Here is a 69,324-nt window from a genome sequence, read left to right on the forward strand (position 1 = left end):
GTGTGTCTTTTTGTTTTTCTGGGTTTTTGTTTTTGTTTTTTTCCCTGAGACAGAGTCTTGCTCTGTCTCCCAGGCTGGAGTGCAGTGGCACGATCTCAGCTCACTGCAACCTCTGCCTCCTGGGTTCAAGTGATTCTCCTACCTCAGCCTCCTGAGTAGCTGAAACTACAGACGTGTGGCACCACGCTCAGATAATTTTTTGTATTATTAGGTATTTGAGGTATTTGAGGCTGTAGTAAGACATGGTCATGCTACTGCACTCCATTGAGACGGGGTTTCACTGTGTTAGCCAGGATGGTCTTGATCTCCTGACCTCTTGATCCACCCACCTTGGTCTCTCAAAGTGTTGGGATTACAGGCGTGACCCACTGCACCTGGCCCGTATCTTTCTGAAGTAGAGAAAGGAGGGTTGGAAGTATGAAGGTGTTGTTTCCTTACTTATGGCAAAAAAAAAAAAAAAAAAAAAACCAAGGCAGAAGTTGAAAGTGGGATAAAGAATTGTTAGCCAGGCCCAGTGGCTCACGCCTGTAACCCTTGCACTTTGAGTGGCTGAGGTGGGAGGATTAGTTGAGCCCAGGAGTTCAAGACCAGCGTGGGTAACATAGAGAGACCCTCTCTCTACAGAAAATCAAAAAATTAGCTGGGTGTGGTGGTGTGTGCCTGTGGTCCCAGCTACTTGGGAGCTGAGGCAGGAGGATCACTGGAGGCTGAGGTGGGAGGATTGCTTGCACCCTGGAGGTTGAGGTTTCAGTGAGCCAAGATCATGCCACTGCACTCCAGTCTAAGTGACAGAGCAAGACCTGGTCTCAAAAAATGAAAATAATTGTCTCAGAGTCCTTTCCCAACTTAGGGATGGGTGTGAGACCAGAGGCCAGGTCTTCAGGTTGTTGGGTGAGAATACTCTGTTCTTTTTCTTGCACATCTCAATAGCTCTTCATTGTGTTTAGTACCATAGTAACCCTTTTTCTCCTTCCTTCTTTTCTTTTTTTTCAGTACCTCAACATGCTAAGGACTTGTGAGGGCTACAATGAAATCATCTTTCCCCACTGTGCCTGTGACTCCAGGAGGAAGGGGCACGTTATCACAGCCATCAGCATCACGCACTTTAAACTGCATGCCTGCACTGAAGAAGGACAGCTGGAGGTGAGTTTTCGGCATAGGGCTCTGGCTACGAGGACTGGAGATACTTTGATGCTCACTTGCTTGTGACATTTTAATTCCTTTTTAGAGGGAAATGAAATCAAAATTGTGTTTTGACTGGGCAGATAAACAGGCACGGAATCCACACTGATCCTCAACTTCATTGACTGCTTCCACTGATTTGTATTCTTCTGTCACAATCCTTTCTCTGAAGGGATGCAGACATCTCCATTCATTTCTCTTCTGTCTCCTGGTTCAGAACCCCCTACCTCAGTTCCCTAGCACTCTGAAACACAGACTGTACCTTACTCCCTTGTCTTGGTTGTCCAGAACCAGGTAATTGCATTTGAATGGGATGAGATGCAGCGATGGGACACAGATGAAGAAGGGATGGCCTTCTGTTTCGAATATGCACGAGGAGAGAAGAAGCCCCGATGGGTTAAAATCTTCACGCCATATGTGAGTGCAATTTGAGGAAAGTAACTGGGACTTAGTTTTTTTTTTTTCCCAGCTAAATGCATAAATGGAGAGAGAGATAGAGCTAGTAGTTGTCTTGAGATCTGAACCTGTTTGAATCCTGGAGCCCCCAGATTCATCCTGTCTGCTTTAGGCCTGACTGGAATTGGCAATTTCCTGTTCCACTTGGCTCATAGTTACCACTAGAAGGAGCTAGAGAATAGTGGATGAACCAGGCCTGAGTTTTGTGGTACTTGTCAGGGTTTTTCTGTAGACTGAATTTGGAAGATGGGATGACTGGGGACAGGAGTTCAAAGGCACAGTCCTGAGGTGCCTTCTCTTGAGAAGTTAGTGATTGTCACCACCTTTTTTTTCAGTTCAATTACATGCATGAGTGCTTCGAGAGGGTGTTCTGCGAGCTCAAGTGGAGAAAAGAGGTAATTCTGAACAGTTCTTGAATTGACCTTTCATCTTTTTGTGTCTTTAAAATTTATAGGCCTGTGGCCAAATACCTGGGACCCTCACCTCCATCTCTGTCTTTCTAGGAATATTAGTTAGAGACTGATTATCTCATGTGAGCCAGGACATTCTTCCAGCAAGGTTGGCCTCTGGATGGTGAACGGGTTGTGCATAAAAGCCCTGCTTCTTCCCTTGTCTAGAGGGTGGACATTGGCTACAGGCTCTTCCATCTCTCATGACTTCATGGACCCTCCTCTGCCAGTTTTTTAAATCAGATCACCCTCCATGTTGTTCCTGACCCGCAGGGGAAGCTGTCCTCAGTTGTAGCCGTCTGACTGGATGAGTCCTGGCAGTCTTTCTAGGCGAACCAAGAATGTGTGTGTGTGAGGGAAGGTGTTTGCTGTTGCTTTACTGCTGTCTGTATGTGCCAGTGCTGGAACAGAATTTGGAAGATTCTGAATAATTAGCTACTTATTCTCAAAGAAAATCTTTGAAAGAATCAGGAGGTCAAGTCAATAACATGAAAATGTATATTCTTAGTGCGTGCAGTAGAAAGAACATTGGGCTCTGGGAATTTTATCTGGGTTTTCTCCTGGCTTTTTTTTCCTCTGTGTAATTTTGGGTAAATCAGCCTCCCTAGCTCTCAGTTTTCTCTTCTGTGAAACAGGAAGACTAAACCACGTAATTAATATCCAAGGTCCCTTCCGGCTCTAAAAGGCTATGATTCTAGATGAGAAGTTACATCAGGAGAGATGCGGCCAATCAGATTGAGTCATCCAGGCGTACCTTTTTAGCTTCTGTTTGAGGAGTTGTCTCCAGATAAGAGGAGATGTGGCTTCCCAGTAACTCTTTTTTTTTTTTTCCTTTCAGAACATTTTCCAGATGGCGAGGTCACAGCAGAGAGATGTGGCCACCTAGCCTTTCCTTATCCCCTTCCCTTCCTTTCACCCCCATCCTCTTACTCCTTTCATGTCCCATTTCAGACAGAGTAACCATTAACACAAAAGAAGAGAAAGAGTTAAAGTCATTATATTCAAAAGCCCTAAACTAAATATTATTAATAACCCCCTCTGAATTTCATGTCTCTGGAATTGAGGTGGTAGTAAACAGCAGATTGGTCAGCACCAGAAGTCAACTGAGTTAAGACAGGAAAAGAAAATAAGCCCAACCAACTTGCCAAAGGTATCTTTGTCCTTTCACCTGGGCCTCATACCAACAGCCTCTCCTTGTACTATATTTTTAAAACTGGAACTATGAACTTCATCCATTTGCACTGTTCAGACATATATATGTATGTATGTAAAAATTATATATACACAAATTAGCTGAACGTATATACATATATATATTTCTTTTTAAATTTCATATTGATGGCAGTACCTTTTTTAGCTTGTGTTTTTACACACCTATCACTAGAATCCATGACCTCTCTCGTACTCTCTTTATTTTGAAACAAACTTTAAAAAGGAAAAAAAAAAAAGCATTTTACAGGGAAAAATACCTCTCCTCATGAAGGACTTGAAAAGTTTACAACCTGCTTGGATTTTTGCCCCTTTTTTGTATCGAGTATAGATTCCGGCTCATGGGTTGCCATAGAGTCTGAGGAACAGGGAGTATAGTTTCTTTATCTTCCAAGAGGGTGTTGGGGAGGAGAAAGAGGTGTGTTTTTCAAGGTTAACAGGCTGTAGTTCTGCAGGGAGAGCCTAAAGTCCTGGTATGGTCTCTTGATTCCATGACAGTTTTTCTGATCCATCTGTTTCTCTCACTCCTGGCTTTCTAGCCACATACTGCACCTCCTTCCTGCTTTCCTAGAACCTCAGTATGCTTTCCCTCAACCAGCCCTGAGTGGAGTTGCGCGTGGGCTCAGGAGGTTGGTGCCATGGGAACCTGAACCTGAAACGCTTCATGGTAGTAATTTCCTGTTTTCCTTGCCCTTTTTTTTTCCCTGAGACAGGGTCTTTTTTTTTTTGTTTTGAGACGGAGTCTCACTCTGTCGCCCAGGCTGGAGTGCAGTGGCCGGATCTCAGCTCACTGCAAGCTCTGCCTCCCAGGTTCACGCCATTCTCCTGCCTCAGCCTCCCGTGTAGCTGGGACTACAGGCGCCCGCCACCTCGCCCGGCTAGTTTTTCTTCGTATTTTTAGTAGAGACGGGGTTTCACCGCGTTAGCCAGGATGGTCTCGATCTCCTGACCTCGTGATCCGCCCATCTCGGCCTCCCAAAGTGCTGGGATTACAGGCTTGAGCCACCGCGCCCGGCCGACACAGGGTCTTAAACTCTGTCACCCAGACTGGAGTGTGGTGGCATGATCATAGCTCACTGTTACCTTGAATTCCTAGGCTCAGGTGATCCTTCCGCCTCACCCTCCTGAGTAGCTGGGACTACAGGTGTGCACTACCACACCTGGCTAATTCTTCTTAAAATTTTTTTGTAGAGACAGGGTCTCACTATGTTGCCCAGGCTGGTCTCAAACTCTTGGCCTCAGGTGATCCTCCTGTCTCAGCTTCCCAGAGTGCTGGGATTACAGGCATGAGCTGCTGTGTCCTTCCCTGCCTTTTTTGCAGCAGGGATAGTACTTGGGACCAGAGTTAAACTGATACCTTAGGCACACAGGTTGGACTTACATAGAGGAAAGAAAGCAAGCAATGCCCTGTGTACATGAGGTTTTACCTCCTCCATTCCTGACCAATAACCACCCATAACTATGGCATTCTCTGTGACTTCCTTAAACAGCAGTGATGGGAAGAGATCCAGTAATATCTTCAAGGCCTTGGGGAAACTTGCAGTGGGTCAGTGGTCTGTGCCAACCAAATGATTGCCCCATCCAAGCCAGCTGAGGACCCAGGAAGGAGTAGTAGGAATATGGTTGATTTAGATTGGATCTCCCAAGTTTTAGTTAAAAGGAGACTGAAGGAAAACCTTTCTGCTTTCTGTCCCTTAAAGAGCTCCTCATCTGATCTTGCAGCTGGACCTTTTGAGACTTAAGAGCTGCATCCCAGGATCAGAAGCCAGGGCTAGTTGGGGTAGGACAATATTCCCAGCCCCTAAGCTCTGTAGATAGTACATAAGAAACACCAAGTCAGGCTCAGATGCAACTAAAACACATCTTTGAGCCTTTTCTTTTTCCCTTCTCCCCCTTCTAAACGAAAACCTTCCTAGGATGGCATCTTTTGCTGTAACTGGGAGACGGTCATAATTGGTTTTAGTCAACTCTACTGAGCAGTGTTGGGGTGGTTGGAAAGTCTCTTTTTGTTTTTGCAAATCATTATGAGGCCACTTTTCTTTCTTTCTTTTTCTTTTGCTTTCTTTCATTCTTTTTCTTTCCTTCTTTTATCTCTTTTTTTTGTAATTTGTTGTTGCAAATCATTGTGAAGCCACTTTTCTTTTGCCTGCCTTCCTTCCTTCCTTCCTTCCTTCCTTCCTCCTTCCCTCTCTCTCTCCTTCCCTCTCTCCCTCCTTCCCTTTCTTTTTATTTGTTTTTTTTTCTTTTTTTCCTCAGAGTCTTGCTCTGTCGTCCAGGCTGGAGTGCAGTGGCACGATCTTGGCTCACTGCACCCTCTGCCTCCTGGGTTCAACCAATTCTCCTGCCTCAGCCTCCCAAGTAGCTGGGATTACAGGCGTGCACCACCACGCCCCACTAATTTTTTGTATTTTTATTAGAGGCAGGGTTTCACCACGATGGTCAGGTTGGTTTTGAACTCCTGACCTCAAGTAATCTGCCCACCTCAGCCTCCCAAAGTGCTAGGATTATAGGCATGAGCCACTGTACCTGGTCCACTTTTTTTTCTTTCTTATTTTGTTATCCTGGCAGCCATTTGCTGGTATGGGATCAAAGAGGACAGCCTTTCCTCCCTCACCTTCTCCAAATCTAGGTGGAATCACAGAGTACAAAACATAAGAATGCTGAATGTGTAAAGTTGCAGAGGGATCCCTAATTTGAAGACTGACACAGAACTAACTTCTTTTGACTTAAATGAATTTAAAATGAGCCAAAGGACCCTGAAAAGAAGACATGTTGATTTCCCACTCCTAGATGCTAAAGAGATTTTTGGCACCAGCTTTGTTCAAACTGTAAAAATAGCAATTTGCCCCTACTCGCTCAGAGTGGGACAGTAATGAACAGATCTGGGATTCCATTTGACAGCTCAAATGCTGACCTTCAGACATGAGACATAGGGATTGGGAGGCCACTTAGAATGGGTAGATGGTGCTATGTTCCCTTTCTGGCATAGCATTCACTTGGTGCTTTGGAGATTAGGTGAGGGCCCTATAGGTAGTTAGCCTGTTGGCAGAATTTATTTAGGAACAGCCCTTCTTGAAAGTGTCTCACTAACAAAGTACCCAGCTGCAGCAAGGAGGTGGGGAAGGAGGGCACCCCTAAAGGACAGTGCCTGCTTCTCTGCCACCCATGCACGGCCTTGGGTGATGGAGGCGGGGTCCCTGTGGCTGCGCGGGTCCCATAGGATCAAACCCTTCTTTGCATGAAGCAGTGTTAGTTGTGACTCTTCTCTCTCCCCTTCCTCTGCACTTCCTTTCTGTAATCGCTACTGTTCTTCTTAGTCCCAGCTTCTGCCCAGGGAGGCTTCTACCCAGACTTCTTTTGCAGTTTGTCCCTTGGAAAAGGGGGGCTCCCAGTCCCCCCAGCTTCATCCCAGCAGAACCAGCAGGATCCTCCTGGTCTCTCACTGGCCTTCCTCCACACTTGGTTTCTCTGGGATAGAAGCTCGGAGCTTTTTATGGCCCAGGAGAAAATGTAGACCCTGAGAAACCTGTCCCTGCAGAAAGGTTCCCTTGGGCCATGCTTTGGGCCCTCTGCTCTTTATATGTTTATTCTATTCTCAATTTTTCCACCCACTCCTTACCCTAGGCCTAAGCGCAGGTACAGATATGTGCGTGCTCAGGGCAGCTCCTAGGCCTGGACCGAGCTCTCAGGGAGGAATTAGATAAATATTCCAACATCCTCATGCCTGGCCCATTTAGTTTCATCCTTTAGTTACCCAGGCCAGTAGCTTTGGGTTATGCCTTCCTGTAGCTCCAAACCCAACACTTGGAGCAGCAAAATAGGGCACCGCCAGGAGATGACTCTCTCCTATCTCAGAATTTGCCAACTTCTGGGCTGGGCTCCTAGGAGGTAGTTTTCTTGAAGGGGACTGCATCCTAGTTAACCTGAATTTTCCAGACCAGGAGGGACTGCTGTGCCCTTCCTTCTTGCCATCATACTGTTTGGCTAGATTCATTCAGCAGTAGAAGCTCTTTGATCTGTTGACCCCAGCATACTGCTGTTTCTTCACCAGCTTCATTGTGTCACAGTAGCTTCCTTTTGGAGGATGATGTGATGGAACACTCAGAGAGAGGGAGGGAGAAGAGAGGTAGTGGGTATGCTTCTCTAGCTCCCCATCTTCCAGGTCCACCTCTTGACTTCCTGTTCCCCTAAACCTGAGCACATCACACCAGGCCTCATTGCTGCCAGGACGGCATCAGCTCACTCCTCAGCAATAATCTAGGGTATGTGGGAAGGTCAGGGCTGTGGGAAGGAATAGAATCAAAGAGGGGAGTGATACAGGGTGGAGGCACTTGGCCACCTGCTAAACTTGGACATTAATTTTATATCATGACCCCCTTTTAAGCCAGTGAGCTGGGCTTCAGTTTTTCCCAGGCCATGCACATTTAATTTATTTCAGAGAAACTCTAATTGTATTTTCACTGCAGTATCTTGTATTTTTTATTTGTGATTTAAGAAATGTGAAGAGAAAATACACAGACACAATAATGGCTAACAGTGTTTCTTTCATTCCTTGTTCTAGAGCTAACCACTCTAAAATTGTTTGGTAATGTCACTTAGTGTAATTAATTGTAACATATTCTTTTAAATAAATTGATTTATTGATCAAACACTTCTTTGGTTTCCTAGACTACAAATCCTTTGGGTTGTGTGGGAAGAAGTGAACAGGGACCTTTGAGATTTGAGTTAGAGTGGTCAGTCTGAAAAGAAGAAGAAACATCTAACCAGTTTTCCCAGGTAACTAGTGGGACAGTTTTTTGAGGGCAGGGAATGGAGAAGGGTGAGGAAAGAAGCCACGGAAGCCCCTTTGTTTGCAGTTCTCTTCCCAGTGGCTCCTTTGAAAATTCCTTCTTCTCCTTTAGATCTCAGAGGTGACTGAGCTTACCCCTCCCATCTGCAAGCTTGCACAAAAATCCTTTGAAGATTCACAGGATTCCTTTCTCAGCCATGCAGATAGAACCTGGCAGAGCCTTTGGTACAGATCTTAGCAATGGCCCCTCCTCCCTACTCCCAGCAACAGTATATACTTTTTCAGGTAAATCGGGAAAGTTTTTCTCTTTGGGATCTGGACTGAAAGGAACACATTATGACTGTTGAATGGCCAGCGCAAAACTAGGCACTGTGGGTGGCCTTACTCTCCCCTGCTCCCACACTCCTGAGAAGAAGGGTGGTCCTACTGCCTTTTGCTTTTACAGAGGCATCTGAGGTGCTGGGGCCTAATTACCTGCTCTCAAGAGTACCTGTTCCTCTCTGCACTTTTGTTTATGAGCTGACTCTGGTCTGAAAAGCTCAGCATTTGTGGTGGGTGAGACGTTTTAATTTTTTTATAAAGCTTCATTTATTATTATTTTTACAACTTCTGACCACATGCTTTCGTTCCCTAACTGATGACCATAAGACCAAGGACCATTGTGCCATTTTGTTTGGCAGTTTGGGAAGAGACATTGTTCAGGGGCTCATACACTCATCCACCCATTAGCTTTGGATATTTAAAACCTAAGAAACACTACTATGCTAATGGAGGGGGAATGTTATCTTTCCTAAGCAAAGAATCCGTAAAGAAGAACAAAGTGGAATTCTAGAATTAGATTTACAGTGGTTAAAGTCAAACTTTTATTAGGTATCTGCTGTTGGGAGTGGGGTGGGGAGATTGTTCGAGATACTGCAACAGACACAAAAGCAAAGAAACATTTCTGCCAGCCTACAGGCTCACAGAAGAATGAGACACTTGCGCATGGCCATGATACATAGCAGTGAAAGGTTTAAGTGCCATAAGGACTAGAAAAGGAAGGAGAAAGACCTGTGGATGAGGGCCGTTAGGATTTTCATGAAGAAAGTAGTGTTTAAGATGAATTGTTGCAGTGTGAGAAGCATTTCAACAAGAAGGCATTCAACAAACATTTATTGAGCCATCATGTGCCAGACACTGTAGTAACTGGGAATGAAAAGACATGGGCGAAAAGGGACCGAACTTGCCCAGAGAACAATGAATAGTTCCATTTGGGTATGTGTAGGAATGAAGTGGAAAGTAAGGCTTCGAAGAGCCTTGAATGCCAGACTGAGGTGTTCTATGAAAAAAAAAAAAAAAATCAGAGAAGTTTTGTTTTTTATTAGCTGCAGTTTAGAAAGATTGATGCTTCAGAACATAGAAGGACCAATTAGAAAATTGCTGTGATTACTCAGTTAATAAGTATAGGCAGTGATAATTGAAAAAGAGGGAAATGGTATGAGAAAGTCTGTGGAAGTGAAATCTTTAATGATTTAATACCATTGAGCTTATGTGAAAGTACTAAAAACTCTTGAGGTTTTATGTCTATGTGACCAGAAAATAGAAATATATGAGTTGGGACTTTATGGGAGAAAGTTTTAGCATTGGCCCCATGATGATTTAGATACGGATGGAAAATCCAGTATAGATGTCCAACAGTCATTTGTTATTTACTAAGCAATGTCTAATGTTTGGGGCACTGTTTAGGGTGATGAGGATACAGTGCTGGACAAAGCAGAGTAGGTAGTAAATGCTGGTGAATTAACTTTTAAAAGATGACTCTTGGTTTCTTGGGAGAACAAAGTATAGGAGAGCAGGAGAAGCAGCATGGAGACATATGAGAGCAATATGACGTGGACAGTGCTAGTGGCTGTGGAGATGCAGAGACATGAGTAAGTAAATCAGCTGAATACTTTAGAGGTAGACTTAGTAGGGCTTTGCAGTTGGACTGGGGAGGAGACATGAGAGAGAGGGTGTAATTCAAGTTTTGGCTTGAGTGGGTAGCTAGTGGTACTGCTTACTAATGATGAAGACTGAGGGAGAAAAGGTAATACCAAAATGGAGTTCAGGACAAAAATTAGGCTAGAAACATATCACTGGGACTTGGTTTTCATCAGGCAGATGAGAGGATGCAATATGTAGGAAGGAAACCAAGTTTATGAGGAGCAAGAAGAAGCTGACTGCTCTGTGAAATAGACTGAAAGAGGGGCCAGAGAACAAGGGTCTTATTAGAACCAGGGGCTTGGATCAGGGCTGTTCAAGTTACCAGATTTGGAGAAGAGAATGAGGCTTGGCCATGAATGGGAATTGCTTCAATCACAAATACCTGAAGCCAAGGCTGTGAAAGGCTTTGAAATTTTAGCGGGAGAATTAAAAGACAAAGGAAACACTGAAAGTCAGAGGGGCTGGCTCTCAGGCCAGCAGAGTCCAACCCGAGGAAATAGAGACACTTTGCATTATGTTTATGTTTTCCAAAGCTTTAAAAATATGGAAAGCGAATGGGAAGGAATTATTTAGGGCTATTTTTTTCCCTAGCCATTGTCCCATCACCTTAATCTCCCTAACTGAGGATATGTTTCTAAAGGTCTGCTTTCATTTCTACAACTGAAAGGCCCCCCTCTATCCCTGATATTAACATGTCAGCTCCACTCTTCTGGCTCAAGAAGTTATTTTCCTTCTCTTCCCTTTACGCTGCCATTAACATTTGAACATAACTTGATTATTTTAGAAGAAGAAACAGACAAAAAGGTAGCCACTGGTGTTGCAGCAGGGGCTGCCACACCGACGTCTGGGAAGAGGCCAAGGAGGAGGCAGCTTCTCAGTCCCGTTGCCACCCTCACTCCCCAGGAGAGAAACCCGAGTCCGTGAATCACTCTGGGAGATGCCCTTTGGTCTAAAACCCACCTTCCGTCTTTCTATCCTGACTTAGAAACTGCCCTGAAGTTGAGGCAGCTCATGGGGAAATTTGTAGATATTAAATGCTGACTCCTGTCCCCCTTGCTACACAGGCTTTTTCTCGTCTCTGAGCACACTCACACACACAGCTCTGCGTCGTTGAGATTTCAGGCGCTGTCTACTTGGCTAAGAATACTGGCTGGATTCTTCTCCTTTGTTAGGTCCCATGTCTGATCTTTACCAATCCAAGAGATACTTTTTCTCCCAAAACAACCTCCACATATATCTACGTAGCACCTCACATTTTGCTTCTCTTTTTAACTATTCTTAGTTTGAGGTCAATGAAGAGAAGCAGAGGTACAGGGCAGTGATCTGGGGATGAGTTGGGATTTACTGTTGTGCCTTCACAGAGCTCTGACCTGAGGCCAGATCAGAGCTGGAAGTTGAGCAAGTTTATAAGAAGGGACATATTGAGGGTGGGGTAGCAGCCTAGAAGCACATGTGCTATGAAGTCAAAGAAGACACCTGTGTGATCCCGAGCCTGCCCTAAAGCAGCTCACAGAGAAGAATCTAGGAAGTGGAGGGACTTAGGGCTTATGTAGTCCACCCCTCTACCTGAAGGACTCACTCCTAAGCCTGCTTGCTACTTCTTGGGATCTTTGCCTCAGGTCAAAGAACAGGTAAGAGAACATCATGGACTTTGGAGTCTGACAAACTGGGTTCAACTCCTACAGCCATGCCTTACTGGCTTTGTGACTCCGGGGAAGTTAGTTAACCTTCCAAGCCTCCTTTTCCCGTCTGTAAAATTATATCCTACCTAGGCTGGGTGTGGTGGCTCATGCCTGTAATCTGAGCACTTTGGGAGGCTAAGGCAGGAGGCTTGCTTGAGCCCAGGGGTTCAAGACCAGTCTGGCAACATAGCAAGACCCTGTCTCCAAAAAAGAAAACAAACGGTTTTTAAAATGAGCTGGGCGTGGTGATGCATGCTTATAGTCCTAACTACTTGGGAGGCTGAGGCAGGAGGATGCTCTGAACCAGGAGTTCGAGGCTGCAGTGAGCTATGATCTCACCATCACACTCCAGCCTGAGTGACAGAGCAAGACCCTGTCTCAAAATAAATAAGTAAAATAAATAAACTATATCCTGCCTCACAAGGTTGTTAGGAGATAAAATGAGGAAATGCACAATAAGGGCTAGGAACAGAATCACATACGGAGCAGTGGTTAGTAAATGGTGGTGTCACAACTGGCTCCTAGTATCCACACTGGCCTCTGTGCAGAAATGGAGGTCCAGATGTGAGACTGCAAGTCCTCAGCCTTCAGAGGGACAGGGCTGGATACAGAGGAGAGCCCCGGACAGGGGAGATCTCCTTGTGCCCAACTCTGCAGGACATTCCAGAATTAAGCCCCAAAGAAGGGCTAAGGGATAGGATCATGAAGCCGTGAATAAGGCCTGGATGCTGCTCAGAAGCAAGGGCCCCGCCTTCCCTGATGGGATTTTCTCTCTCAAACCTCATTCTCTACCTCCCCCCCCGCCACTTCCCAGTGTGGGTGGGGAACAATCCCCTACCCTCAACCTCCCAAGACTCTTATTTGATGCTTTTAAACTTTTTTCTTTATTTAGACAGAAAAGACCAACTCTTTAAAAGTAAAATGCAATAAATAAATAAGTTAAGCATAGAGAACTGTCTGAAACTGACTCCCCGGTCTCACCTTACCACTCCCACCCCCACCCCATTTTCTTTCCCTAAAACCTTCCTAAAGAAAATGATCAGGTAATAAATCCCTTTACCCCTCCCCACACCCCTCCTCCCAATATCCAATTACCCCCCAAAGCAAAGGGAGAAATTAAGAGAGAGAAAAAAATCCAAGGGCAACATTGTCTAAACTCCCAGAAAGAGAGATGGCAGCGTCCGGGCCAGGCCGGGCGGGCTGGATAACGCACGGGTGGCAGTGGTATTTACACGGAGGGAACCAGCAGAGACTGTAAACATTTTTAGGGATTCAGGGGAAGGTCTTTTCCTCGTGAAAGGAGGAGGGTCTCTGTGGCTGACTGGCAGAGAGGCAGCCCTCAGGGCTCCCCCACACTCTCCTTAGAGGGGGCCCTTGGGGGAGGCAGTGAGTTTTAGGGCTGGGAGCCCAAGAGTCAGGGATATCCTACCTCTAGCTAGAGGGTGGAGGGGAGTGAGAGCCAGCTTCCAAGAAACCCCTAATGTGGGGAAGAGGCTGGGGTGAGGGTGGGCTGGGAGTGAGTGTATGGCAGGCCCCTGCAGCTCTCCTGGGGCCTGCACGGGTACAACAGGCCCACTGGTGGGGGAGGCAAGTACAAACGCTGGGCACAGAAGGCCCGTCACAGGAGCCCAGCAGAAGGCAGATACCCCGGAACCTTCGAGCCTGTTCCTCGCTCCCTCACAAAGGCCAAAAGGGCATCTAGGAGGAAATGGGCCCTTGGAGGCAGGGGAGCATAGCCACGGCCCTTCAGAGAGGCAGGGGGTGGGAGGGGCCGGTGTCTTGTGCCCCCCAGGGGCCACGAAGCAGCGTTTGCCCCAGAACCCAGTCAAGGCCCAGGGCAGGTGTGCGGAGAGGGCCAGGGCCAGTCGTGGGAAGAGGGTGTGAGGCGCCCCTTCCTCTGGGATCTCCAGACCTGTAAAGGAAGAAACATGGGTGAAGCATGGGGAAGAGACCGCTGATGCGGGTCATGGGCTCTGGGGGAGGGGAGGGGGCTGGGGTGAGTGACAGCATCTAGGATGGGGCTGCCCGAGGAAGGCAGATCATCAGGCCTCAGTCCAAACGGACCCATCTGCCCCCACCCGCCCGCCATGAGAGCAGGGATAGAGGAGACAGGAGGGAGGGGGCGAACCATACAGGAAACCAGAGGATATTAGGAAGGAAATAGTCAAACAGCCCATGAGAAAAATAAAGACTGGAGAGGGAGAGAGGCAAAGAGATGACAACAGACAGGCAGGCAGAGAAATGGAGAGAGAGACAGAGAAGGGAGTGCATGTAAGAGACAGACACCTGGAAAAAAGAAAGGGAACATCCGCAGAGAAGGCCAGGGCAGAGCCCAGGTCACAGCTCAGGGATAGAGTCTCATGGGGTGAGACCACCCCCGGCCCCCGGGTAGTGCTCTCATTCCTTTTTGGAAAGGAACGCAGAAAGCAAGAGAGAAATGCACAAACACAGACCACAGTCACCAACCACTGTAGACCAAGCACGTCCCGCGAGCTGCCCCCGGCCCTGACCTTGGGCTTGGGGGTGCTTCCCTCCGCGGCCCCTCCCCAAATAACAAACAATCGGCTCCAAAGACAACACGCTCGTTCCATGCAACTTACAGGGGCCCGGAGCAGGGGTCCGGGGATGGGGGCTTCGGCCGACAATGGACACGGGCCCTGGGCTGGGGGGGGCCCCCAGGGTAGAGGGAGTTAAGCAGCCAGGATTGGGGGGAAAGGGGAGAAACAGAAAATGTGGGTATTTTTCTTGGGTTGTGTTTTCTCAAGGGTTTGGTCCAAAGGAGATTAAACAATGTGAAAGTAACCAAGGCTTACAGCTCTGTGGCCATGAGGTTGAGGTGGTGGCCAGCAATGGGGGTGGAGGGGACCTGATAAGTAAACTTCACAGGCAGCGCATTTCAACCTCTTCCACCTAAACCAGAGCAACTCCCAAGAGGCCTGGAAATGGGCTCCCCCAGTCTGTCCTGTGCACTCTGCTGCCCCGTGGGTCTGCTGCTACATGGGAAAAATCACCTGAAGTCCAGGGCAACCAGGGCTGATGTCCTTACTTCTCAGGACGACAGATATTCTAGGAGCCAAGGATTCTAGGGCCCTCTGGCACCCTCAGCCAACCCCTTAATCCTCCAGTCCTATTCCCCTAATTCCACTCCAACCCGAAGGAAAACCAGAAAGAGACACACACAGACATGGACACTGACCAGACACACGAGACCGGATATTGTGGAAGGTCCAGGGAGCGGACACAGATATATACAAAGACTTGGCTCTTTCTGGGGTCACAGAGTGTGTGTGTGCGAGAGAGAGAGAGAGAGAGTGACTCAGATTATTGAAAAACAGCTGAGGGAGCTGCCCCAGTCCCCTGCTTCAAGTGCTCAGGATCAAGGGTGGGGTGGGCATCCCTGAGGGTGGTGGAGGACAGGGGTGGGGGGCAGTCCAATCGAGGGCCCTGGCTGCAGTGTGTAGAACTGGGGAGGGAGGCCACAACACAGGAGCGGGACCCACCTGGGGGCCCTCAGTAGGGCCGGTTGGCATCCTTAGGCCGCTTTAGCTGGACTTTGAGGCGCTTCATGCCGATCTGGAAGCCATTCATGGCCTGGATGGCAGCCTGGGCACTGGCCGGATTGTCGAAACTCACAAAGCCTGGGGTGAGAGGGGCATAAGGCCCGGCCCAGCCCCACCTCGCTCTCCTGTGCTTAGGAGACCTCCAGCACTACCCTGTGTCTCCCAAGTGTCCCAAATGCCTAGAAAGCTGCCTGACACCTAACAGCATTCCGTAGGAATTTGTTGATGGATGGGTTGAATGGAGGAATCCAGTCCAGCCACTAAAATTACCACGTTCTTCCCAGCATTCTGTGCAAGGACCCCTTCCTCTGCCTGGATAACTCTGAGCCTGCCCTTTGAAAACGGCCACTTCCAGGCCCTAAATGGCTTCTGAAGCAGAGAAGAACATTCCCTTTCTTCCCTGAGGCAGCCTTTCAAAGATGTGAAGGCAGCTAAAACCGACTCCCTAAGCCTGTCTTTTGCAAACCAAACATCCCCAGACCATGAGCCTATTTCAGACCTCATGAGGCATGAATTTGGCCAGTTTTTAAGAGAAAAGCTGAAGGAAGAAGAGATGGGCCTGGGCAGCAGCTGGGTGTGGCATGTTGGGTGTGTCAAATGGTTCTTTTTTTTTTTTTTTTGAGACGGAGTCTTGCTCTGTTGCCCAGGCTGGAGTGCAGTGGCCGGATCTCTGCTCACTGCAAGCTCCGCCTCCTGGGTTTATGCCATTCTCCTGCCTCAGCCTCCCGAGTAGCTGGGACTACAGGCGCCCGCCACCTCACCTGGCTAGTTTTTTGTATTTTTTAGTAGAGACGGGGTTTCACCGTATTAGCCAGGATGGTCTCGATCTCCTGACCTTGTGATCCGCCCGTCTCAGCCTCCCAAAGTGCTGGGATTACAGGCTTGAGCCACCGCGCCCGGCCCCTCAAAATGGTTCTTTTGTACTCTCGGATAATCAGCATTTCAAATACTGGGTCCACTGTGACCATAAATGCCTTCAAATATATTAGACCTTGTCCTGATTTGAAGTATGGCAAAAAATGTGCCATATCATATTCTTACCAAAACATTTGCTCTGATTGGTGGCCCGGTCAACAAAGACTTTGGCTGAGATGACATGGCCAAAGGGGACAAACATCTGGAGGATCTCTGAGTCAGTGAACTCCTGGGGCAGGTGGTAGATGAAGATATTGCAGCCATCAGGGCCTGGGTGGCGGCAGAGACAGAAGAAAGAGCTCAATGACTGGGAGGCGCACACTCCAGGAGCAAAGGTCCCAGGGAAAGCAGATCCTGGAAGGGCCCTCCCGTCCCAGTCCTCGACAGTGTGGGCCAAGCCACCCCCTCCCCACTTGCTTTCATCGTGACACGTGGGCAAGAGCTGGGCTCAGCACAGGGCAATAGGGAGTCCCCAAGCCCATAACGAGGGCATTCCTATCTCCCAAGGCCCCAGGCAGTACCTTCTCTTTGCTGCTGCTGTTGCTGCTGCTGCTGCTGCTGCTGCTGCTGCTGCTGCTGCTGCTGCTGCTGAGGGGGTGGTGGGGGCTGCTGGGCGACCAGGGCTGGAGGCTGCGGGAACGCAGGCGCCACCAGGCTGTAGGCTGCTGGGTAGGCTGCTGGGGTGGGGAGGACAGAGAGGCTGATGGGGCTTCCCTGGCTCCTTAAGCCCTCCCAGCCAACCCTGTCTCCCTTCCCCTAGCCCAGGCCAGTGGCAGCTGCAGGGCTGAGAAGTTGTCAGGGAAGGAGCTGCCTCAGACCCCTGGGTGTGCTGCCCTTAAAGACCCCTCCCCACAGTTGGGCTTGTCAGTAAAGCCTGAAGAGGGTGATTGGCAGGGAGCCAAGAAGCCCAGACCCAGTTACTGGGCCTCTTTTCCTCCTGCTGCCCCTCCCACCTGAGCAGGGGCCCGGCCTAGGGCGCCTCACCTGTGTAGTGCTGCATCCCCGCATAGGCCTGCTGCAGGGGGTCCACGGGAGCTGCGGGGCTCTGGGCTGGGGAGAGCAGCACAGACCATGAGCGTGGACGTTGCATGCAGTGGGAGCCCCCGTGCCTCTCTGGGCCTCTGGTCTGAGGCCAGGCAGGTGGGGAGCAGAACTTCTCTGGGCATGGGGTGTGAAGTGAGAAGATGGAAATGCACAAAGCAGTGGGAAGAGGGGAAAGAGCCCAGCATTAGGAAGACTTGGGTCTGACTGTCTTGCAACCCTGGGCAGGTCGCTTCACTGCTCTACACCTCAGCTTCTTGGCCGAGCCCAACAGGAAGGATCATCCCCGCCCAGGATGGCAGGGCAGGAGGAAGCACCTGTAACCCCCACAGCTGGAAGGGAAGGTGTGTCCTGCCTCCCTAATGGGAGTGGTGGCTTAGATGGTTGCTGGGATGGGGTGGGCAGGCAGAGAGTCCCACCTGGGTAGGGGTGAACCCCGTTGGGATACAGAGCATCAGGGGCAGGCTGCCCAGTGGGCTGGGTGGGCACCGGGCTGTAGCCGTTGACCCCCAGGGCAGCCGGAATGGCAGAGACAGGCGTGGCAGCGATGGCAGGAGGGGTGCTGGTTCCTGGGGAGGAGAAAGCGACAGGGACAGAGCAGAGGAGCAGACACACACACACAGGCAGAGAACCAGTCAGCAAGCCTGCGGGCAGAGGGGAGGAAGTAGGCCACTCTGACCCCTGAGTCCCTCCTAGACCCCGAGGCTTCCCTGAGCAATGCCCTGTGCCTCTCCCTACCCCTACCACGCTTAGCTCCCTTGCCCAGCCTTGCCCAGGCCATACCTGAGGATGGGGTGATGGGGGTGGCGATGAGGCCATTGGCATTGATGGCAGCCATGTGCTGCATCTGCACAGCAGCCATGGTGGCCATGGGGCTGAGGTAGGCACTGTGAGCCGCTACCAGGGCCGCCTGCTGCTGCATCAGCTGGGGGGAGGGGAGAGGAGAGTGGGGCAGGCCTCCTGTGCCCCAACCTGGCTCCCTCCCAGCCCTCGGTCTTGGCATCAGAAGGGTTGGGGCAAGATACTAGGGGTCAGGAGGGCTGGCCCGGCATTGGGGGCAGTGCTCACGGCCTGGGTGTAGGCGCTGTAGGCTCCGAACTGGAGGGCGATGGGGCTGAACATGCCCAGCTGGGTGGCCACCTGCTGCATGCGGCGGAGACCTCGCTCCTTCTCAGTGTCAGCAAACTTCACCACCAGGCTGGACGAGGCACCCTGGGCACGGGCCCGCACACAGGTCAGAGGTGCAGGGTCAGGGTCTCTCCTCCCCAGAGCCCTCAGGACCTGGTCTCCATTCCACCCCCATGGCATGGCCTGGCCTCTCTGAGAGGGCAGCCACCATTTTGCATTTGACAGATGGGGAGATTTTAATCCCACCCTCTCCCTGTGCTAGGCTGTGCTAGAAGCTAGAAGAAAAATTGAGGAATGTGAAGGCATATGCTTGGAAAGTGAAAGACCTACTAGAATGGAAAGGGCATCATTGGCTTCTCTGTGAGGACTCTGAACTGGAAATGATCCCCACCCCGGCTCGCCACAGCAAATGTTTAATCTCAGGCTAGTCTTCCCTTGTAGCTGCCCTGCATGCCTTACCACGACTCCTGCCCCCACACCCCAGTCCTCATGGTGTGCCTCACATCTTAATACCGGTCTGAGCTGAATAAAAGCCAAATTAGAGCATCTGCAAGGACGATGGTAGAATCCTAGAATCTCAAAGATGGAAGGGGCATAGGGTCATTGGACACAGTTCTCTACCCAATGCTGTGTCCCCTCCGCCAAGTCCCCGTGAGTTATGCTGGAGAGCTGTGAGTTGTGGGAAGTGCACAGCCTTCTGAGTCAGCCAGTTCCAATTTAGAGGTGGGTTCTAGAGTGGTCACTGACCTAACGCTGCCGTGCAGGGGCAGGGAAAAGGGGTGTACGTGGGGCCTCTAAGAAAGTGTCCTGGTGCCCCAACAAATGAGGGTAGGGGGATATGGGAAGGCTGGAGAAGAGATGGGGGTGAAGGGAGGACTGGGGAATGGAGGGGGAAGGAGAGGAACATGAGGGAAATTTGGCTGAAGGTGGATGGGGAATAGGGGAGGAGCGGGGAGGTGGGGAAATGCCATTTGAAATGTGAAGGTGTCCCTAAGCGGTTTGGTTCTTCTGCCAGAACATTCTTTTCCAATAAATTCAAATAGCCCATCCTGAGTGGACTGCTTATCTGGGCCAGGGCCTGGCGGGTGGGCAGGGTGGGAAGGAGAGGCCCAGGGCCAGGGGAGTGGGGCTCACTGGCAGGGTCCGGCTGCTGTGAAGGGTGTTGATGGCTGCCTGGGCCTCGGCATGGGTCTGGAACTTCACAAAGGCGCAACCTGGAGAGGTTGAGATGGAGGAGGAGAGGGGTGAGCACCCATCCCCATGGGACTCCGCGGTGGAACCGGATGCCTAGGGAGCCATGGGGGTGGAACGGGAAGGGGAAGGGCCCGGTGGGGAAGGGGCGGTGGGTGGGCTACCTTTGCTAGTGCCATCTGGCCCCCGGAGCACAGTGCACTCGTCGATGGTCCCGAAGGGCTCAAACATCTTTCGGACATCCTCATCTGTCTGCTGCTTCCCTAGCATCCCCACAAACAGCTTCCGGTCTTCTGGGTGGTAGGGCACAGGGGGAGGGCGTGTTCAGGGCCTCCTGGCTGCCTTCCCAGCCCTTCTCCTTCCACCCTTCCCTAGAGCTCCTAACACTACTTCCGCTACCCTAGGGGCCAATGGCTGTGGGGGCTGATGGTTAGGGAATGGGGTACATTGCAGAGGTTGCTCATCCCAGCTCTGAGGGACTCACACTCCACCCTGGGCCTCGGTTTTGCCATCTGTACCCCCCCAGATCTCGCCCCCTCTGGCCACACTGACTCCGGTCTCACCACAGCTGGGAACTCTTCAGAATCGTCAGACTTTCTCCCTCAAGAAAGGCTACCCCTCGACAACTCCAGGCCCTGGGCCTGAGGGTAGGAGGAGAGGGACAGAGTCCAAAGGCACAGAACCTACCTCCTCGGCTCTCGCTGTCGGCTGGCTTGACCTGGATCGGCCTGTTCATCTGAAGGAGAGAAGAGAAGGCAGCTGCTGGGGACCTCCTCTGAACACCCAAGAGCCCTCCCAGGCCGGGCCCTGCAGAGAGACTAGAGGGACAAGCCCCAGGCCCTCTAAGTTTCTGATAGGAAGGAAGGGATAGGGCCTAATATTGTTCAGGATGAAGGCCTGAGGGGATCAGAGGCATGGAGAGAGAGGATGTAGAGGGAGATGCTCATGGGCACAGCTCCAGGCTCAGGTTGGGCTCCCGATGACTCGGCCAGGGATGGGTGCTGCTGTCCTGAGTGGGAGAAGGGGGCCTGCGCATAGGACCCGGGGCCTGAGAGAGAGCCCAACCGAGGGGTTATTTAATAAGAATTGCCTCAATTCTACAAAGTGGGCGCAACAGAGGCCACTCTGTGAAGAAGCCCCAGGGAGGACTCTAGACCGAGGGAGACCTCACAGAGGCCCAGACTTCCTTCTGACCCCTAGAGTTGTGTCTGCCTCTCTTTCTGCCCCCCTATACCCCTTGACCCCAGGGGGAAGGCATTCGGGCAGCACAAAAGGAGCAGATGCCCAGTCTCCGTGGCAACGGGAGAATGCGCACCATGGCAACCGCCCACTCAGCCTGATTTATCCGTCCCCGTCGCCCTGGCGACCGTGGTGACGTCATCACTTCTGCTGCTCCACACACCCAGAGAAGGAGTGGGGTGGGGGGTGGTAACAGGGTATGCTGGGGGTGGAGGATTTGGTGGGGGCTGGGAGGTGGGGGAGGGGCCCAGAAAACCTTCCTGATTCTGGAGGGAGGCTTGCAGAGCGGGACCTGCAGGGGCCATCCCATCCCTTCTCCTGCCTCCCTCCTCCAGAGCAAATCCTTGGTGCCTGGAGGGCTCTAAAGGAGGAGTTGCTGTCCCGTGCTCCTTCGCAATTTACCCTGTGCACGGAAGTCCTCCAGAGCTCTAACCTCTCCCAGACCCCTGCAGTATCTCCCTTTGTTCAGTCTTCAGTGGAAATGGAGAAATTCCTAGTTCCACTCGCCATGTTCTTGTCTGGTGAGAGGACTTGGAAATTACTCCTGCAGGTTGATTTTCTTAACCGGGGAGGGGAGTATTAATAGGAACTGGAGAAAGAGGAGAAGGACTTAGTATTTCGTGTCTGAAAATATTTTGCTCTTGAGGACTCTGACAGCTGGAACCACATGTGGTTGCCCCACTCATCTGATGGTGGGGCAGTAGTTCCAGTGACCAAAAAAATGAAACCATCTATTTACATTCTGAGGGTGAGGCTAGAGGTACCCTCAGGAAAGGCACTGGACTGGGAGTCAGGAGACCTGGATTTAAGGACTAGCCCTGCCCTGTCACTTACTAGCTGGGCGACCTTGGACAAGCCACTTGTCCCCTCTGGGCCTCAACTTCCTTATCTGTAAAACAAGGGGGTGGGCCAGGCGATGTCTAGTCAGGTTCCGGTCAGCTCCAGGGCTCCAGCATGTGGAGATCCTGTATGTGGCATCACTTAGCGCCGAGAAGTGCAGAAGTCACAGTTGCCCCTGCCCCTTCTCACGCTGGATCCTCACCCAGGTGTCCATCATGCCAGTCAGTTTAGCCGACTCCACCAGTTAGGTATTCCCGGCCTCGGACCAAATGTAAGCCCCACTTCAACTGATACTCCTATCCCAGAGCCCCACGCCCACCCCCCAAATCTCTGGATCTGAGAGCAGCTGGTGGGGAGGGAGGGTAACAGTCACATAAATCCTCCAGCCAATCTGCCCCCAGCTTTATCGCCCGCCAATCTGGGATTATCCCATCCGAAGCTCAATCGCCTTAGGCGTGTGTGTGCGCAAGTGCGCATGCGCAGGCAAAGCGCAGTGGGGCAGATGCTCGGGGTGCACGGGCTTTCACCTCCTTCTCTCCTGTGTTCTAGCCAAGGCACTCAGGAAGTTCCCTCACAGGCACCTCTGCAGCCAGGCACCCAGCCCTATGCCCACCTCACAAGAAATATAATCAGAACCAGTGTTGGGGGATTCTTACGCTTGAAGCTAGCTCCTTCCCAGCACGCCTGTGGATTTGCTGTTCTAGATGGAGATGGGAACCTGGGACCCAGAGAGAAAGGATGCAGTTCCCTCCTGGCATAGGCTCCGAGGCACAAAAATAACATCTCGAGAAATACCCACGGCTGATGCGGATTCGCACAAAGAGACACACAAGTGTACCAACCACAGCAAGGACCGTGCTTACGGTGGGCTCCCCCTACACCCTCACAGACAGGGCCCTTGGCGCCCCAGTGTCCCCTTCCCAGCCTCCTTCTTCGTGGCCTGGCACTTCCTGTGGGGAGCTTAGGCTTTGTTAGCTCAGCTCGGGCACACCTGCCCCCTCCCCTGAGTCCAGCTGTGCCCTGTTTACCTGGCAACCAGGCACAGTGCCTCTCCTCCCTAGTTACTACCCACCAGGTGACAGGCCCTCCCTCGGGCCTCCCAAAGAAGAAGGGGCTATTTATACCCCAACCCAGTATCACCGAGCCCCTCCACCACGGTCACTTTTAAGGCCCTCATCCTCGCCAATAGCAAAAACTCCACTTCCAAGAAGACCTCACAGTTCTCACAAAATCTAATTCTTTTGAGGGTACAGCCTGGGGTCCTGCCACTCCTGGCTCCACACTTGTTCTGAGAGTCCCAGACCACTCACGGGTTCTCTCTGTGGGGCCAGAATCCACCTTCCTGACTGCAGGCCGACAGGGAAGGCCCACGTCCCCCAAGTGGGATTTTGGTTCAGGGTGAAGGGGGAAGAGCTGGACAGAGGGCAACCCCCACTCCACCGCCTCCAGGAGGCCACACCCTGCTCACAGGACAAATGCAGGGACCTGTGGCAGAGCCACTCCTGGGAACTCTTAGGGGAGAGAAGAGGAAATGGGGCTCAGTAGCTATAGGCCCAGCCCCCATTCTTTCTCTTTCTCTCTGCAGCCCCAAATATCACCCTAGTATGGTAGCACCTTCTAGATTTTGGGGGTGACAGAGATGGGGAGCAAGGAGAGGGGGCTAAATGTCTCCCATTTCAAAAAAAAAAACCTGCAGTAGGAAGGCGTGGAGATTAAACAGTAGGAAGAACACAGTTATGCAGGAGCTGACACAATGCACACACACGCGTGCGCATGCATACACACATGCAAACACACGCTGAGGGGAGAATGCAGGTGGAAGGAGAAGACTTGAGGAAGACAAAGGGTCACAGATGTCTGCTCCCCACAGCTGCCCTGGATCTGCTCCTTCAAACCCCTTGGATGGGGGTCTGCCTTGGGGGATGGAACCCTCATTTCCTACTGGAAGCTCTGTCAGATCCCTCTGGATTCTGTCCCCTGGGGCAAGGGCTAGAGTGGAGAATTCAGCGTCACCTGGGAACTCTGGAGCAAGGCTAGACAATCATTAACCAGGCGCCCTTCTTCCTCACCCCGACCCTGACCTGGACTTCCTCAAGAAGGGCAGGTGGCACCTCTCCACACCCAGGATGGAGCTCTGCCTGAGCTTCCAGGCAGCTGGAGGGGCACGGACCCAGGGTAGACACCCACAGCTGGTACACATCACCCTTGGGGCTCATGCCCATCCCCAGGCTGTCTCTCATCCATGTTTTCACTCCAATCCTCTTTATCTACCTTTTGCTCTGACCCCCCTCTCATTTCTGCAGGGGCTCCGAGATAGGGAGACAACAGAAAAAGACAAATGGCGATGGAAATGAAAACTGTTGATTTGTGAGGGGCCTCCACAGAGAAAAGCGGGGAAGGCAAGTTGGGGCTGGATGGGGACCAGGTTTGCCAGGGATACATGTGCCCAAACCCCACACATCTGGCCTGGCAGGAGCTCACATGCCTGTATGCACAAACACACACTCGCCTTGGGTCCTGTAGCTCACACACGTGCATGACCCTTAACTCTGGCTGCGACGGGCAATGGCTATTCTTGCCACCAATTGGGATAAGATCGTTGGTGGGGGTGGGGTTTTTGGTGGACTTGCCGCAGTTGGCTTTGGTTTCCTAGCAGTGCTCAAAGGTTGAGGCCACGGAAGGGCTGGGTCATGGACCTATGCAGGGTTTGAAGTTGGGGGTGGTTGCAGCAGTTCTAATTTTCCCAGGTCTCCATCTGCCCTTTCCCCATCTGTTTTTTCTATTTCCCTCTTAGGAAGAGATGAGTGAGCAGCAGCAGTCTCCACTTCCCATGTTGGAGAAGCAGTAGAGGCCAGGACAGATGTGTCTCTGGCACCCAGACCCTGCTAAGCAAATGTTTGCTGAAGGTGGGGACGGAGTTAGGTCTCAGGAAGGCACTTGCTGGGATTCACAGTCTGGGAGAAGGCAGAGCAGAGACATAGCAAAGGGAGTGGGGGCATCCTTTCCCCCCAGCTTCCATGACCGGGGAAGGGGGACAGTCCAAGATTCTTTCTTCCTGCCCTCAGTTGCCAGCCCAGGCTTGGAACAATAAGCAAGGCTGGCTGGGAAGAAGAAGACACAACGAGATAGGACCTTGCAGGAGAGGGGCCACCTCCGTGGCCACCCCTGCCTCCCTGGGCATACTTGGTGGCACCAGGCCTGATCGTCTACAATGTCTGTCCCTGCCCTTGCCTGCTACTCTCAGGCCTACCTCCAGCCCAGACCTGCCTGGGCCTGCCCAGGCCCTGCTTTACCCTAATGCTCTGTGGCTCTGTTCCTGGGACTCTTCCTGGTAGACAGAAAGGAGAAGGGAGCTCAAGAACCAGCACGGAGATGCCAGTCCAGCCAGTACCAGCTGCCTGTTCTCAGGTCACAGGCACTCCTCCCTCATCTCACAGCCAGCCAGCCTGCCTTTCCAGAGTGACAAAAGAGTGCCTGGGTGCCTCCTGCTCACCCTGATCCACGCTTGGTGTCCACAGACTTTTCCCCACACCTTCCAACCAGCGGGTCCTCCCTCTAGTGTTACCCCGTGGGCAGCTTGGGAAGTGGGGAAGGGGCTGCATCTGCTCCTGGTAAAAGTCATGTTTACTCCACTAATCGCTGCTTTCCTTCTCTCTGGGTAACAAGAAATGCATGCATTTGCAGCAAGAAAGATGGATGCTAGAGAGAGAGAGAGGGACTTCCTGGTGATGAGAGCAGGTGGAAAATACGCTCAGTGTCAGGAGGGTGGTGAGCCTCCTGCCACTTCTATGGCCCTTCTCAGCCCCCTGGCCCTGCAAAGGGCAGGACTCACCCCTGGAAGTGTCTTCTGTTCGTGTAGGGCGCTCTGGGCCTTCAGGGCTGAATCCCGGGCACAGTATGTCAGGAAGGCACATCCTGAGGAGGGGCAGGGACAGAGAAACACGGCGGGGGGCGGTGAGTCCTCCATCTCCCCTCTCTGAAAGGCTCCCTTCCAAAGACTGACGATTGGGAAGCTTTCCCTTCTTGTCATCTTCTGCCTGCTGGGGTGGGGAGGTGTCTCCAAGGGGTAGACACTCTGCCCCAGAAGTGGGGCAGACACCCAGAGGCCTAAATACTGGTGGTGATGGAAGAGGGAGGACACTTGGGCTGTCAGGAGATGTGCTTTGTGTAAGGAGAGGAGAAGGACCATGTGACTGCCAGACAAGTTAGAGTAGTGTGGCTTTCTTTCCTGCTGAGCTGTTCTCCTTTCCCCTCTTCCTCACCTCCACCTCCCTCCATCTTGGTCACCATCATCTCTCTCTTCTCCCATTTTCCCTATTTCCTCATCTCTCCCCAACTCCACCATAGGCAGGTGGAGGGTGGAGAGTGAAATAGAGAAGGGAAGGGAAGAGCAGTTAGCCGGAAGTGCCTCTTCCCTGTGCCAGGTGGAGGGGGAGCTAGTGTGGCCCCTGGGATCTCCAGTGTGTGGAGCTTTCCAAGTGCTGACCCCGACCGCCCCACTTAGCCGCACAGCCCTTGGATAGGCCTGAGGAGCACCCTCCCTTCTCCCTCACTCTCTTAACTTTCTAAGCCTCCTACACTTTCCAGATCTTTACCAATCTCCAGCCTTCATGCCCTGCTTCCTAGTCCCTCTCTTTAGTCCTGGAGCTGCCTTGCCCAGTCCAGCTCCACACTTTCCACATTGAGCACCTGACCCTGTGTCCTGACCCCCATTCCAATATTATCTGAGGCTGCTCAGATTCTCAGTCTGGCTACACACACACACACACACACACACACACACACACACACACACACCCCTACCCAGCTGCTTATCTCCCAAACCAGCTCTCTTGTCCCTCCATTCTTTCTTGAGTTCATCCCATGTGACATCAACACCCCCATATGTCTGGGATCCACGTCTTTGCGCCCTCTTGACAACTCTTCACCTAAAAGAGGCCCTCCTTAGTCCTTCACCCGGGTTTCCTGATCACTAGCCGAGTTCTTTTTATGCTCCTCCATCCACTTTCCCCAGCCCTGAACTCCTCTCCTTCCACATCAGCCCTTCCCAGCCACTCCACCCCTCCAGCCTGGCTGAACTACCCCCAGCCTCCCAGCCCACCCCGAAGCCTCTTCAGCCTGCCCGACCCCTCACCCTTGTGCAGCCCGGTGTACTTGTCCTTGATGACAGTCAGCTCGAAGATCCGACCAAACTGTTCGAAGATGGGCTTCAGGTCCTTCTCCTCCAGATGCCTCGGGATCTGCCCCACAAACAGCTTGATGGCATCCGGCTCCTTCATCGAGGCGGCCCAGGAGGAGGGCCGAGGGAGCAGGGAGAGACCCAAAGGCCAAGGGGAGCTGCCCAGCAAGGAGATAAGTGGTGGGGCCCGGGGGCCCAGCCGGGGCTGGCTTTCCCTTTGGCCCCCAACCACGCTGCTGAGCAGAGGGGCGGCTCTTCACACAAAGGAGGCCCAGGGAGTTGAGGGCTAGGGGTCAGGGGTCTAGGAAGACGCTGTCATGCCACCAGGGGGCATCGCCCAAACAAACGATCTCCCTCCCAGAGATCTGGCAAATGTCCCAGGATGGGGGTGAGTGTGGCCAAGACCTGGAGGGTGAGGTGGTAGCCGGGGCGCTGGGGCTTAGAGGGCTGGGAACTGGGAGTTGAGATGAGAGCTGGAGGCGGGGAAAGGGCCTGAGGAGGGTGATAGGGAGGACACTGAGGGGTTAAGGGGCCTGCTATGGTTGCCAGCAGCGTCAGTGAGGGGGGCCCACTCCTGATGTGGGGCAGGTGAATGTCTCGTTGGCTTCCCTGGGAGGACACCTCCCCTGTGGCGGATCCTTCTGCTGGGTCCGAAGATCCCTGATGCCAGATGCTTGATCTCTGCTGGCGGCAGGGCTCCAGGGGTCCCTTTTGCCCTGCCGCCCCCCTTCAGGTCCTCCCCTCAGCCCCCCTCCCACCCCCACCCCAGTCCCCGGGCCTGGGCTGCTGCCGGCTGCTCCCGCCGCTGGGGCTGCCTGCTTTCCCGGTCACCTGGGTCCCGGAGCTCTGCTCTCCGGCCGCGCTCTCCTCAACAAAAACCTCCCCCCTCCACACCCCCCTCCCCACTCCCACCTCCTTTCCCCTGACATCAGTGATGTCAGTCTCAGGGGTCGAATACAAATTCTCTACCCTGGAGAGGGACGCACAATCCAAGCAAGAGCCACGCCCTCTTTCTATCTCCATCCTCCCTGACTCCTTTCCCGCCCCCAGAAGAGCAGCTGGTCCTGTTGATAATAACCCTTCCCCCATCTTACTCCCCAGTCAGAAGTTGGGCAAAGCACTAAGATGGAGAATTTACAGAGGAACCCTAAAATGGGGTCCATTGTTCCGGGGGCTGGAGCTGTCCCCGGTGCTGGAAGACTCAGGAGATGGGGGGTTGGGGGGGAAGAGGGGAGCCCGGCATCTGGGGAGCCCCGCATCTGGGGAGCCCCGAGAGTAGAGAGTCAAGGAAAGAAATCAGGGGAAAGAAGATGAGATAGGACGGTTGGACAGGCTGAAGGGGAAGGAGGTGTAGATGGAGAGGGAAGCAGGTCGCAGAGTCTGGGGGAAAAAGAAAAAATGCAGACAGGAAAAATGGAAAGGAACGTGGGGAAGGCGAGAGCAGGATGAGATGAATGCAGAAAGGGAACTGTATATTTTCCAGAAAAGGAACCAAGAAAAACGATAGCTTTCTGGCATTTGCCGAAGCCCCCTTCTCTCCCTCTGGGGTGTTTGTGAGTATAAGTGCGTGGGCAGGGAGGCCGCGGAGGAGGCGCGGCGGGCGCTCTCACTTGTAAGCTCCTTGAAGACCAGGACATCGTTTAATTCAGCATCTTACTGTTCATAGTGTCTAGCACCCTGTCTTGCTCATGCGTAGCAGGAGCTTAACAAACACTTCATGCAAAGAACCTCTGACAACAGTGGATTCCTGATTCCTTCAGTGGGAAGAACCACAGCTGTGCTTCCCCTTAGGATGTAGAAACCCAATTACTCTTTCCTTTGCTTCTTTCTTCAGTTGGGTTCTTTGAGTGGGACTCAAATTGAGCCAGGTAGCACAGAGGATCAGGGGAGGCACATTCGGGGACCATTGCTCCCCTGAACGTGGATACTTCTATGGATGATTGGCAGGCTCCACGATCTGGAGGGAGCGTGAGCACACCCTCAGTGCAGGGATTATCTGTGGACATCAGACCTTGTCAGTAGTGGCAGCCCTTGCTTTCCGTCAGTGCTCAGCAACAGGGGCTCTTCCTGGGGTTCTGGGCTTTTGTAGAGCACTCTGTCTTCCTGTCATTCCCTTCTTCATCCCTGGAGTAGGGCTGCTGTTTCCACAGGGCACTCGTGTCTCTAAACTGTGTCCCAGCTGAGTCCCAGGGGCCTCCATTTCTGAGCTATCACAGCAGGCAGGCTTCTCTTCTGGAAGGAAAATAATAGTAACAGCCAGTGCTTACATGGCTCTTACAGTGTCCCAGGCTTTGTGCCAAGTGCTTTATATTTACTAACTCCTAAACCCTCACCACCCCGCTATGATGTAGATTTTGTCATTATCTCCAAATAGAGAGGAGGTAACCAAGACACAGAGCTGAAATAACTTGCCTAAAGCCATGCAGCTAGAAAGAGGTCTAGCTGAGATTGGAGCTCGGGCAGTCTGGCTCCTGCGTCCACGCATTTAACTCCCACATCAAACATTCCTCTTGAGAATGGGAGCAGTGGTGAAGTCTGGCCTTTCTTCTTCTCCTGTCTCCATTTAAGCCCTGGATGAGAGAGAGTCCTTCTTTTTACTGCTTGATTCTGTGGACCACCTCCTATCCTTCCTTAGCCTGTTTTTTTTTTTTTTTTTGTTGTGGCCTGGAGCCACGCTCTGGCAGGTGCTTGCATTTGAGTGAATGTGTATGTGTGTAAACTTGATTACACTTCATCACATGAATGCCCAGGTCCCCCAAGTAGGGCCCTCTCAGATGGGGTGGCAGTGGGGGAGGTGCTAGAGGACTCAGTGTTGGGTGCTCAGAAGAAGCGAGTGATGGCAGAGCCAGGGAATCCAAAAGGGCAAACACATCTTGAAAGTAACTTTCCACTCACCTACCCCACCCCCACTGCTCCTTTCCTTGCCTTCTAATCTGATCTTGGTATTTATGGAGATGCTAAACAGATCATGCCCTCTGAGGATGGAGAAGGGGAAGACCCTATGGCCCTGTTGATCTCATTACTCTATGTCTTCTCAGCAGACCTGCCGCCCTGCTGCTCATTCAGGCTTGGGGCTAATCATATTAATTGAAATATTAAACATTCACAGAAATGAATTAAAATGAACTGCCCTCACTCCTCCTCCCAGTCAGTAATTGGGGAGACAGCTGCAGGCAGCAAAATGCCTCCAGTCCTTTGCTTAGTTTGTGGTCCTTAGATTAAAGGTGTCAGTCTGAGAGAAGAGGTAGGGTTTAGGGGAGAAGAGTGGTACCTCTCATCAGACTCTCCTTGCTGAGTGACTGTGAACACATCTCTGGTGTTCTTTCAGGCCATGGGATGGGAGTCCTGTGAGGTAAGAACAGGGGAGCCCTGAGACTATTCTGGAAAGTTTTCATATACTCACATTTATTCTGGAAAATAAATGCCTATTCTGGAAAGTTTTCTCTAGGAGGGAGAGAGGCTTCCAGGATACTTTCTCTGCCACTACCCCCAAGCTCATCCTCTTTTTTATTCCTCTGCAGTCAAAGCTAGGCTGCCCTACATAAAAAGATTATTGAATTTGTAAAGGGAGAGCTCTGATCCTGGCTTTAGATTCTTAGGAAATGAGAAATGCCGGATAATTGGGATATTTTTCAGAAAGGGCAAAATGTGGTGGTATGTGTGGGCAGAGTGGCCAGTCATCAAATACTGTGTAGCTTCACAGATTGAATATAGAATGAAGACATCTGCGCAGAATTTATGAGAGTGCACAAAGAATTGATTCTATAACCTTTCTGCCCTCAAGTGACTTCCACCTCAAGTGGAAGGTAAGACAGGCCAACACAATACATAATAGTGAGTACTGAGACGCTGTTAAAAAAACAAAAAGTAGGCTGGGCGCGGTGGCTCAAGCCTGTAATCCCAGCACTTTGGGAGGCCGAGACGGGCGGATCACAAGGTCAGGAGATCGAGACCATCCTGGCTAACACGGTGAAACCCCGTCTCTACTAACAACACACACAAAAAAAAAACTAGCCGGGCGAGGTGGCGGGCGCATGTAGTCCCAGCTACTCCGGAGGCTGAGGCGGGAGAATGGCGTAAACCCGGGAGGCGGAGCTTGCAGTGAGCTGAGATCCGGCCACTGCACTCCAGCCTGGGCGACAGAGCGAGACTCCGCCTCAAAAAAAAGTAGCCCCTCTCATACACGGGCATTTGGGCCATAGAATGTGATCAGTGAAGAAAGGCTTGATTGATTATCAAAGCACAAGAAGATCATAGATTGGCAAAGGGAGGATATCAATTTTCTACTTGGAGGTGGGGAGGTAGAGAACACTGTGCATGCCTGTGTGTGTCTGTGTGTGTAGGTTTGCTGGTCCAGGCTCTGGCATTGTCTAATATAATACAAGCCACATATATGGCTTAAAAATTTCTAGTAGCCATACATAAAAGCAAAAAGAAACAAGTGAAATTACTTTTAATAATAAATGTTATTTAACCTGATATACCCAAAATACTATTTCAACATGTAAATCAATTACATGTTATTAATGAGATTTTTTTCATATCAAGCCTTCAAAATCCAGTGTTTATTTTATATTTGCTGCACATTTAACACCTACAGCCACATTTCAAGTGTTCAAGAGCCACAGGTGGCTCATGGAGACTGTATTGGCTGGCACAGCTCTATATTGGCTGGCACCGCTCTGGAGGTGCCACCACTAGCTTCTCTGGAGGGAGTGTGGGGAGAAGACAGATCTTGGCCAACAGGAACCATTATCTCTGGTTAACCTCTTGCTCCTGCCGGAAAAAAAAAAAAATCACTTCTGACAGATGGCAGCTTATCTGTCTCTCACTCTATTAACTCCCTCTCTCTTAAAAAAAGACAAACAACCAAAATGATCACTAACTGGGATGGGGTTCCTGGGAAGTGGCTTATAGCCCACAACCTAATTTACTTCTTATGGTTTTCCCTGGCTTGGGAACTGCCAACACTTTCACTTCTTTTCCTCAGTCTTTGCTGGAAAGGACAGAGGCAGACCGTTGACAACCCCATCCACGACCAGGGCCTAATGCTGAGCTTGTTTCTCATGGTATTTTCTTGCTCCTTAGGGAGTTCTTCACAAATCTGAAAAGACAGCCTCCCTTTTTTTTCTCCTGCTTCTCAGAAGGCCTCTGCTGAGCACGATCTCTGCGGGGGTAGGAGCTCGGCATGTGTGTATTGATAGACAGGCTCATGCCCTTTCTCGTGGCTATTTTCAGCTCTCTGGCTTTATGTTTCACTTTCTCTTCTTAATTAGATACTAGAAGAACAAATCTTGAAGACCAAATTCCCTTTCTCCTCCCGTATTCAGTTAGGAGTGGAAGAAAATAATTTAGAATTTATGAGGAGAACAGGGTGAAGAGAAGGTTAATCTACACAAAAATGTCAGTCCAAGAGGGGGAAATTCTGGCAGAATGTCCCCCGGGTCCTTTCCAGCATCTTTAGTTGGAGAGAACGTTTCTTCCTTTGCAGAACTCAGCTCACTCTATGTTCTGGGGTGCTTCCACGTTGTTTGAAGAATCCTCGGCTCCAGTGTCGAATGTGTACGGGACAGAGGGACGGGTTGGCTTCTGGGACAGTGGAAAGGGAATAAGCCTGGGTTCTCTTTCCCCAGTACTAGGCTTCCTCTAGCTTCTGTCCAAGTGAGGGAGTCTGGAAGCAGATTCTGGGAGACCTTTTTTCCTGTTGTTTTACTCTAGAGCTAAGAAAAAAAAAACTGAGGTTGGGTGGAGTCAAGAAGGGCTCATTCCACATACAATTAAGTCCAGAAATCAGTCCCCCAATCCTGGAAACGCGATCCTTTAGAGACTCCGCCCCGTCCCCGTCCCGCAGCTCACCCCTCAGCTCCCTCAATCCCTCGCCCCAGCTTCGCTGAAGGGGCCAGGCTTGGGGGCAGGGCGGGGCCTCGCCGGCTCGCGGCCCGTCGCCTTGACGACCGCAGCAAGATGGAGACGCCGCCAAGCTTGCTGCAGCTGCCCGACCCCGGGGCGCTTAGCGCCGCGCAGCTGGAGCAGCTGCGAAAATTCAAGGTGGGTGCGCCCGCGCCCCTACCCGGCTTCCACCAAAGTGTAGCTCCGCAAGGACTGGGGCCCAGACTGGGAAGAGAGCCACCGAGAGAAGGGGAGCGGGAGCCTGTTCCCTGACAAAGTGGGGAGGGTGCAGGGGGAACCCCCGGCGGACCTCTGGGCGTCTGAGCCCAGCACAGAGCGCCACGGGTGTCTTGAGAGTGCAGGAAGAACTAACTCAGGGACTCGGCCAGAGAAATGGGCCGAAATTACACATCCGACCTTAGTTAAAGGCCCCTCAGCCTGAACAGGCTGCAGAATGATATTTTATCTATAAGAAGCTGGGTGGCTTAAACTTTCAAGCACCCTGGGGAAAGACTTGGGTTAAATGCGAACGCCGTTTTCCGCAGCCCTTCACATCTCCAGGGCTGAACCCTGCATCTGTCTCCTCATGGAGTGACTTTTTGTTCTTGCCCCCCAGATTCAGACTCGGATTGCTAACGAAAAGTACCTAAGGACCCACAAAGAAGTAGAGTGGCTCATAAGTGGTTTCTTCAGGTAGGTGGTTTTCCAGGTTCTGGGATTTGTGGCACCCAGGGTTTTCTTCGTTGTCTCTAGAGGTTTCCTTCAGTTATCTCTAAATTCTTAAAAATATGCCTGTTCATTTACTTTAACCGTAAGGATAAATACATACCATATGACACTTGGAAGAGGGAATTTGGCGTTGAGAAACCCAACAGCCATCCACTGGGTGTAGAACACTATTCTCAACCATAGGAACTTAACAAAATCACTAGTTGAACCTAAAACAAAAATCAGTTGTCTGGTTGGCCCGTCCCTACGTGAAAACATTACTGTAGAAAAATTCCAAGGGTTGGAAGCCACTCTTTTCTTGGGGAAGAGAAGACAATTTACCAGTGTGTCCTGGAATATGTTCTTTCCTTCCCCTACCCTCCTTTCAGCCTGACGTTTGCTTGAATGGAAACATATCCTAATGAGATGAAAGGCAGAGAATTAAAAAAAAAAAAAATCACGGAGCATCAGTGGATGAAAACAACAGAGCTACCTCAAATGCTGTTTGGTTATAGACAAATAGACAAGGTTTAAATAATTATAATGGCACCCATCTCCAGGCATTGTGCTGTTTCCCGTAGCACTGACCACATTAGCACTTACCACACTGTATTGTAGTTGCGCTGTCAGTCTTCTGTTACTGGTCCAAAGCTCCAAGCTAGTGGAGTGTGTTTGTGTTCCCAGTGCCCACGCAGTGTGTGGCATCTTGGAACACTTTTGCTGATCCTCCCAGCACCTCCACAAAAGACAGGTTATTGTTGGCTGGGCATGGTGACTCACGCTTGTAATCCCAGCACTTTGGGAGGCCGAGGCGGGTGGATCAACTCAGGTCAGGTGTTGGAGACCAGCCTGGCCAACATGGTGAAACCCTGTCTCTACTAAAAATGCAAAAATTAGCCGGGTGTGGTGGCGGGTGCCTGTAATCCCAGCTACTTGGGATGGCTGAGGCAGGAGAATTGCTTGAACCTAGGAGGCAGAGGTTGCAGTGAGCCGAGATAGCGCCTCTGCATTCCAGCCTGGGCAACACAGCAAGCAGCAAGACTCCATCTCAAAAAAAAAAAAAAAAACACAAGTTATTGTCATTTTCATTTTACGAGTAAGAAAATTTAAGCTCAGAAAGGTGGAGTACCTTCCCAAAGTTGCTGAACCAGGATTCAAACCCCCCACTGTATTGTGCTGTCAGCAGTTGGTCCCCATTTCCCCTCTGGACTGTGTGCTTATAGCCAGAGTCAGGCCCTCCTTTGTCTTCTCAAAAGTTGTTCAGGTTGGGCACGGGGGCTCACGCCTGTAATCCCAGCTACTTGAGAGGCTGAGGCAGGAGAATCGCTTGAACCCAGGAGGCAGAGGTGAGCCGAGATTGCTCCATTGCACTCTAGCCTGGGCAACAAGAGTGAAACTCAGTCACAAACAAAAAAAGTTGGCCAGGCAGATGCGCTGGCTCACGCCTGTAATCCCAGCAATTTGGGAGGCTGAGGCGGGTGGATCATTTGAGACCAGGAGTGCAAGACCTGCCTGACCAACATGGGGAAACTCCGTCTGTACTAAAAACACAAAAATTAGGCAGGCGTGGTGGCACGTGCCTGTAATCCCAGCTACTTGGGAGACTGAGGCAGGGGAATCACTTAAATCTGGGAGGCAGAGGTTGCAGTGAGCCGAGATTGTGCCACTGCACTCCAGCCTGGGCAACAGAGCAAGATTCTGTCCTATAAAATAAAAATTATAAAAACTCACTATTCATATTATAGACGTTTCTCCAAGTGGCAACAGATTCTCAGAGGGCAGATAGGGGAAGGAGATAGAGAAAACTGAAACCTATCCAGTTATGAAGGCTGGCCAGGGATAAGCCTTGGGCAAAAGACAGTTTAGGGATCCTCTGTCAATATCAGACCTGAGGATCAGGCCGTCACCGTTTGCAACTTTTCTTCTAAAGGGAAATAAGATGATACCGTTCCTATCTTGGGGAGCTTGCTCTGCCTCCCGTGTTCATGCCGTTCTCCTGCCTCAGCCTCTCGAGTAGCTGGGACTGTAAGTGCCCACCGCCACGCCCGGCTAATTATTTTGTATTTTTTTTACTAGAGATGGGGTTTCACTGTGTTAGCCAGGATGGTCTCGATCTCCTGACCTCATGATCCACCTGCCTCAGCCACCCAAAGTGCTGGGATTACAGGCGTGAGCTACCGTTTGTTTGTTTGTTTGTTTTTGAGACAAAGTCTCGCACTATCACTTGGGCTGGAGTGCAGTGGCGCAATCTCTGCTTACTGCAACCTCCGCCTCCAGGGTTTAAGCGATTCTCCTGCCTCAGCCTCCCAAGTAGCTGAGATTACAGGTGCCCACCACCAGGCCCCGCTAACTTTTTGTATTTTTAGTGGAGATGGGGTTTCACTATGTTGGCCAGGCTGGTCTCAAACTCCTGACCTCATGATCTGCCTGCCTTAGTCTCCCAAAGTGCTGGGATTACAAATACAGCAGTGATCATGTCCTTCCTTGGCTGGAAGAATCTTCAGTAGTTCCACAACATTGCTTTTTTGGATTTATTGTTAAAGATTCTATTGAAATATACTGAAAAGTGACATATCCTAAGCTGGATGAACTGTCAGAGGGTGAAAATACACATGGTACTATTGTTCAGATGAAGAAATAGAACCTTACCAGCACCTCACACCCTTTGTGCCCCTCCCAGTCACTCCCCTTAAAACAGTAGCCAGTATCCTGACTTCTGCTAGCACGGATTTATTGTGCACTTTTGTATTTTATATGAATGGAATTCTACACTACGTGCTCTTTTGTGCCTGTTTCCTTTTGCTCAGTAGTATCTTGTAGATCCTCCTTTCTCACTGCTGTATAATATTCCATCATGTGTTATGCCGTGTTTTGTCTATTTCCATTGTCTTTCAGACTGAGTATAAATGTCTCTCCCCAGCATTCAAGGCCCTCCATAATAGAGCCTCTTCTGTTTCCCACTACTCCCTGCATTCTTCCCTCACTCCAGCCAGACCACATTTCTGATCATTCTGCTGACCCATGGAGCTCAGGCAAAGATGGCCTCTTGAGTGCTCTTTTGGACTCGAGATAGAAAGGTGTCTACAACCCACTTCCTACCCTCAAGGAAGTCATAGTCTATAGAACACAAACTGTTTCTCTTTCTGGGCCTTTGCTCTTGCTGTTTCCCTGGATCTGGAATGTTCCTGTCCCTTCACCCTCATCCCACCTACTGCAATCCCACGTGTACTTCAAGGGTCCTCTCAAATGCCAGCTGCTTTGTGAAGATTGTTGGGTTCCTCCTCTCAGTAACCTCTCTCCCCACTCTGATCTCCCAGAGCACTATTTAATATCCTTTTTAGCACTTGTCAGAGGTTCCTTGACCTTTTGGACATTTGGAAACGAACCTGTTCCTTTTTACTTGCCTGGAAGTTATTTCAGGTAGGGCTATATTTTATTTTATTTTGAAAAAAGCAGTCACTCATATCCAGTGCAATTACTTACACAAATTTGTGTTCAATAATTATCAAAATGAATTGAAGGAGAAGGGGGGCAAAATTCTTGAAGCTTAGGATAAGGAGGGGCTTCCTGGGGAGTTGGGAGGCCTTGGCCAAGAGAACATATTATAGATAGCACTGACCTTGGAGTCACAAGACCTGGGCCCTCTTTACTTTATTTACCAAGTTTATGAACTTGGGCAAATCATTAATCTTTTGAAGGCTTGGTTTCTCTGGATGTAAAATGGGGGCATAATAATGGCTGTTTCACAGGGTTGTTGTAAAGTGAGACAATATTTGTGAATATACTTTATGAACCATAAAACTCTATGCAATATAAGGCATTTTCAACTCTCTAGTGGCATTGGCCCTGCAGGTGTTACCACAGTGTCTCTTTGCTGGACTGAGGGGCCAACAACCATCTGAGGTCCATCTTTTAGCTCTGTTTATTGTATCTCCCTCCGCCCCTTGAATTCATGGGTAAGCTTACTCAGGACATTGTGGGGCTGCATATCTCCCACCAGTCGTGGGCCGGCCGGCATGTTCTTCATCTCTGCCTCTTGCCCTTGGCCTGAGATCTGGTTCAGTGAAAATGGTCGTTGAGGCTGGGTGCCGTGGCTCAGCCTGTAATCCCAGCACTTTGGAAGGCTGAGGTAGGAGGATCACATGAGCCTGGGAGTTCGAAACCAGCCTGGACCCACAGAGTAAGACCCTGCCAGGCCGGGCGCCGTGGCTCAAGCCTGTAATCCCAGCACTTTGGGAGGCCGAGACGGGCGGATCACGAGGTCAGGAGATCGAGACCATCCTGGCTAACACGGTGAAACCCCGTCTCTACTAAAAATACAAAAAACTAGCCAGGCGAGGTGGTGGGCGCCTGTAGTCCTAGCTACTCCAGAGGCTGAGGCAGGAGAATGGCGTAAACCTGGGAGGCGGAGCTTGCAGTGAGCTGAGATCCGGCCACTGCACTCCAGCCAGGGCGACAGAGCAAGACTCCGTCTCAAAAAAAAAAAAAAGACCCTGCCGCTACAAAAAAAATTAGCCAGCACAGTGGCACATGTCTGTAGTCCCAACTAGTTGAGAGGCTGGACATGGGAGGATCTCTTGAGCCAGGGAGGGTGATTGTGTCACTGTACTCCAGGCTGGGTGACAGAGCAAGACCCTGTCTCAAATAAATAAATAAATGCACACATAAAAAAGGTTGTTGATGGAATGACAAGCCTCACTTGACTGCAGCACAGCTCTTTTGTGACGTAAGCAATATCCTAGTGTATTGACATTTAGGATGCTTTGCTCCTTGCCTTAGATATGGAGTTGAAGGAAAATCACGAATGAAAGAGTCTTTGTCAGGAGTCTGCGGGTTTATTGACTCCCAAGATGGTTGTGTCTCAGGTTAATCTGTGAAAGCACAGGACCTGAAGTGTAGCCACAGCCTGCCTTAAAGTCTGCTTTACCTCCCATCCTATCCCTTCATGTTTTCCAGAGAAATATTTTTGAAAAGACCAGACAACATCCTAGAATTTGCTGCAGGTGAGTAAGGCAGCATCGGTTTTGGGTATCTGACAAAGCCAGCACGGGGAGCATGTTTATGAGTTTAGACTTGAATGAGCCCAGGATTCTCCCTGCAGAGTCTGGGGTACTCCTTCACCTGATGTCCCCCAAGGGAACTTTTTCTCAGCTTTTTCTTTCCTCCATCGTCATTTCCTCAAAATGAGGACAGACCAGAAATGAGGCAGAACTTCCTCATGGTGAGGATTGTTAAGAATTTTGAGATTCCCAAAGGAACATAGCGGCAGCTTTTCCCTTGGGAATCTTAAAACAGGGCTCTCAACCCTAGCTGTGCATCAGAATCACCTGGGGAGCTTTTAGAAATACTGATGCTCAGGCCCCACCCCCAGAGAGTTTTATTTAATTAGTCTGGGGTGGGGCCCAGCATACAGAGCTTTAAAGACTCCCCAGGTGATTCTAATGCACTGGCTGCCTGAGATGCCTTAAGGTCAATGGTATTTAGAGGGAAAGGATGGGTCCGACAATTTCTTGGGTCCTGTTAGTCCTGAGAATTGGGTACTTCCCAGACCTCAAACCATTGCTAATGGAATCTCAATACGCCTTTGCTAGCGCAGCAGATGCTGCCTCTGATTCACAGTATGCTGGGTGTATAAAAACCCTCATCTGGCGTCATCCTGTGAGAGCTTGGCTCTCCTCTGAGAGGGTATTCTCAGAGAAGGCGTGATAGCTCAGAGACGGGAGCTGGCAAGCCGAGCTGAGACAAGAATAATACTTGGCATTTATTTGGGCCCCAAGATGGGCCTGGAGCAGAAAACCCAGAGAATCCCTGAGCCCTCTGATGGCTCTCTGTGCGTCAGCAGGCGGAGGAGCAAACGGTGCAGCACAGGGTAGGTGGGGGGTGGGGGCAGGCACAGCGTGGAGGGGCGGCAGCCAGCCTCTGGGCGCCCTTCCTGGGAATGTTGGAGCTGGCAGACTCAGAACTGCTTGGGTGGGGGCAGTGACCGCTCATTTTACCATATTACATTGTAAAGCAGGGCCACTAGTCGCAGTCCTGCTAGTACCAAGCCATCCTAACTTTTTGGTGGAGTAAGCTGTTTCCTTCCGTGGGTAAGTCTTTTCCCTTTGGGTATAGATGATGTCTTCTTTTTGATTTTTATCCCAGACTACTTCACGGATCCAAGACTTCCCAGCAAGATTCACATGCAGCTAATTAAAGACAAGAAAGTGGCTTAATTAGCAAAATCATGATGCTCAGCTGTTGGGAGAGACCAGCCAGAATCCAGCCTCAGGGTGGGTGTTAACCTCACTTACAGACAGAGGCTTCTTCACTCTTGTGAAAATAAGCTCTGGTTTGTTGGTCCAGGGTGTGGGAAAGAAATCAAGTGGAGAATTTAAAAGAGAAGTTTAATGCAAATGTTTAGTTTTTCCTATACTGTTTTGGGGAATTAGGGACTGTGAAGAGAGGCCCAGGGTTGATCTGTCATGTCAGTATCAGGAAGCTTCTTAATGTAGTGGAATGGATTAAGACAGTGGAATTGGCAGTACAGTTCAGGGGTAAAGATGGCAACAGGGAGACGGGGAGGGGACCATTAGCATCAAGATGATGTTCCTGCTGGTGGTCTCTCCCGTGTGACCTTGGTGGTGAGAGGAGAGATGTTGCCATTGCTTCTGGAAGGGGTGGGAGCAGTTTCCCTCCTTGCATCTTGGATTGGGCACTTTCCCATTCCTGTCTCATCTTCAAGCCATGCTGTGCCATTGAGGCCACCACAGGTTTTTCAGGCAGAATGATTCCTGAAATGATACTGGAAGTGGGATTAAAAAAAAAAAAAATGAGGTGGGAAAAGGTCACACTCCTAATCTAGTGGAACCATTTCTGTTTCGCAGGGTCATCTGGAGGCATGAGAGCCCTCCTGCCATCAGTGTGGGTTTCCAAGCTGCCTTGGGCTCTGTCTACTGTCGCAAAAGCTTTCAAAGATATTCATTAAACACAGACCTTCCTGCTCTCTCTGCTTTATTTCACTCAAGAGGAGGAAACCATCCTTCATGGGAGGGCTGCTCTGCCCCACTTTGACGTGTGAGGCAGCAGGCCTGTTTCCGCTTTCACGGCGGCCAGGGGCCTCTTGCTGGGTCAGTGGGCTGTTGTGCCCACCCCTGAGAAGAACACAGCTGATCACGGGGGCACAGAAACAAGCGAGTCCATGCTTCAGCTGTGGTTTTGTTTTCTTGTTTGTCTTACTTCCTGGGTTACTGTACAGAGTGTAAGGTGATGATTAACTTTGATTTCCATAGAAGCAATTGTAAGAGGAATTGGGCTGGAAGGACATCAAGATAATGTGAGATTAGCCACAGAAAACCCATTCAGGGTCATGGATATTGTGAAATATGTGCCCAACAAGGGATTTGGGAGTTGTGGGCTTTGTTCTTGAGGACTTTGGGGAACTTGCTGCCCATCCACTTGATTTCAGGTAAGAGGTATGGGAGTGGACCAGATGGCCTCAGGAAGTCCTTTTCAGGCCTAGGAGCTTGGGGGTCTTTCGTGGTTATGTCCTACCCCTCTGGCCTGCACTGTCCGCTGGCTCCACTGTAGAAAGAACCTCTCACCTGTGCGTTACTTGTCAACATCACCATAGCAACAGAAGCCCAGACCAAAGCAGGGGTTGTATTATTTTTATTTGCCTTGTCTCTGTCGGCCTTGTTCCTAGCTGCTATCCTGCAGTAGTAGAAAGGGCAACAAAACAGCGTGTTTAAAGAACTATTAAAACTATACATAATAAGCTATGGAATAGGAACTTGAGGAGTTATTTTTAGTGCCTTCAGAGTCACACTTCAGGAGCTATGGCACTGACAATAAGATATCCTTCTTTAGAAAATCCAAACAAACACTTTAGCAAAAAACACACATCTACTAAGGACCTCTGATGTGAAGTGTTACATTAGACAATGCGAGAACTTTTCCTGGGGAAAGAGACCTGGAACAATGTGGGGAGAGAGCAAAGCATTTGCCAAGATGCTGTAGCACATGATTTAATACTGGGAGAGTATAGTGGTTCATTCTTGGGGGAGTTTCCTGGCAGAAATAAGAAATCCTTTTCTTTTAAAATATTTACACTTGAGGGACATTTCAATGCTTTCCTGAGTAAAGAATGAATTTAGCACATGTTCATAGGGCATCTACTTTGTGTGAGATGCTGTGCTATGTCCTGGGGGCAAGACATAAAGATAGTCCCGCCACAGAGTTGTTTATAGTCTGAGGAGATGGGCTTCTTTTCTCCCATAACTTTACCTGTCTGAATATCTCACCTATTAGACTGAAAGCTCCATAAGGGCAGGGACCAAACCTGAAAATCTAACTTGTTCACTACTGAATTCCTGACTCCTAGCAGTCTTTGGCAAATAGCAGGCACTCAGTAAGCATTTGCAGAGAAAATGCTTGTCTGCATAATTGAATGAGCAGTCGCATTACATCAATTGCTATATTGGCAATTACATACCTCTGATGGAAGTAGGTACATGATATAAGGGGAGGTAGAAGAAAAAGCACCAGGTTTGCCTGGGAGAGTGAGGGCAATCCCATGAGAACTGGCATGTGATGGATTAGAAAGGGTTTGCCAACCGGGTACGGTGGCTCACACCTGTAATCCCAGCACTTTGGGAGGCCGAAGCAGGCAGATCACAAGGTCAGGGATTTGAGATCAGCCTGGCCAATATGGTGACACCCCTTCTCTACTAAAAATACAAAAATTAGCCAGGCGAGGTAGCGCACGCTTGTAGTCCCAGCTACTCGGGAGGCTGAGGCAGAAGAATCATTTGAACCCGGGAGGTGGAGGTTGCAATGAGCCGAGGTCGTGCCACTGCACTCTAGCCTGGGTGACACAGAAGACTCAGTCAGTCTCAAAAAAAAAAAAAAAAAAAAAAAGGGTTTGACAGGCAGACCTGGGAAGAAAGTAGTCAAGAGCACCTTGGTGCTTCCACTCTGCTGAGCAGGATGGTGGTGGCAAGTCCTTTTTGTCACCTGCTTGCCCTTATCCTTTTCTTCCTTGCTAACGGAACTCCAGGTTTGCTGAGGGCAGTAGTGGTAGTGGATGGAATTTGGTCTGGGCCAGCCATAGCAATGGCATTCCCTGACTTCCCAGGCTTCCTTGCAGCTTGGGGCAGCCATTTATTCATGGGCTAGAGGTAAAAGTGTGCTCGGGGTTCTACAAAAACCTTTGCTTTTCTTAACAAAAAACCAGAGTTGGGGACAACAGATTAGGTTGGAATAACCCTCCCCTTTCTGATTTGTACCTGAATGTGAAGTCTCGAGCTATACAGTCATCTTTTTTTTTTTTTTTTTGAGACAGAGTGTTACTCTGTTGCCCAGGCTAGAGTGCAGGGGCGCGATCTTGGCTCACTACAACCTCTGCCTCCCAGGTTCAAGCGATTCTCCTGCCTCAGCCTCCTGAGCAGGTAGGATTACAGGCATGTGCCAGCATGCCCAGCTAATTTTTGTATTTTTAGTAGAGACAGGGTTTCACCATGTTGGTGAGGTTGGTCTCAAACTCTTGGCCTCATGTGATCCGCCCGCCTTGGCCTCCCAAAGTGCTGGGATTACAGGCGTGAGTCACCGCACTCAGCCTGAGCAGCCATCTCAAGACCATGAGGTAACCAGTGTGAGGGTGAAAGCCAGACCTCTAGAACAGCAGAAAGGGAAGATGGGGAGACCCTGGGGTCCTGATGGCGTCTTTGAGCACTTAAACAGCCCAGAAATCACTCACCTACCTTCAGACTTCATGGCAAATGAGAATAGTGAATCTCTTTTGTTTCAAAATCAAACCAGAGTTTACATCCTGTTCCACCACTTACTAGATGTCTGGCCTTGTCCAAATCACTTCACTTCCTTGAGCACTGGGTTTCTCATCCATAAGACCTACAATAACCACCTCTCCAGGTCGTTTGGATTAGAGATAAAGAATGGACAGTACCTGGCGCATGGGAGATGTTTGCTAGTGGCATACCCCCTGAGTGATGCATGAAGTACAAGGGTAGGTGTGGTGATAGGAAAAGCCAGATAAGAAGATAGGACAAATCAAAGGGTACTGTGTACTAGGCAAAGGAGGTTAGGTTTTTATCTTGTAGGCAATGGAGAGCTAGCAAAGAATTGTAAGCCGAGGGGAATTTATAAAGAGATTTGTATTGAGAAAGTATAATAGCGTGGAAGACAAATTAGGGGAAACTAAGTCTAGAAATGGGAAGACCTGTAGGGAGACGATCATAATTGTCCAAACTGTTTGGGCATGGTGGCTCACGCCTGTAATCCCAGCACTTTGGGAGACTGAGGCGGACGTAAGGTCAGGAGTTTGAGACCAGACTGGCCAACGTGGTGAAACCTTGTCTCTACCAAAAAACCCCACTAAAATTAGCTGGGTGTAGTGGCGCACACCTGTGTTCTCAGCTACTTAGGAAGTTGAGATGGGAAGATCGCCTGAGCCTGGGAGGTCAAGGCTGCAGTGAGCTGAGGTCGCGCCACTGTACTCCACTGTACTCCAGCCTGGGCAACACTGAGACTCTTTTTTTTTTTTTTTTTTTTTGAGACGGAGTCTTGCTCTGTCGCCCAGGCTGGAGTGCAGTGGCCGGATCTCAGCTCGCTGCAAGCTTCGCCTCCGGGGTTTACGCCATTCTCCTGCCTCAGCCTCCTGAGCAGCTGGGACTACAGGCGCCCACCACCTCGCCCGGCTAGTTTTTTGTATTTTTAGTAGAGACGGGGTTTCACCATGTTAGCCAGGATGGTCTCGATCTCCTGACCTCGTGATCCGCCCATCTCGGCCTCCCAAAGTGCTGGGATTACAGGCTTGAGCCACCGCGCCTGGCCTTTTTTTTTTTTTTAAATAATTGTCCAGGCTGGGCGAAGTGGCTCAAGCCTGTAATCCCAGCACTTTGGGAGGCCGAGACGGGTGGATCACGAGGTCAGGAGATCGAGACCATCCTGGCTAACATGGTGAAACCCCGTCTCTACTAAAAAATACAAAAAACTAGCCGGGCGAGGTGGCGGGCGCCTGTAGTCCCAGCTGCTCAGGAGGCTGAGGCAGGAGAATGGCATAAACCCGGGAGGCAGAGCTTGCAGTGAGCTGAGATCCGGCCACTGCACTCCAGCCTGGGTGACAGAGCGAGACTCCGTCTCAAAAAATAATAATAATAATAATAATAATTGTCCAAGCTGTCATTGTCTCTCACCTGCACCATTTCAGTTGCTTCTGACCCTGGTCTCTGCTGACTCTCTGTCCACTATTTCAGTTGAGAATGTATTTAGGTGTAGGTAACAGAAAACGAAATTTCTAGTGACTTAAATAACGGGGTCATTTTTCTCACCTAAACAGTTCAGCAGTAGGCAAGAGTCAAAGGGTCAATGATGTTGACAAGTACCCAGACCAGTTTTTTTCTGTCCTCACTCTACCAGCTTAGCCTGTCCCTTCGTGGCTGTGAGGCCTCCTGCACTCTCAGGTGTCCTCTTTACATTTCAGGCAGGGAGAAGGGCAGAGAGCTACGCCAGCTGACTTTGTCCCTTTTTATCAGCAAAGACAAGCTTTCTCCGAAGGTCTCCCACCTCCCCGTCACTGGCCAGACCAGGGTCACGCGGCCTATCCTAAGCTCAACAGAGACCAGGAATGGGAGGAAAACTGCTGGGTGAGACCCAAATCAGCATCTGTCCCACCTGCACTCCCTGATCCATCTTCTATGTAACAGCTAGGATAATTCTTGTTTTAAAGTTTAATTGTATTGATTTTTGAGACAGTCTTGTTCTGTCACTCAGGTTGGAGTACAGTGTAGCTCACTGGAACTTCAAACTTTTGGGCTCAAACAGCCCTCTTACTTCAGCCTCCCTAGTACTAGGACTACAGGTATATGCCACCACTAATTTTAAAAAATTTTTTGTAGGCTGGGTGCGGTGGCTCACACCTGTATTCCCAACACTTTGGGAAGCCAAGACAGTGGATCACTTGAGGTCAAGAGTTCGAGACCAGCCTGGCCAACATGGTGACACCTCATCTCTACTAAAAATACAAAAAAAATTAACTGGGTATGGTGGCACACACTTGAGGTAGGAGAATTGCTTGAACTCAGAAGGCAGAGGTTGCAGTGAGCTGAGATCGTGCCACTGCACTCCAGCCTGGGTGACAGAGCAAGACTCCATCTCAAAAAAAAATTTTTTTTTTGTAGGCATGGGTTGCCTAGGTTGCCTTGTTGCCCAGACTGGCTCAAACTCCGGGCTCAAGTGATCCTCTTGCCTCAGTCTCTCAAAATGTTGGGATTATAGATGTTAGCCTCCACACCTGACCTAGAATGATCTTTTAAGAAACTGAAATCAGAGTATGCCCTCTCCTGCCTAAAACCCATTAGTGGTTTCCCGTGAGCTTAAAATCCAGATGGCACTCCAGGGGCTAAAAAGCTTTGCAAGACCCCATCCACCTCTCAGACTTACCTACTCTTTCCCTCTCACTTCACTATGTTCTAGCCACACTGATCTTTTTTCTGTTCCTCAAACATGCCAAGGTAGTTTCCATTTTAGTGCCTTTGAACTCTCCCTGATTTCTCTGCTCCAGATGTTCACATGGCTCGTGATCGAAGTTGGAATGCCCTGTGCTGAAACGAAAAGAGAACTCCACCATGAGTGGCTTAAACAAACAGGGCTTGCTTTTCTCCCATAGTGAGTCTGGGGGTGGTGGCTGCTGGCCTTGGTTCAGGGCCTGCATCTCTCTAGAGTTTCCTTTCTTTCTCTTACGATCAGAGGAGGACCAGAGGACCAGAAGGACCAGGAAGGGACTCTGCCAATGCAATTGTCTTTTTTTTTTTTTTTCCAGAAAAGTGAGCGCTTTCCCTCCACCACAGCTGACTTTCATTGGCCAGAACTGTGGACATGCCCCCTCTTGAAGGGAGGCTGGAAAATGGAGTATTTCAGCAGCCAACAGTGCCCTAGACAGCTTCTTGTCACTGCCACAGAGTCCTTTCCTAGTGAGCCAACTAAAGTAGCCTCCCCCAGATATTTTTCAATATTTAACTAAAAAATACCTCCCCTTTGTACAGGCACAGTGGCTCAAGCCTGTAATCCCAGCACTTTGGGAGGCCAAGGCAAGTGGATCACGAGTTCATGAGATTGAAACCATCCTGGCCAACATGGTGAAACCTCATCTCTACTAAAAATACAAAAATTAACTGGGCGTGGTGGCAGACGCCTGTAATCCCAGCTCCTCAGGAGGCTGAGGCAGGAGAGTTGCTTGAACCTGGGAGGTGGAAGTTGCAGTGAGCCGAGATGGCACCACCGTACTCCAGCCTGGAGACAGAGTGAGACTCCATCTAAAAAAAAAAATATATATATATATATACACACACACACACACACACACACACACACACACACACACATATATATATACCCCAGTCATTCTTCTCACATCACTTTGTTTTGTTTTCTTCATATCCCCTATCACTGTCTGATATTATCTTGGTTATTTTGTTGTTGCTATCTGTGGCCCCAAGAATGCATGCTCCAGTGAGGCCTTGTCAGCCCTGTTCATCACTCTGTGACCAGCACCCACAATAGTGTCTTTTTGTAGAGATGGATTGCCCAGATTGCCTTGTTGCCCAGGCTGGTCTCAAACTCCTAGGCTCAAGTGATCCTCTTGCCTCAGTCTCTCAAAGTGTTGAGATTACAGGTCTGAGCCTCCACACCTGGCCTAGAATGATCTTTTAAGAAACTGAAATCGGAGTATGCAGTCTCCTGCAGTCTCAGTGTAACCTCCACCTCCTGGATTCCAGCAATTTTCCTGCCTCAGCCTCCTGAGTAGTTGAGATTACAGGTGTGTGCCACCACACCCAGCTAATTTTTGTATTTTTACCAAGTTGGTCAGGCTGGTCTCGATCTCCTGACCTCGTGCAGCTGCTCAATATGCATTTGCTGAAAGATAAGTTGATGGGGTGTTGGAAGACTGAACTGCAGGATGAGGCCTTAATATATGCAGTGGCATGAAAACAGGAGGTGAATTCTAGACATATTTAGGAAGGGGAATTGGCAGGACCTGTAATTTGAATGGGATGGAGTTATTACAGAAGTTGTAGATTCTAGAATGACTTCCAGGTTTTTTGCACAGGAAGAAGAGGAATGCTGGACTCAGTCACTAATACAGAGGGGAAGCAGGTAGGGGCAGGGGAAATGGGGAGATGAATTTTGGCCAAAATGTTTCCACTGAGTTTGCAACTGGGTCATGGTGATGTGAACATGAATAACTTCAGTGGGGTAAGCAGAAGTCAGATTGTGATAAACTTGGTGGCAATTGTGAGACGAAGACATGGAAGTACATTCACAGTGCCCTTGAAGACAGCTTTCTAGGAGCATGGCTGGGAGAGGAAATGGAGAAAGGGCAGTCGTTGGAAGGGGAAGCAGGGTCAAGGGTGAGTTCTTGTAATGGGAGATGTTTGAGCATCCAGTAATTTGATGCTTTCATCTCTTCTGATATATTTTACTTTTAAGCTAAAGTTAGGAGTGTCTTGAAATTGCTGCTCAGATTGGATCTGATATCCCGAGAGCAAACACACAAGCTAATAAGCTGGCTACAGGCAGGCCTGCTTTGCCACCTAGTGACCTTCAGCAACCCCTCACTGTCAGGTTCCTCATCTTCAAAATTGGAGCAGTAGTTCTCCTTAGGCTTGCAGTAAGGACTGCCTCAGTGTGTGGTTGCCTTGCTGTGTCTACCGGGTGGGAAGGAAGGGCAACGTCTGGAAAGCAGGCCACTCTCAGTCTAGCTGGATTGGCCTCTGCTGCCCTCTCCTGGGCATGTCTGCAGAGTTGACACACTGTTCAGAGAATGCGGGCTCAAGGCCTGAGTGGAGTGTCAGCAGGAGGGAGAGAAGAGGAAACAAGGCTAGGCTGGGAGTGGGAAAATAGTAACAAACACACAGATTCCTGTAATAGAAAGTTCTTTAGATGTTACAAAGACCAGGGCCTTAGCCCTGGGCAGTGCTGCTTCAATGAGTACCTTAGATGTTTACTTCTTTCTTTTTTTTTTTTTGCAATGGAGTCCACAGGCTGGAGTGCCGTGGTGATATCTCCGCCCACTGCAACCTCTGCCTCCTGAGTTGAAGTGATTCTCATGCCTCAGCCTCCCGAGCAGATAGGATTACAGGCATGTGCCACCATGCCCAGCTAATTTTTGTATTTTTAGTAGAGACGGGGATTCACCATGTTGGTCAGGTTTGTCTCAAACTTGTGATCTCGCCGGGCGCGGTGGCTCAAGCCTGTAATCCCAGCACTTTGGGAGGCCGAGACGGGCGGATCACGAGGTCAGGAGATCGAGACCATCCTTGCTAACACGGTGAAACCCCGTCTCTACTAAAAAATGCAAGAAAACTAGCCAGGCGAGGTGGCGGGCGCCTGTAGTCCCAGCTACTAGGGAGGCTGAGGCAGGAGAATGGCGTAAACCCGGGAGGCGGAGCTTGCAGTGAGCCGAGATCTGGCCACTGCACTCCAGCCTGGGCGACAGAGTGAGACTCCATCTCAAAAAAAAAAAAAAAACAAAAAACAAAAAACCTTGTGATCTCAAGTGATCCACCCGCCTTGGCCTCCCAAAGTACTTGGATTATAGGGGTGAACCACCATACCCATTCAATGTTTACTTCTTTAAAGTATCTGAAGAGAAACCTTGCAAATTGATTATTCATTCATTTATTCATTCACTTATTCACTCATTCAACAAATATTAGGGCATATTATATACTCAAGATGCAAAGTTTTGGGAATAAGACACACTCCTCAAGGAACCCATGGTCTAGTGAGTGAAGACAGATATATAGATACATAGATAATTACAGTACAATTTCAAAAGTAAAATGTAAGATGCACAGTGTATTCTTGATTACATGTATTCAATAGTTAATATGTTTTGGATCTGTGTCCCCACCCAAATCTCAGGTCAAATTGTAATTCCCAATGTTGGAGGTGGGACTGGTGGGAGGTGATTGGATCGGGGGGTGGTTTCTCATGAATGGTTTAACACCATCCCCTTGGTGCTGTTCTCATGATAGTGAGTTCTCTTGAGATCTGGTTGTTTAAAAGTGTGTAACACCTTCCCACTCTCTCTTGGTCCTGGTACTGCCATGTAAGATATTTATTCCATCTTTACCTTCTGCTATGATTTGAAGCTTCCTGAGGCCTCCCCAGAAGCAGTAGTTGCTGCCATGCTTCCTGTACAGCCTATGAAACCATGAGCCAATTTTTCTTTATAAATTACTTGCTCTCAGATAGGTTTTTTGTTGTTGTTGTTGTTGTTTTTTTTTTTTTTTTGAGATGGAGTCTTGCTCTGTTGCCCAGGCTGGAATGCAGTGGCACAATCTTGGCTCACTGCAACCTCTGCCTCCCAAGTTCAAGTGATTCTCCTGCCTCAGCCTCCTGAGTCGCTGGGATTACAGGTGTATACCACCACACCTGGCTAATTTTTTGTATTTTTAGTAGAGTCGGGGTTTCACCATGTTGGTCAGACTGGTCTCAAACTCCTGACCTTGTGATTCACCCACCTTGGCCTTCCAAAGTGCTGGGATTACAGGCGTGAGCCACCGCACCTGGCCTTCAGGTATTTCTTTATAGCAATGTGAGAAGAGACTAATACATAAAATTGATTCTGAGGAGTAGGGCATTGCTATAAAGATACCTGAAGATGTGGAAGCAGCTTTGGAATTGGGTAACCGGCAGAGGTTGGAAGAGTGTGGTGTGGAGGGCTCAGAAGAAGATAGGAAGATGAAGGAAAGTTTGGAACTTCCTAGAGACTTGTTAAATTGTTGTGACAAAAATGTTGATAGTGATATGGACAAAAAGTCTAGGCTGATGAAGTCTCAGAAGGAGATGAGGAACTGATTGGGAACTGGAGCAAAAGTCACCTTTGTTATATGTTAGCAAACAACCTGGTGGTATTGTGCCCCATCCTAGGGATCTGTGGAACTTTGAACTTGAGAGTGATGATTTAGGGTATATGGTGGAAGAAATGTCTAAGCAGCAAAGCACTCAAGATAGGGACTGGCTGTTTCTAACAACCTATCTCATATGCATGAGCAAAGAAATGATGTAAAATTGGAACTTATATTTAAAGGGGAAGTAGAGCATAAAAGCTTTAGAAAAATTTTCAGCCCAGTCATGTGATAGAATAGAAAAGCCCATTTTCAGGGGAGAAATTCCAAGCAGGCTACAGAAACTTGCATAAGTAAAAAGGAACCAAGTGCTAATATCCAAGACAATGGGGAAAATGCCTTGAGAGCATTTCAGAGACCTCCACATGCAGTCCCTCCCATCATACACCAGGAGCCCTAAGAGAGAAGAATGGTTTCGTGGGCTAGGCCCAGGGTCCTGCTGTCCTGTGCAGCCTCAGGACACTACTGCTCATATCCTGGCCATTCCACTTCCAAAGGGGCCAAGGTACTGCTCAGAGGGTGCAAACCCTAGGCCTTGGTGGCTTTCATGTAGTGTTAAGCCTGTGGGTGCACAGAGTGCAAGAGCTGAAGCTTGAGAACCTCTGCCTAGATTTCAGAGGATGTATGGAAAAGTCTGGATGTCCAGGCAGAACCCTGCTGGTAAGAATGGAGCCCTCACAGAGACCCTCTGCAGTGCAGAGAGGAAATGTGGGGTTGGAGCCCCGCAACACAGTCCCCACTGGGGCACTGCCTAGTGGAGCTATGAGAAGCAGGCCACCACCTTCCAGACCCTGAAATGTTTGAGCCACTGACAGCTTGCATCCTTAACCTCAAAAAGTTCCAGTCACTCAATGCCAGCCCATGAGAGCAACTGTAGGGTCTGAACCCTGCAAAGCCATAGGGCAGAGCTGCTCAAGGCTTTGAGAGCCCACTTCTTGCATCAGTGTGCCCTGAGTGTGAGACATGGAGTCAAAGGAGATGATTTTGGAGTTTTAAGATTTAATAACTGCCCTGCTGGGTTTCAGACTTGTGTGGGGCCTGTAGCCCCTTTCTTTTGACTGATTTCTCCCTTTTCAAACAGGAATATTTACCCAATGCCTATACCTTCATTGTATCTTGGAAGTAACCAACCTGTTTTTGATTTTACAGGCTCATAGGTCGAAGGGACTAGCCTTGTCTCAGATGAGACTTTGGACTTTTGAGTAATGCTGGAAGGAGTTAAGACTTCAAGGGACTGTTGGGAAGGCATGATTGTATTTTGCAACATGAGAAGGACATGAAATTGGGAAGTGTCCAGGGGTGGAATATTTTTGGATCTGTGTCCTCTCTCAAATATCACGTTAAATTGGAATCCCCAATGTTGGAGGTGGGGCCTGGTGGGAGGAGATTGGATCATGGGGGAGGGTTTCTTATGAATAGTTTAGCACCATCCCCTTGGTGCCTTTCTTGTGATAGTGAGTTTTTGTGAGATCTGGTTGTTTAAAAATGTGTAGCACCTCCCCCAACCTTTGATCCTGCTTCTGCCATGTAAGATGCTCTCCCCACTTTGCCTTCTACCATGATTAGAAGCTTCCTGAGGCCCTTCTGGAAGCACATACTGCCATACTTCCTGTACGGCCTGTGGAACTGTGAGCCAATTAAATCTCTTTTCTTTATAAATTGTCCAGTCTCAGATATTTCTTTATAGCAATGTGAGAACAGACATAGCTTTGTTAGGAGTAATTTTTTTTTTTTTTGAGACGGAATCTCACTCTGTCACCAGGCTGAAGTGCAGTGGTGTGATCTCGGCTCACTGCAACCTCCAACTCCCTGTTTCAAGCGATTCTCCTGCCTCAGTCTCCTGAGTAGCTGGGATTACAGGCATGCACCACCATGCCCAGCTAATTTTTGTATTTTTAGTAGAGATGGGGTTTCACCATGTTGGCCAGGATGGTCTCAATCTCCTGACCTTGTGATCCACCTGCATCAGCCTCCCAAAGTGCTGGGATTACAGGCATGAGCCACTGCACCCAGCCAGGACTAATCTTGAATAAAATCCAAACACAATGTCTGTCTGGCTTTGAAATATACCACTGTATGATTTCTTTTCCTGTGATGCCCCTTCAGTGGTAAAGTAACATGGTAAAGTAACCTTGTGAAATTCCACAACCAAACCAACGAGGAAGAAAGAGTAGCTGTTTAGAGCTGCGAGAAATATCTAAAAAATACTTATCTAGGTGAGAAGTATCAAAAAAAATGTATCTCAGTTCTCATATTTATTTATTTATTTATTTTATTTATTTTTTTTGAGACGGAGTCTCGCTCTGTCGCCTAGGCTGGAGTGCAGTGGCCGGATCTCAACTCACTGCAAGCTCCGTCTCCCGGGTTCACGCCATTCTCCTGCCTCAGCCTCCTGGGTAGCTGGGACTACAGGCGCCCGCCATCTCGCCCAGCTAGTTTTTTGTATTTTAGTAGAGACGGGGTTTCACCGTGTTAGCCAGGATGGTCTCGATCTCCTGACCTTGTGATCCGCCCGTCTCGGCCTCCCAAAGTGCTGGGATTACAAGCTTGAGCCACCGTGCCCGGTCAGTTCTCATATTTAAAGGTACTATAGGCCGGGCACAGTGGCTCAGGCCTATAATCCCAGCACTTTGGGAGGTCAAGACGTGTGGATTACCTGAGGTTGGGAGTTCGCAACCAACCTGACCAACATGGTGAAACCCCGTCTCTATTAAAAATACAAAAAATTAACTGGCTGTGATGGTGCATGCCTGTAATCCCAGCTACTTGGGAGGCTGAGGCAGGAGAATCGTTTGAACCCGGGAGGCAGAGGTTGCAGTGAACCAAAATCACACCATGGCAGTCCAGCCTAGGCAACAAGAGTGAAACTCTTGTCTCAAAAAAAAAAAAAAAAAAAGATAAAGATAAAAAGGTACTATAGTGGATACTGTGGTGCCACCCAGATGCCCACCCCCATCAGGACTGAAGCATTCATCCTTGTCCTCCCCCCAGCACTTCTGGGAATTTTGGGTGACTGACAGTTCCCAGTTGCACTAGCATTTCCGGGAATTTGGGTGACTGACAGTTCCCAGCTGAGCTTCCTCCAGGAGTTGCCCTCAACTGAAAATTCATTCAAGATTATGCCCCCTCCTGAGACAGCCTGCATCTACTGATCAATGTGGAAGTATATTCCCCTGCGTGATTCTGATTTCCTTGCCTCGGTGGGGCACAACTCTGCAGGGCCACAATAGTTCCTGAGTTCCTGCTCTCCAGTTCTAAGGCCTTCACTTTCTCCCAATGTTGTTGATCCTGAGAGCGTGACTTAATGAACTTCTTTTACTCAAATCTCCATCTGAGAGTATGTTTCCCGAGGAACCCAGCCTGACAGTCAGTGCCAAGAGTGCTGAGGAAGCACATTTTTTTTTTTTTGGAGACGGAGTCTCGCTCTGTCGCCCAGGCTGGAGTGCAGTGGCCGGATCTCAGCTCACTGCAAGCTCCGCCTCGGGTTTACGCCATTCTCCTGCCTCAGTCTCCCGAGTAGCTGGAACTACAGGCGCCCGCCACCTCGCCCGGCTAGTTTTTTGTATTTTTTAGTAGAGACAGGGGTTTCACCGTGTTAGCCAGGATGGTCTCGATCTCCTGACCTTGTGATCCGCCCATCTCGGCCTCCCAAAGTGCTGGGATTACAGGCTTGAGCCACCGCGCCCGGCCGGAAGCACATTCTAAAATGAGATTCTAAACTGGAAATACCTGCTGGCCCGCTGACAGGGAGGGCCACTAGCAGTAGATGGAGCATGGAGATTCCCTAGCAGGGGATCAGTGCAACTGTCAAAGCTTTCACTAGTGCTGAACTGGGATGGGATCCTGGGGCAAGGTAATGCTTAGTGGGGGAAATATATCAGGCCAGATAAATATATGAGATTTTATAAAGACAATGGAATTGGATGGCTAGCTGGAGGCAATTAATGCATTGGACAAAGGCAATGAAAGGTTGAGGGTGACTGATCACCAAATAAAGGCTAAGAGTGAAAGCCCAAGGCCCTCTTTAGCAATTTAAAAGATATTTTTTACCTTTTGCATCTAGAGGCCCCCAAAAATTGAGAATAAGGTCCAATATTTAATTGTAAGAGTTGCAGAGCTCCAGAGAAGTTTGAATTCTTAACTGTGGCAAGAAGAAGTGAGACCCTGAGACATAGGAGTGGCGGCAGCTGGGTTAATGCTTTAAAAAATCTTGAATTTTTAAATTCTCCATCTTTTGGGCCTGCAAAAGTGCCCACTTGTTCCTGGTAAAGGCTATCACTACTTCCTTACTTAAGGATGATGATAAAGAAGCCTCTGGCTTGCAAGACCACATAGGTTCCCTTCAAAACCTACCCCACCTCCTCACCTGATCTGCAAACCAATAAGTAGGATTCAGTACTTTTAGAACTCAGCTAAGACTCCCCTAAGAGAAAAAATACACTATGCCCTGGAGATTCAAGAGGACCTAACTAGCAAATACAGGTTGGAGATGTATGGGAGTGGATTCTGAGGCTATTGGATCAAGGAGGGTGGGACATAAAGTTTGATAAGGGAGAATATATGGATATAGGAGCCATTCTTTTTTTTTTTTTTAAGACAGAGTGTCACTCTTGTTGCCTAGGCTGGAGTGTAGTGGTGTGATCTCAGCTCACTGCAACCTCCACCTTCCAGTTTCAAGCGATTCTCCTGCTTCAACCTCCTGAGTAGCTGGGATTACAGGCACATGGCTGCCACCACGCCCGGATAATTTTTGTATTTTTAGTAAAGATGGGGTTTCACCGTGTTGGCCAGGCTGGTCTCGAACTGCTGACCTTGTGATCCGCCCTGCCTCAGCCTCCCAAAGTGCTAGGATTACAGGCATGAGCCACTCCACCCGGCCTATGGGAGCCCATTCTTATGATATGGTATTTAATACTCTGACAAAGACCCCAAGAGATGTTGCTAACATTCTGATAGTGTAACTAAGTACCCCATTTTCCAAGCGATAGTTTATTTTTTTCTCTCCTTTTCTCTTTTCTCCTTTTCCAAATGGAGTTATAGCCTTTTACCTCCTGTTTACCAGACACTCCCTACAAGGCAAGTTAATCTAACTGTGTGTTTAGAAGTCCCAGAGCAGAACTCTTACCCAAGTAGGAGGTTACCTGAAGAGACAATCTATAAGTCCATCTACAAGCCAATGTATGCCTGCTATGAGACTCTCTCACCTGGAGAGTTTTGGGCTGCTTTTCCCATGAAGGCACCAGTAGTCACCAGCTTGGCCATCCAGTAGAGAAGGCACCAAAGAGAGTATGCAGGCACCCCACTTGCCTGCTTCTTCCCCTGCATGCCATTTATGTCAGCATGCCAGGTCCCCTTTTAAAAGCATCTGCTTTCTGCTCCAAAAGTGAAGTGGTACCCTAAAAGCCAGAGGCTATACCTTCTTCCCTTAAGCTAACTGGAATAAAAAGTCGCTTTCTTTATACTAGACCTTACTCTTGTTAATTGGACTCTGCAAGCAGCAAGCACTGAACCTGTTTTGGTTACAATAGGATGGCTCTGGGAAGCTTGGAGAAAGCCATGGCCCACATTAAGTGAAGTAGGCATATGAGAACTGCTGTGGCATACAGTGGAAGAAGTATTAAATGGCTCAAAAGAGTGGGCCTGCTAGGCCTGGCGTGGTAGCTCATGCCTGTAATCCCAGCACTTTGGGAGGCTGAAGTAGGAGGACTGCTTGAGTCCAGGAGTTCAAGCCTAGCCTGGGCAACATAATAAGACCCCATCTCTATTTTAATAAAAAGAGTGGGTATGCTAGAATTAATATGTTATGTAAAGTCAGAAAACTCACCAAATGCTTATGTTCCATCAGACATCCCAAAGAATATTCACTTTCTTTAAAAGGCTCAAAAGAGTGGGCATGCGAGGCTGGGCGTGGAAAGAAGACTCAATTTCTTGAAGTGATGAAGAATGTGCTGGTAAGAGAAGCTCAGGGACTGCTGTTCTTTGTAGGCCAGGGCTGACATAGGGTATACGGTCACAGAGCTGGGCTTACTGAGAGCAGAGGGACATTAGGATGCCAGCGTCAAAGTAGCAGAATTATTGTGCTGAGCAGAAAGGTTGGAGAGGTAGCCAGGGTCTGACCAGCAGAGAACTTTGGCGATCATTAATAGAGCATGGCTTCCTGAGGACAAGATAGATGGCACTCAACAAAGATATTGTTCAATGCATTAAAAAAACAAACAAACAACAACAAAGAGATTAAGGATGGATGATTAGGAGGTGGAGGGCAGCCACCCTGATAAAAAGTTACAATTCCTTACTGTTTCTGCACCCACCCAGCTTAAAAAAAATTCATCTTTATTGAGGTACAATTTACCTACATTAAAATTCACCCATTTTAAATATATACTTTAATGAGTTTTACAGATATGTACAGTTGTTCAGCCATTAACACAAGATATGCAACATTTCCATCATGCCCCCAAATTTCCTTGTGGCCAGTGGTGCGCTGGATCCCACTTATGCCACCTTGTGAGATCCAGCTGTTAACTAGCCTCTCTTCTCTACTAAATGGTCAGTCATGTCACATTGGTAACTTGAAATTGGCAATGGAGGAGTATTTACACCATGGAAATCAACAAATGCTACAAACCAGGGCTCCCTCTCCACCAGGAGCCAGTTGTTAAACATTTCCTGGGACACCACTGCTCATTCCTCTCTGCAGTCAATTCCCATCCACAGCTCTGGCCCCTAGCAATCACTGATAAATTGCCACTATGGTCTTGCTTTTTAAAGAATTTCACATAAATGGAATCATATAGCATGTAGTCTTTTGTGTTCAACTTCTTTCATTACACTTTTAGGTTTATCACTGTTGTACATATTATTTATTTGTCCCTTTCTCTTATTGGGTAGTATTCCATTGTTTTTGCAGCAGCGACGGATGTTTGGATTGTTTCCATTTGGGGACTATTATGAATAAAACTCCTATGAACTTTAACATATCATTAGTAACTTTTCATTTCTCTTTGGTAAATATCTGGGAATAGGATTGCTGTGTTAAATGGTAAGTATATGTTTTAACTTTGTAAGGAACTGCCAAACTCTTTTCCAAAGTTCCTACCCCATTCTGCATTGCTACCAGCAATGTATGACCAGTTTATCTGCATTTTTAGCAGGATTTGGTGCTGTTGCTTTTTTTTATTTCAGCCATTCTGATAGGTGTGTAGTAACATATTGTGGTTTTAATTTACATTTCTCTGATAGCTAATCATGTTGAGCATCTTTTCATATGCTTGAATAGTCTTTTGGGTGAAATATATATTCATGTTTTTTGCCCATTTTCTAAGTGGATTGTTTGTGGGGTTTTCTTTGTTTGTTTGTTTTGTTTCTTTGCTAGGGGTTCACTCTGTTGCACAGGCTGGAATGCAGTGGCACGATCACAGCTCACTATAACCTGTAACTCCTGGGCTCAAGTGTTCCTCCTTTCTCAGTCTCCCACGTAGCTGGGTCTATAGGTGTGCACTGCCACACCTGGCTAATTTTTAAATTTTTTGTAGAGATGGGGTCTCCTTATGTTATCCAGGCTGTTCTCCAACTCCTGGCCTCAAGTGACCCTCCTACCTTGGCCTCCCAAAGTGCTGGAATTACAGGCAGTTTTTTTGTTGTTTTGTTTTTACTGTTGAGTTTGAGGGTTTTTCTTTTTTAAATATACTGAAGATACTGGTGCTTTGTTAGATATGTGACTTGCAAATATTTTCTCCCAGTACCTGTCTTTTCACCCTCTTCATATGGGCTTTCCAAGAGCAAAAGTTTTTAATTTTGATAAGGTCTAAAAATCTCAATTTTTCTTTTCATGAATTGTGCTTTCGGTATCATGTCTAAGTACTCTTTGTCTAATCCTAGAATTTGAAAGTGTTCTTCTATTTTAAAAATAAGTATTACAGTTTTACATGTTACATTTAAGTATTTAACCATTTTGAGTTAATTTTTGTAGAAAATATTAGACTCAGATTGAGTTTCATTTTTTGCCTATGGCTGTCCAGTTGCTGCAACATCATGTGTTGGAAAGGCTAGCTTTCCTCCAGTGAATTGATTTTTTTAAAAATTGAATTGAGGTAGTACCTTTTGATTGAATTGAGCTAGTACCTTTGTACTACCTCAGCACTACGTTGAATATAAAAACATCCAGACTTTCACCATTAAGTGTAATGTTAACTGTGAGCTTTTTATAGGTACTGTTTATCAAGTTAAGGAAGTGTCTCTGTATTCTTATTTTTCTGAGAATTGTTTTTTTCTTTAAATCACAAATGGGTGTTATTTTGTCAAATGAGTCTTCTGCATTACTTGATTTGATCTTGTGATTTTCTTCTTTAGAGTTTTAATCTGATGGATTACATTGATTGATTTTTGAATATTGAACCGGTCTTGCATCTTTGGAATAAGATGGGTGTGGTGTGTAATGCTTTTTATACATTACTGATATCTATTTACTGATACTTTGTTAATGCTTTTTGCATCTATACTCATGAGAGATTTTGGTTTGTACTTATTTTATACTGTCTTGTCTTTTTCCCCCTCAGGGTAATACTGGCTTCATAAATGAAGCAGGAAGTGTTCTTTCCTCCTCTATTTCTATTATGTAGAATTGGTGTTAATTCTTCTTTAGACATTTGGTAGAATTCTCTAGTGAAACTATCTGGGACTGGAGATTTCCTTTCCTAGGGAGTAAGAGAAGTTTTAAATTATGAATTCAATTTCCTTAATAGTTACAGAGCTATTTAAATTATATATTTTATATTGGGTTCATTGTGGTATTTGTGTTTTTTGGTTTGGTCCATTTTGTCTAAGTTGTCAATTTATGCATATAGATCCGTGGTATTCCCTTATCCTTTTGATGTTTATAGTGATAGGTTGTTTCATTCCTGATATTGGTAATTTGTATCTTTTTGTTTTTCATCAGTTTTGCTGGTGGCCTGCCAATTTTAATAATTTTTTCCAAAGAAAGTTATTTGTGTTATTGATTTTGTTCACTGATTTTTAAAAAATAAATCTTGGCCGGGCGCGGTGTCTCAAGCCTGTAATCCCAGCACTTTGGGAGGCTGAGACGGGCGGATCACAAGGTCAGGAGATCGAGACCATCCTGGCTAACACGGTGAAACCCCGTCTCTACTAAAATACAAAAAAAAAATTAGCCGGGCGTGTTGGCGGGCGCCTGTAGTCCCAGCTACTCGGGAGGCTGAGGCAGGAGAATGGCGTGAACCCGGGAGGCGGAGCTTGCAGTGAGCTGAGATCCGGCCACTGCACTTCAGCCTGGGCGACACAGCGAGACTCCGTCTCAAAAAAAAATAAAATAAAATAAAAAATAAATCTCATTGATTTCCTGGGTTTTTTTTGGTTTTGTTTTGTTTTGGTATCTTCATTATTCCTTGCTCATGCTTGCTTTGGTTTAGTTTGCTCTTCTTTTTCTAAGTTCTTGAGGTGAGAATTTAGATTATTGATGTTGGACTTTTTGATTTTCCTAATGTATACATTTAATGCTATATTTTTTCCTCAGCACTGCTTTAGCTGTGTGACAGAAATTTTGATATGTTGTGTTTTCATTTTTGTTCAGTTCAATGTATTTCTTTTTTTTTTTTTTGTGAGACGGAGTGTCCCTCTGTCGCCCAGGCTGGAGTGCAGTGGCCGGATCTCAGCTCACTGCAAGCTCCGCCTCCCGGGTTCACGCCATTCTCCTGGCTCAGCCTCCCGAGTAGCTGGGACTACAGGCGCCCGCCACGTGGCCCGGCTAGTTTTTTGTATTTTTTAGTAGAGACGGGGTTTCACCGTGTTAGCCAGGATGGTCTCGATCTCCTGACCTCGTGATCCACCCGTTTCGGCCTCCCAAAGTGCTGGGATTACAGGCTTGAGCCATCGCGCCCGGCCCCCAATGTATTTCAAAACTCTTTTTTTTCCTTAAATCATCCAGTGGAATTCCTGGGTTTATGCAATCCTCTTGTCTCAGCCACCTGAGAAGCTGAGACTTCAGACTTGCGCCTTTGCACTCAGGGCATTCAAGATATTTTTTAAAAATTTCCTTGAAACTCCCTCTTTGACCCATGGGTTTTTACGAAATGTATTGTTTGACTTCTAAGTATTTGAAAATTTTCCTCCTATCTTCTTTATTTTTGAGATGGAGTTTCGCTCACTCTTGTCACCCAGGCTGGAGTGCAATGGCGTGATCTTGGCTCACTGCAACCTCCACCTCCCGGGTTCAAGCAATTCCTGCCTCAGCCTCCCGAGTAGCTGGGATTACAGGTGCCCACCACACACCCGGCTAATTTCTGTATTTTATTAGAGATGGGGTTTCACCGTGTTGGCCAGGCTGGTCTTGAACTCCTGGCCTCAGGTGATCTACCCACCTTGGCCTCCTGAAGTCCTGGGATTACAGGTGTGAGCCACTGCTCCTGGCCCCCATGTCTTTCTATTATTAATTTGATTCCATAGTTGTCAGAGAACATATTATATAGTGCAGTCCTTTTTAATTTGTTGAGATTTGTTGCATGGTCTAGGATACAGTCCACTTTGGTGTATGTTCTGTGAGAGCATTCAAAAATGTGTACCCTGCTGTTGTTGGGTGTACTGTTCTATGTAATGTCAACTAGGTCTTGTTGGTTTGATGATATTGTTGAGTTCTTCCGTATAGTTGCTGATTTTCTGTCTAGTTGTTCTGTTCATTGTTGATAGAGGGGTGCTGATGTCTCCGAATATAATTGTGGATTTGCCTATGTCTGTTTTGAGTTCCACTAGTTTTTGCTTCACACATTTTTCAGCTCCTTTGTTTGGTGCATTTAGGATTATTATGTCTTATCGGTGGATTGACCCTTTTTATCACTATATGATGATCCTTTTTGTCTCTGATAATTTTCTTTGCTTTGAAGTCTACTTTATCTGTATAGCCGCTTTTGCTTTCCTTTGGTTAATGTTTGTCTTTTTTCGAGACAGAGTCTCACTCCATCACCTAAACTGGAGTGCAGTGGCACCATCTTGGCTCACTGCAACCTTGGCCTCGTGGGTTCAAGTGATTCTTGTGCTTCGGTCTCCTGAGTGGCTGGGATTACAGGCGCCCACCACCATGTCTAGCTAATTTTTGTGTTTTTTTTAGTGGAGACGAGGTTTCACTATGTTGGCCAGGCTGGTCTTGAACTCCTAACCTCAAGTAATCTGCCTGCCCTGGACTCCCAAAGTGCTGGGATTACAGGTGTAAGCCACCATGTGTGGATTTTTTTTTGACAGAGTCTCATTCTGTCACCCAGGGTGGAGTCCAGTGGCACAATCTCGGGTCACTGCAATCTCTGCCTCTGAGGTTTAAGTGATTCTCCTGCTTCAGCCTCCTGAGTAGCCTGGATTACAGGTGCCTGCCACCAAGCCCAGCTGATTTGGTTAATGTCTGCATGATACAACTTTCCCCATCCTTTTACTTTCAGCCTGCCTATATCATTATATTTAAAGTAAGTTTCCTGTGGAGAGTACATAGTTTGGGTCATGCTTTTTAATTCATTCTACTAATCTTTATGTAGTTATTGGTATGTTAGGGCTTAAGTCTGCCAATTTTTGTTTTTGTTTGTTTTTTTCTGATTTTGGTTTCTTTGTTTTCTTTTCCCTACCTCCTAAAGATTACTTGAACATTTTTTAGAATTCTACTTTGATTTCTCTATGGCATTTAAAAAAATATATATGGAGCTCTTCACAAATTTGCATGTTATCCTTACACAAAGGCCATGCTTAATCTCTCTATCCTTCCAATTTTAATATATGTGCTGCTGAAGCGAGCACTTTCTACAGTGTTTTTGAGTATATTCGCATAGCTTTCTTATTGATTGTTCTAGGTATTATATTATATATACACATAACTTATTACAGCCTACTGTTGTCATTATTTTACCAGTATGAGTGAAGTATGGAAACCCTATCTGTCTTTGTCCCTGTTCCCTCTCTAATTTATAATTTCTAAAAACATTCCCTCTATATACCTTTAGAATAAAATCAGACAGTGTTGTAATTTTTGCTTCAACTGTCAAATATAGTTTAGAAAATTCGATAGAAGAAATGTCTATTGATTTTACCCATATTTTTTGCTAACTGTATCTTTTCTTCCTAACGTTCCAAGATTTTTTTTTTCATTGTTTCCTTTCCATTTAGAGAATCTCCTTTAGCCACTTTTAGAGTAGGTCTACTGGTGACAAACTCTTTTTGTTTTCCTAAGAAAACTTCCGATAATATCTTAGTTTCTTCTTCATTCCTGGAGGATTTTTCTTTCTGTGTATAGAATTCTATTTCTTTCTGGGTATAGAATTCTGAATTGACTGCTATTTTCCTTCAGCCCTTGAAAAATATTGTACCAATTCCTTCTGACCTCCATGATTTCTGATGAGAAATCCATTGTCATTGAATTGTTTGTTTCCTTATAGTGACATTTTCAAGATATTTTTTCTTTGTCTGATTTCAGAAGTTTAATTTTAACATGCTTGGCACAGATTATTTAGGTTTATCTTGGTTGTGGTTTCCTCAGCATTTTTTCTTTTCCTTTTTCTTTTTTCTTTTTCTTTTTTTTTTTTTTTTTTTTTTTTGAGACAGAGTCTCACTCTGTTGCCCAGGCTAGAGTGCAGTGGTGTGATTAAAGCTTACTGCAGCCTTGACCTCCTGGGCTCGAATGATCCTCTCACAGCTGGGACCACAGGTGCATGCCACCGTACCTGGCTAATTGTGTGTGTGTGTTTTTGGTTTGGTTTTTTTAAGAGATGGGGTTTTAGCATGTTTCCTGGGCTGGTCTTGAACTCCTGGCCTCAAGCAGTCTGCCTTCCTCTGTCTCCCAAAGTGCTGAGATTACAGCCATGAACCACTGTACCGAGCCTTGCTCATCTTTTTGAATCACTATGTATTTGAATCACTATGTTTATGTCTCCTGACAAACTTGGGAAGTTCTCAGTCATTATTTCTTGGTGTACTTTTCCAGCCCTGCCTTCTTTTGTTTCTTCTTCTGGGACTCCAGCCACAGGAGCCACAGGAGCATTAGACCTCTTGTTAGTCTCTCAGGTCCCTGGGGCTCTATTCATTTTCTCACTCTATTTTCCCTGTTGTTCAGGTAGAGTAGTTTCTATTGTTTGACTGTATGCTGATTCTTCCCTTTGTTCTCTTTATTCTGTCGTTGAGCCTATCCACTGAGCTTTTCTATTTGGTTATTGTATTTTATACTTTTAATATTTCTATTTGGTTCTTCCTTATACCTTCTATTTCTTTGCTGAAGTTGTATATTTTTAACTTTTTTTCAAGTGTGTTCAGAACTGCTTCTTGAAGCATTTCTATCATAGCTGCTTTAAAATCTTTGTCAGATATTCTAATATAGCTACCATCTATATATATAGATGTTGACATCTACTATATTTTTTCATTCAGTTTGAGATCTGGACATTTTTGTATTATGTTATAAGACTTTGGATCTCAATTTAAAATTTTTATTTTAACTGACTTTGTCTGTCACTGCTTCGGCATGAGAGGGGGTGTCATTTCATTGCTGCCAGGTGAAGGGAGAAGTTCAGATTTCCCTCTGTACCTCTGTTGACACTCAAGCGGGACAGGTCTCCTCCTTACTGCTGGATAAGGCTGCTTGTTCCAGCCCCACATGGTCTCTCCTGATACTGTGGTAGAGGTGGCCTCATTACCTCTGGGTGATGGTTAAGGTCCTGACTCTACTAGGCCTCCTCTGATATCAACCGAGCAGGAAAGCAGAGGGGTACCTCATTTCTGCCAGATGGATTTCCAGGTTCCCCACTGACACCATGGTCTTTATTGCCACCATGCACAGAGAGAGGAGGGCTCATTACTGGCTGACTGGGACAAAAGTCCCAGTCCCCTACTTGGCCTTGTGTGACACCACTCTAGTGAGGGTATTGGGGTGGCCTGTTACAACCTTGAGAGAGTGGAAGTCTAGGTTTCCCATTTAGTTTTGGCATGGGTTGCGGTAGGGCCACTGGAGTAGAGTTCTCTGGAGAAACAGAACCAATGGAATATATGTATAAATTGGCTCATGTGATTATGGAGGCTGAGAAATCCCATGATCTGCCATCTGCAAACTAGAGCCCCAGAAAAGTCCGTGGTGTAATGTCAGTCTGAGTCTGAAAGCCTGAGAACCAAGGGAGCCAGCGGTGTAAATTCCAGTCCAAGAGCAAGAGAAGATTGATGTCCCAGCTCAAGCAGGCAGGTAGGAAGCAAAGGGACATTTGTCCTTCCTTTGCCTTTCTGTTCTATTCAGGCCCTCAACAGATTGGATGACGTCACTCGCACTGGGGAGAGTAATCTGCTTTACTGAGTCCATAGATTCAAAAGCTAATCTCATCCAGAAACACCTCACAGACCACCCAGAATAAAGTTTAATCTAGGCACCCTGTAGTATGGCTAAAAGTTCCTGTCTTACAGACTGCCCCTTGCCTTTGGCTAGCAGAAACAGGCTTTTGTTGGAGCTTTTCTTTTTCTTTTTGGTCTGTGCCCATTGGCATTTCCTGGTTGCTGGTTTCTTCAGCTCCAAGTGTTGAATAAATGAAGCTGAAAGAAAACTCGGAGAACTCACCACTGTGGTATTTCTTGGGTCTTGAGGTTTCTATCCAGTCTGCTTTCTTTTCTCCACCTTTCAAAGTCTTCTTATGTTTAATAAATAATTTCCAGGGTTTATGGTTGTTCGAGGAGTGGTGAAAATACATTACTCCATCCTCCCAGAGGTGGAAGTTCCATCCAGTGTATTTTCCAATTCAGATATATTTTTCATCTCAAGAAGTTCCATTTTGGTCTTTTAAGAATACCTTCCATTTCTCTCATTATATTTTTGTTTTTCTTTACATTATTTAACAAACAGATTAAATATGTTCACTTTAAATTTAATTCAGTATGATACTGTTAACCTTTACAAAAAGACAACTAGGAAAATGGCTAAATATTTATTTCTAGAACCCCTAATTTCACATATTTTTAAGTTCAGAACTAAAATGCTATGTCTCCTCTGAGGCCCTAGTGAAATTAATAGTATAAACTCCTTTTTTGAACTTTTTCTCCTGACTTGGTCTGTTGTTTTTTTTTTTTTAATTGACAAATAAAATTGTATGTGTTTGTAGGGTACAACATGATGTTTTGATATATGTATACATTGTGGAATGGCTAAACCTAGCTAATTAACACATATATTACCTCATGTATTTTTTGTGTGATAAGAGCACAAGAAATCTATTTTCTTTTTCTTTTTTTTTTTGAGATGGAATTTTGCTCTTGTTGCCCAGGCTGGAGTGTAATGGCACAATCTCAGCTCACCGCAACCTCTGCCTCCCGGGTTCAAGTGATTCTCCTGCCTCAGACTCCCCAGTAGCAGGGATTACAGGTACGCGCCACCATGCCCAGCTATTTTTTGTATTTTTAGTAGAGATGGGGTTTTACCATATTGGCCAGGCTGGTCTCAAACTCCTGACCTCATGATCCACCCGCCTTGGCCTCCCAAAGTGTTGGGATTACAGGCGTGAGCCACAGTGCTTGGACATAAAATCTATTTTCTTAGCAATTTTCAAGCATGCAATAGATTATTAACTATAGTCTTTATGTTGTACAATAGATCGCTTGAACTTATTCCTTCTAACTGAAATTTTATATTATTTGACCAACACTTAGGTTGATTTCATATCTTGGCTGTTGTGAACAGTGCTGCAATGAACATGGGAGTGCAGACACCTCTGTGACATAATGATTTTGTTTCCTTCAGGTATACACCCAGAAGTGAGATTGAGATTGATGGATCATATAGTACTTCTATTTTTTGTTTTCTGTTTTTTTTTTTTACTTTTTTCTTTTTAGTACCACAGAAAAGTCTTCAATGGTAGTTAGGTTTTGATTTTTAAAGAAATTACCATTTTCTATAATGGCTGTACTAATTGAAAATCCCAACAGTGGACCAGGGTTCTTACCAACACTTGTTATCTTTTGTCTATTAGTAGCCATTCTAACAGATGTGAGGTGATATTTCATTATGGCTTTAATTGAGCATTTTTTTATATACTTGTTGGTCATTTCTTCATTTGAGAAATGTCTATTCAGGCCCTTTGCCTTTTTTTTTTTTGAGACTGAGTCTCACTCTATTGCCCAGGCTGGAGTGCAGCGTTGGGATCTCAGCTCACTGCAACCTCTGCCTCCTGGGTTCAAGCAATTCTCCTGTCTCAGCCTCCCCAGTAGCTGGGATTACAGGCATGTACCACCACACCCGGCTAATTTTGGTATTTTTAGTAGAGACGGGGTTTCATCATGTTGGCCAGGCTGGTCTCAAACTCCTGACTTCAAGTGATCTGCCTGCCTTGGCCTCCCAAAGTGCTGGGATTACAGTTGTGAGCTTCTGCACCCGGCCCTTTGCCCATTTTTAAAATCAGGTCATTTGCTTTCTTGCTATTGAATTGTTAAGAGTTCCTTATATATTTTGATATTAACCCTTTGTCAAATGTATGGTTTGTAGATATTTTCTCCCACTGGGTAGGTTGTCTCTTTACTCTGTTGATTTTTTGCTTTGCTGTGCAGAGGCTTTTTATTTTGATGCAATTCTGTTTGTCTACTTTTGATTTTGTTGCCTGTGCTTTTGGGCTCATATCTAAAAAATCATTTTTCAGACCAATGTCACGGAGCTTTCCCCCTATGTTTTCTTCTGGTAGTTTTATTGTTTCTGGTCTTACATGTAAGTCTTTACCCCATTGTGAGTTGATATTTACATATGGTATGAAATAAGGGTCTACTTTCATTTCCTTTATTTCATTCTTAAGAACATGAAGGCCAGGTGCAGTGGCTCACACCTGTAATCCCAGCGCTTTGGGAGGCCGAGGTGGGAGGATCATCTGAGGTCAGGAGTTTGAGATCAGCCTGGACAATATGATGAAACCCCATCTCTACTGAAAAAATCAGCCAGGCGTGGTGGCCGGCACCTGTAATCCCAGCCATTGGGGAGGCTAAAGCAGGAGAATCACTTGAACCGGGGAGGTGGAGTGAGCTGGGATCACACCACTGCACTCCAGCCTGGGCAACAAGAGTGAAACTCCATCTCAAAAAAAAAAAAAAAAAAAGCATATTTATATCTCTTTTAATGTCCTGTCTACTAATTCCACCATTTCTGACATTTCTGGGACTGTGTCTTTTGGTTCTGGGTAACATTTTCCTATCTATTTTTATAATCCTTTTTTTTTTTTTTAAGCGATGGGGTCTTACTGTGTTGCCCAGGCTAAAGTTCAGTGGCTCTTCTTGGGTGTGATCGTAGTGTATTACAGCCTCAAACTCCTGGCCTCGAGTGATCCTCCTGCCTCAGCCTCCTGAGTAGCTGGGACTACAGGTACATGCCACCACATCCAGTACGATAATATTAAATTGAATGTCAGACCTTGGGAATTTGATTTTGTTCAGTGCTAGGTTGTTGCATTTCTCTAATGAGTGTTGGACTTGGTTCTGCCATGCTTGGTATCAGTTCGATCATCAGTGCTTGCTTTCAAGCTTTGCATGGTGGCTCCAGAGTAACCTTTATTCCAGTGTTCACTACTGAGTCCTTTTAAAGTCTCTATATGATGCCCCATGTATTATAGGATCTATTCATATGGGCTGTCAGGAACATAAACAAAATATTCCCAATCTTGTGTAAGTTCTGAGAATTGTTTGGCCTTTCATTTTCTGTTGTTGTTGTTGTTGTTGTTTTTAACCCCCTGGCTTGTGGAATTTTACCTCATTAACATACATATCAGTATTCAGCCACAGTTTTGAGGTCTGGGACCTCTTGGCAGATCTCCAAAGCTCTTTCTATATCATTCCCTCGTCTCTAGTGTTTTCCCTTTTAATCTTTCTTTTCTTTTTTTCTTTCCTTCTTTTTTTTTTTGTTTTTTTTTTTTGAGATGGAGTTTCGTTCTTGTTGCCCAGGTCAGAGTGCAATGGTGCCATCTCGGCTGACCACAACCTCTGCCTCCCGGGTTCAAGCGATTCTCCTGCCTCCGTCTCCTGAATAGTTGGGATTACAGGCATGTGCCACCATACCCAGCTAATTTTGTATTTTTAGTAGAGATGGGGTTTCTCCATGTTGGTCAGACCAGTCTCGAACTCTTGACCTCAGGTGATCCGCCTGCTTCGGCCTCCCAAAATGCTGGGATTATAGATGTGAGCCACCATGCCTGGCCTTCCCTCTTAATTTCTAGCCAACGCCTTCTCCACCAACTCTAATCTGTTTTCTCCACTCAATAAGACTGCTGGCTCTATTGGGGCTCCCCTCTCTGCACTGCTCCTAACAGTGTAGTGCAGGAAACTGCCTCTAGGCACTAAGCTGAGGCAATCATGTGACTCACCTTGTTTCCCTTTTGTCAGTTAAAATTCTGCACTACCGGCTTTCCATTGTCTATAAATATTTCTTTCATAATTTTATCTGGTTTCATAGTTGTACAGTGAGAAGGCAATTTCTGTAGCTGTACTTCCTTCTTGGGAGAAGTGAAAGTCTTCTTGGGCCAATTTTTCAGGTGGAAACAATTTACTAAAAAGCTATGTCTCTAGTAGAAAAGACCCTGAGACACCATGACAAGTATATAAGGCAGTAATTTTCCCAGTCCTAACCCACAGGGACTTAAGATCTTTTATTTTCATAACACACATGAGAGAAAGAGGACTATGCAAACATTTAAAGCACTGTTGGAGAGTCCATTGACATTGACGCCCTAGGATCTGAAGCTCCACTCTGTTAGAGTGGTAGGCTGTGGAGGGTAGGTAATAATTGTATTCCAGCTCCAGGTCTGACTCTCAGTAGGTCTATCAGGTTTACACTCACCTAGTGGTTATTTCATGAGTCCTTAACGGACAGTTGGAATAGACATATTTGACAGTTGGCAGAACCACCAGGTTGTTTTTTTGGTGTATGATGTAGGAAATATCATAGTGAGGAAGACCAACATGAAGTGCCTGGAACTGCCTCCACCATTCCAGACCAATATAATAAATAA

General features: G+C 47.8%; 3 protein-coding genes and 1 non-coding gene across 11 annotated transcripts in view; 2 read left to right on the top strand and 2 right to left on the bottom strand.

Moving 5' to 3' along the window:
* Positions 1-3,130, top strand: part of SNX27 (sorting nexin 27) — an 85,746-nt gene extending 82,616 nt beyond the window's left edge. For 3 of the 4 annotated variants that reach the window (XM_023213731.2, XM_023213728.2, XM_023213732.3), the window contains 4 exons: positions 994-1,143; positions 1,471-1,599; positions 1,974-2,033; positions 2,926-3,130. In XM_023213731.2, coding sequence (XP_023069499.1) covers positions 994-1,143; positions 1,471-1,599; positions 1,974-2,033; positions 2,926-2,973 — 387 coding nt within the window. In that variant the 3' untranslated portion in view covers positions 2,974-3,130. Of the gene's footprint in view, positions 1-993; positions 1,144-1,470; positions 1,600-1,973; positions 2,034-2,141 lie in introns of all 4 variants that reach the window. The other variant, XM_023213730.3, reaches the window with a different exon arrangement.
* Positions 3,131-12,594: 9,464 nt separating this feature from the next.
* On the bottom strand, positions 12,595-27,713 carry CELF3 (CUGBP Elav-like family member 3). 5 transcript variants are annotated; one of them, XM_023213733.1, is made up of 13 exons: positions 26,778-27,713; positions 25,476-25,558; positions 20,252-20,300; positions 19,729-19,857; positions 19,508-19,587; positions 18,314-18,457; positions 18,029-18,170; positions 17,665-17,814; positions 17,189-17,254; positions 16,726-16,881; positions 16,331-16,474; positions 15,230-15,367; positions 12,595-13,641 (listed from the first exon to the last, which is right to left on the bottom strand). In XM_023213733.1, the coding sequence occupies exons 1-12, from the start codon at positions 26,920-26,922 to the stop codon at positions 15,240-15,242; spliced, it is 1,416 nt and encodes a 471-aa protein (XP_023069501.1). In that variant the 5' UTR covers positions 26,923-27,713; the 3' UTR covers positions 12,595-13,641; positions 15,230-15,239. The 5 variants fall into 5 exon arrangements, with proteins under 5 accessions (XP_023069501.1, XP_023069502.1, XP_023069505.1 ...); XM_023213734.1 differs by having other exon boundaries at positions 19,729-19,854; positions 26,778-26,977; XM_023213737.1 differs by lacking the exon at positions 26,778-27,713 and adding an exon at positions 21,638-21,692 and having other exon boundaries at positions 19,729-19,854; positions 25,476-25,524.
* Positions 27,714-32,786: 5,073 nt separating this feature from the next.
* Positions 32,787-39,648, top strand: RIIAD1 (regulatory subunit of type II PKA R-subunit domain containing 1). The gene is made up of 4 exons (XM_023213542.2): positions 32,787-32,870; positions 33,328-33,404; positions 38,376-38,422; positions 39,564-39,648. The coding sequence occupies exons 1-4, from the start codon at positions 32,787-32,789 to the stop codon at positions 39,632-39,634; spliced, it is 279 nt and encodes a 92-aa protein (XP_023069310.1). The 3' UTR covers positions 39,635-39,648.
* Positions 39,649-62,014: 22,366 nt separating this feature from the next.
* Positions 62,015-62,119, bottom strand: LOC111544034. Its single transcript, XR_002732016.1, has one exon. It is a non-coding gene; the product is annotated as a U6 spliceosomal RNA (small nuclear RNA).
* Between the last annotated feature and the right edge of the window lie 7,205 nt (positions 62,120-69,324).

The sequence above is a fragment of the Piliocolobus tephrosceles genome, chromosome 1, assembly GCF_002776525.5.
Source record: "Piliocolobus tephrosceles isolate RC106 chromosome 1, ASM277652v3, whole genome shotgun sequence".
In the NCBI taxonomy this organism is placed as follows: domain Eukaryota; kingdom Metazoa; phylum Chordata; class Mammalia; order Primates; family Cercopithecidae; genus Piliocolobus; species Piliocolobus tephrosceles.

Excerpts from the sequence above, each read along its gene's own strand:
- CELF3 (XM_023213733.1), bottom strand. The coding sequence starts at position 26,922 with ATGAAGGAGCCGGATGCCATCAAGCTGTTTGTGGGGCAGATCCCGAGG. Across the intron at positions 17,255-17,664 it reads CGGGGTTCACCCCTACCCAG|CCCAGAGCCCCGCAGCTCCC; the intron begins GTGGGACTCTCT and ends TGCTCTCCCCAG. Across the intron at positions 16,475-16,725 it reads ACAGCAGCAGCAAAGAGAAG|GCCCTGATGGCTGCAATATC; the intron begins GTACTGCCTGGG and ends GCCGCCACCCAG.
- RIIAD1 (XM_023213542.2), top strand. The coding sequence starts at position 32,787 with ATGGAGACGCCGCCAAGCTTGCTGCAGCTGCCCGACCCCGGGGCGCTT. Across the intron at positions 32,871-33,327 it reads AGCAGCTGCGAAAATTCAAG|ATTCAGACTCGGATTGCTAA; the intron begins GTGGGTGCGCCC and ends CTTGCCCCCCAG. Across the intron at positions 38,423-39,563 it reads CATCCTAGAATTTGCTGCAG|ACTACTTCACGGATCCAAGA; the intron begins GTGAGTAAGGCA and ends TTTTTATCCCAG.